The 72089-nt window shown below is 37.3% G+C and overlaps 1 protein-coding gene and 2 long non-coding RNA genes across 4 annotated transcripts; 2 read left to right on the forward strand and 1 right to left on the reverse strand.

Annotated features, from left to right (window-relative positions):
* Positions 1 to 11245: 11245 nt before the first annotated feature.
* Positions 11246 to 32927, reverse strand: LOC107197616 (uncharacterized). 2 transcript variants are annotated; one of them, XR_007441552.1, is made up of 6 exons: positions 32558 to 32927; positions 17137 to 17239; positions 15400 to 15531; positions 14129 to 14171; positions 13563 to 13739; positions 11246 to 13251 (listed from the first exon to the last, which is right to left on the reverse strand). It is a non-coding gene; the product is annotated as an uncharacterized LOC107197616 (long non-coding RNA). The 2 variants fall into 2 exon arrangements; XR_007441553.1 differs by having other exon boundaries at positions 13563 to 13704; positions 32558 to 32923.
* Positions 32928 to 34848: 1921 nt separating this feature from the next.
* On the forward strand, positions 34849 to 37871 carry LOC111195365 (uncharacterized). Its single transcript, XR_002651594.2, has 2 exons — positions 34849 to 35129; positions 37260 to 37871. It is a non-coding gene; the product is annotated as an uncharacterized LOC111195365 (long non-coding RNA).
* Positions 37872 to 51469: 13598 nt separating this feature from the next.
* On the forward strand, positions 51470 to 53718 carry bhlhe22 (basic helix-loop-helix family, member e22). The gene has a single exon (XM_007249054.4). It carries the CDS (start codon positions 51961 to 51963, stop codon positions 52816 to 52818), a length of 858 nt encoding a protein of 285 aa, XP_007249116.2. The 5' UTR covers positions 51470 to 51960; the 3' UTR covers positions 52819 to 53718.
* The last annotated feature ends 18371 nt before the right edge of the window (positions 53719 to 72089 follow it).

Below are 72089 nucleotides of genomic sequence, written 5' to 3' on the forward strand. Positions count from 1 at the left end.
ATAGTCCGAAGAGTCTGAACAGCACTTTAATATTGATGATCCCGAAGCAGCATTGATATTCTGTTTGTTGGAGAAGGAGCTCTCTCACAGCGCTCAGGCCTTCACCTTACTCCAGCGCGGCGCTCGGCAAGGTCCGCCTGGTGCAGCGGCATCCTCGGAGTGAACTAGCACACGCCGCTCTCGGTGGAGACTCATTCTCCAGCTCTTGGGCGAAACTTCTGAAAGTGCTTCATCTTCAAAAGAGCAATCATTAGAATTTTCCTAAGCATATGCGTATGCAAATGCACAGCAATCTTTAGACGAAATATAAATATTCAAAGGGCTCCATCTTTATTGTGGGAAATAATTAGAGAGACATTTGCATTTTATTATAAACTAGCCGAACATATTATTCGCCCCTTCAGATCAAAGGGAGGTCAGTTCTGCTCTTTGGAAAGCCTTTGTAGAAATTTGAAGCGTTGTCGGTCAGTTCCAAGGGCTGTGCTCTTTTATACAAGTGACAGAAAACAAGGCGTCGGTGACGCGGCTAACTATAAGCGATTACGGCGCGGATTAAGCAGTAAAAGGGAACGAAACATAAATCCTCCCTGTCATAATAAGACGCAGGGTTGACATTTCGTGACAAAACCCAAGAAAACTTGGCCTTATCAGCTGCTCCTAATTAAAGGTCAGTACCTTTCACAGTTTAATGCCACATTATTTGATTCTGAGGAGTTTCCTTCTTTGGTTTCTATTTAGATAGCACTAGAGGCCACTCACGAGATAAACGTCAGGTGATTAGTGGCTGGCAGAGGCTCTGAAAACGCTGTAATACAGTTTCCACCTAATTTAGCTTTTTTATAATAGAGCTATTCAGCAGGGAAAAAGCACTGATTTGGTGCATAACCCCTAATCTAAAAGTGCACAAGTACCTCAGATAATTGCGGGTCGAAACATCTGGACACAATAACATTAGTTATTGACGTTTATTGACTTTTAGCTACCAGGCTATGTGCGGGGGGCTCGGCGTGCTGTATAAATATAGAGGAATGAGACTTATTAGCATGGAGGCAGGGTCATATTACTGCTCTGCATGCATTTTACAGTAGGGCTGTGTGTAAATGTAGGTATTTTACTCATCTCCAAAGCACCTGTACCTCATGCCCCAGATCTCCATCCCACAAAAGAGTTGTCAGGTGCTGCTGTGCACGCTGACAGCTAGATTACAACTTGTTTAGGGCATGAAAACAGTTTGTAGATCTGGGTAAATAAATCCTGACACTGGAAACACTTTGCGGTACAATAATGTCTGCTGTGGCGAGGGTTGCCAGGTGCTGTAAAATGCTAGTAAATGTTTAGATTTAGATAAATAAGTATATAAATTTGAGTATATGGAGATGATTGAAGGAAAACTACATTGTTTTCATACGGATCTTTGTGTGCTGCATTATTGTGGTTTATTTCAACAGAGTGTAATTTTTTTGTACTTGCTAAAAGAGCAGAACAAACACACTTTAAATAGAAGTTTATAGAAATATACAGAAGAATCTCATCTTTTACTAAGTACAACTGAACTGATAGTTTTATGGTCATCGATTGTGTCTCATTGATAAGCCAGAGTTCCCTTTAACCCTCCTGAGGTGTCCATTTAATTTTAAATAGATTTGTGGCCCATTATAGCTGATCATAAATCCAATAATGACTATATAATCACCCCAATATTAATATTCTCTTTACCATTAATTGCATGTAGAACTGACTGACCTGAAATTGAACAACCTATTTTTGAGCAATTTTAAAATTTTTATTTACACTGAAATGTATTGTGGATGTATCATGGATTCATTTGTGACAAGTTTAATAAGAATATTTGTTTCTTTTCTTACCATTTTATTGATGCAGCATTGGCACATTAAGCTGCGCTCAGATCAGTGTGTACTTCACTCTGCTTAACAGTAACAAGACTATAATGCTTTGTGTTGTTGGTCAAAATGGACTGATATGATTTTATTAGCAAAGGAGAACACCACAAATTACATTTTAATCTTAAATATAATCAAAAACTTAATGAAATGAGAAAATTCATGTTTAAATTAATTAAAAAAGGTACCTCTAGCAAACTTGCATTTTCTGAAGGAAAAGTAGAATGATTCATATTAAGGGGTTCTTGCTTTTAGGCAGTGATGGATACTATAGAGATGCATAATGGTTTATATGGTGGGTCAGGTGGTTGCTTAGATATTGCTAGGGAGTGGTGTGGTACCCTCATGTGGTTGGCTAAGCGTTACTAGTGTGTTTGTGTCACCTGCACAGGGAGAGAAGAGTGCACAAATCTTTTTAACACATTTATTCCTATATAACGATAAAACCTGTAATAATATATAATTATTTAATAATTATACAACTAAATCATTTGGAAATGGAAGATCTCAAACACTGCACTGCAGAGTCATTCTACTAAAAAAAGTCTCCTCCCCTGTTTCAGCCTGAATTCACCTCCATCCACACCAGAAACCCTCTATACACACATTCACGTGAGGGAGTGACAGAGGAATAGTCATGTGCCTGATTTTACTTATTATATGTTTTATGTTTAATTATTAGATTTTATGAATGATGTTACATTACTGTAGCACATTTCAAACACAAGGATGCTTAACAATCATGATTTACACACAACCATTTACACACAGCACACATTCACACACACACACACACCAGTGAGAAGCAGCAGCCAATCGAGCACAGCATACTCTCAACCAGAAAAGACTGTTCAACTGGGGACTGAGCTGACCCAGCATAGAGTGCCAATCCATATCTGAGCATCCATACACACAGTCTTACACACATTTACACAAATACATACTTACACACACACACACACACACCAATTTAGAATATAATTTATAATTTATAGTTTAATTTAGTGTATCCAATTTACACGAAGAACATAGAAAGGTATGATCACTGTATTAAAATGAAATTCTTTTTTTTTCAGAGATTAAAATTTGACTGGAACACAATTTAAGGGTAAAGTATATAGATGAGTTCTGTGTCCTCATTCAAAAGAAAGAACGGTTTGACTAAACCAGAAGCTAAATGCATAGGAATGCATAATCAAACACTGCACACACTGTATATTAATCACTACACATATAGAACAATGAACACACATACATGCACCAAAACATCCATACCTTTTACTACACCCATGCCTGGTGGGCACCCGATTCGAATGTTATCATTCCATTGAATGGACGTTATCACGTGAAAATAGGTCCATATAAATGGTTTAGTATGTACCTACTGTGCCTACTATAAGGTGCGATATGTTGTTGTTAGCCATTTCTATCTTTGTTAGAGCCATTGCAATTGTCCATTAGGCACCTTATGTGCCTACTGAAAGGTTTAGTATGCTGTTGTTATCCATTCTAATCGTTTATCGCGGGTGTGCCTGATACGTTCAAACCAAACCCAAATCCAATCCAATAAGAACCCTGTGAACACAGCCCCAACACATGCCAAAAACTTTCATTGGTAGATGAATTTAAATGATAAATGCGACACATTAGCATCAGATGACAGAGAACAACAATATTTCAATGCAATTATTTTAGCCAGATTGTTGCACTGGTGTTGGCTTATGAAATAATTATATCCCTGTCAGACAAAAAGCTAATATTTGCAACATATCTTCAGCGGCTCTGCACACACTTCATCCATGCATGGGCAGCGCATTCATCACTTTTGAAAATATTTTCCAAATTAAAAGCGTGGAAATAAAGCAAACCACCACTCTATCACCACCGCTCACCTCCTGCATAATAGGGGCTATTTCTAATTGTCAGAAATGAGCGACTCTTAAATGAAAGCAATTGTCGAGTGCTTTGGCTAGTGTGTGTGTGTGTGTTTTTTTTTCTCCTTTTCCTCATTTCCATAAAGGCGGTAGAGAGCGGCTGGGTGGTATGTGCTACAGTGGGGAGGTGTGTGTGTGTGTGTGTGTGTGTGTGTGTGTGTAGGGGTTTGGAGCGAAGGCTGGGGAAGCGCTCCGTTTGGCCCATAAATCATTCATGCTGTTCTCTCCATGTCCACACAAAGAACTCTCTTACAGTGCTTTAGGTAGAGCTCGTCTAAAATAGAGCGAGAACACGAAAATAATGCTTAAAAAAATGAGAGGAGAGGGTTATACTGTACATACACCTTTATTTATAAATATCAACTGCTACTGGCATACGAAATAAAAGTGCAGCTTGCACTGCAAGAATATGACTGTTTTTTTTATATATAATACATGCAAAATAATTAATACACTAAGTGCATTATATATATAGAGTCAATGTATTTCATTATATATTGAAATGCACACTATATTTTTTTTAAAAAAACAAATTGTAAAATATATTTTGATACAACAATTCATAGTTCTCTATTAACACACAAGCTAAATAACACAAAGGAAGCAATGCTAATGTGAAGTGAAGAGGTTGTTAGTGTTGAGCAGAGCGCAGTGCAGTGCAGCACTGATCTGAGCGCAGCTTTAGAGTGCCAATGCTGCATTAATAAATAGGTCAGAGAGCTTTTTAGCCCATGCATGTTTTCAGGCCTGGCTTGGCAAATTGAACATAATTAAAGCCCAAGGCAAAGGTTGCACTTTCCTTGAAATAACAAACTGTCCCTTCCGCTGCCCCGTAGCTTGTCCACCTTGAGGATTTCACTCGCATGCACTACTATAAATATGGGAGAATTCATAGCTACAGAAAAGGCTTTTTTTGGCAGCACATGTGTGTGTGTATGTGTGTGTGTGTGTGTGTGCAGAACAAAGACTGTGCTGAGGGTGCCCTTGTGCGAGAGGGCAGTACCTGGACCAGGCCAGGTCAGTGCAGCTCCTCTGCTGCTTTTAGCCAGTAAAGATGCAATCCAGATTATACTTAGCAGGATAAAAGCTATCTCATTTGCACCAATGAACAGGTCCCGGGCTAATGAGCTGAGAGCGGCCAGCAAGAGGACTTTTTCCAGGCCCACCTGGCACTGACCCCAACTTAGGCAGGACCATGTGAGGCCACAGCGACAGACTGTGAAGGGTTTAAAGACAGAAATCTGCATGCATGGGATCCTCCCGCTAATCGGTGGTGATCCAGTGAAGAAGCCTGAGCTAAATGTTGGGTTTAATTTAAGGTTTAGTTTTGTGAACTGCACAGACAAGCGCAGACAGAACACCATATTGTCTGTATTAAATAGCTGTTGTATTATTAGTATTATTATTAGTATTATTATTGGGGTAGTGTGGGGTTGTGCACATCTCCCAAACTGTTCTTGCTATCATATATTTTCACTGTTATTATTATCATTGTATTACTATGTAACTACACTATACTAGATTAATAACAGCTATATTGATTTTATATTAATAGTAGGGTGGATTATATATATATATGTACCTACAAGACCATTAAATATTCTATTTTGTATAATTGTGTGGGTTAGCCTTTGGCATTCAGTTGCTTAATCAAAAGTTTGGACACAAAAGTTTGGACAATGTATTTTCTACATTGTAGATTAATATTACAAACAAAAAAAATGTCTTCTTCTTCATAATTTCCTGACCTAAACCTAAGCAACAGAGATGGTGATTTAAGGTGATCTGGGATGAGCTGGAGCTTCACAGCATGAAGGAAAAGCAGCAGCTATTGTTTTAGCACCAGGAACTCCTCCAAGATGCTGAGAAAACTATTCCAGGTGACTCTCCCTCAAGAAAACACTGAGATTAAAATACCAAGCGTGTGCAGATCTGTTCTCAAAGATAATTTGCTACTATAAGTATAAAATCAACAGTATAATCAACAGTATAAAACATATTCTGGTTTCTTTAACACTTTTTGTTTACAAAAAGTTCCTGTATATAGCTTTAATGTCTTCCATATTAAATGTACAATATAAAGCATCATAAAAAGAAAGAAAACAGATTGAAAAAGTGGTTTGTCCAAATATATATATATATATATATATATATATATATATATATATATATATATATATATATATATATATATAATATTTTAACATATTATAAATATATAAAGAGCGCTATTATGGAGAGTGTGTTTAGTTATTTTTTACCATATGTAAAATTGATTGTTTTATACTTATAATTAATAGTAAATATTTCACATCTATAACAATCTGAGATATTGCTCTCTAAAAGCCTATGGTAAAAGCGTATCCATGGAAAGTATTTTATACAGACACACACTCCCAATTTCTCATATTTGCCAATAAGCTGAGGAATAATATAATGGCTACAAGTCAAATAAAGCTGAGCACCACAATATTGCTCAGAAGAGAATAAAATTATACCACTCAAATGGCTTGTAACGCAGACTTACAAATTCAATTGCTCGTAAATGTTTTCTAATGATAAGAAAGGCTGTCATACGGGCTTGTCCATTCAGATCCTAATGAAGCAGAAAGAAAGCTAATTTTGTTTGAACTATTTGCATCTACTGCACAAGAGATGCTTTAATGCTTTAACGAGAGCCTGGCTTCTCTTCTATATACATAAATATCTCCTCTGGCCCTTCTGGAATAAGGGAAATGTCCTACAACACTGGTGCAATTATTACATCCTGAGAAATAGAAGCAAATAGATGGTCATTAGCAAATGAATTGCTTTTATTTGATGAACGAAGTGGACTAAATAAACACGTTTTTTGTGTTTTAAATGTGTTTTAGCAAACAAAAGCTCATTACATGCTGTTAGTCTGGAATGGAGGAAAAAAAAGACCCACCAGAATCTTACAGCGTTATCATGAGTATATAAAAAGTCAGGAGAAGAGCCGTGTGAGAGCAGTGTGAGGGCAGTGTGTTTTTGTGGATTGTGGGCGGGGGAAACACACAGAAGGAATATGAAGGAAGTTTGAAGGTATTTCAGACTGACCTTGTGCTGGACGCCCACTGCGCCTCTGAAGGAGCGGAATGGACACTGAGCGATTCCCTCAGTAGGACGGCCCCAGCTGGGCTAAATGCCTTTTCCTCAGCCTCATAAAATTAATGGCACAAAATCACGACCTGCAGGCTTTGATCCTCCATAGGGGGCCTGAGGACTGATTAATATGCAGCATTATCAACTGTCTCTGACTGCATGTATACACACACACACACACACACATGCGCATTCATACAACAATTATAATTCTACAGCTTCATAAAGTCATCTTGATGAGCTCACTTATCAGATCTACATTTAGCATGAGGTAAATTATTTTTTTCTTTTGTCTGAAGCTATAAAGCAGCAGTCCCTAAGATGTTTTTCTTTTAAACTGAAAGCAGAAGTATTCCTGAGTTCCTGGGAGGGAACAACATATTCTAATTAGCGTTATCAGTGTCCTGGCACAACCATCCCTTTAATGTCTAATATATTCATTCTAAAAACAGAGTGGTCTGGTAGGTTTGTTAGCTGCTTAAGTTAACTGCTCACTACCTTTTGAACGTATTTCTTAAATTAACTAAACAATATACTCAAAAATACAGAATTTCACCTGCATTAAAAGCACTCTTCCACATAATCTGTGCAAACACTATTCTAACCAGAGAGATCTCTAAATCCCCAAATCCTACAAAACTATGGACTGTCACTTTAAAATGTTCATTAGCTATCTTTTACTCTCACTTCCTTATTCAGTCTCTGTATTGTTTCTTCTACCAAACAACTGGCTCTTAACATAGTAGGTATGTCAATTTACACAGCACAATTTACAACACGAATGACATTAAATACAGTACGTTACCCACAATGAAGAGAAAGCTATCCATAAGATACAATTAGAGGCAACTTCATAAAAAAAGTAAAAAAAAAAAAAAAAAGATGTTTAATGATGCTATATTTGACCAAATCACAAATAAGGCATAAAAACACAATTCATTCAGCCACACCCTCTTTTGGTTTACACCACACCAACTTACACTTCCAATCTTAAGATTAAATCAAATACAGTACCAGTCAAATGTTTATACAGTGTTTTTTCATTATTTTTTATTTGAAGTCTGATCTGTAGATTTATAAAAAGTGTTAAACAAACCAGATTATAATTTTAAATATTTATATTATACATTGAATGGGCCTATTTGAGTAATATTCTAATCCATATTAAAGAAAGATCTACTCAACGAAATAGAGAAAAAACAATAAAATGTTTAAAAGGTAAACGTCATTCAAACAAAAAAAAAGAATTCAAGAACTTTAAAAGTTTAAAAGTGCAGTCGCTAAGACAATCAAAAACATTATGATGAAACTGGCTCTCATCAGGACCGGCCCAGGGAAGGAAGACCAAGAGTTACCTCTACTGCACAGTTTAATCAGTTACCATTCTTAGAAATCACAAGTAAACAGCACCCTGGATAAGTAAATAAATGAATATGAATGAAAATAATGTGTATTATTTTCTAAATTAATATTTTGGTTTGTTTAACAGTTTTAAGTTACATCATGATTCCCTATGTGTTTCTTCACAGTCTGGACGACTTCAGCCTAATTTACAAGGTAGGATAAAAAATAAAATAGAAATACTGAAGGAGAAGGTGTGTTCAAGCTTTGGACCGGTACTATAGCTACAGTATAAAACTAATTAAATAATAGCTACAGATTAGTAGCATTTAATTATACTCTATAAGATAAACACACACGCATAGATAGCACATTTTCCATTGTATTTGCATGTGTTAAGGTGTTGTGATGTACACCATGTTAAAATGATATTTAATGATATTTAATAAAGGATAAAAAAAAACACAGTTAATTCTGGTCACGCCCTCTTTGGTTTGCACCACACCTACTTTGGCTTTTAATCTTAAACCTCATTCAGATATTTCCGATATAAGACTAATGCAGTTACAGTTATAGTTACAGAGATAGTAGCATTCAATTATACCCTGTTAGATAAATACGCAAGCATAGAAACCAATTAGTGACAGGCTTTAGCACCAGGCTAATCGCTAAGCAGGTAAACTCCATCCTTAAGCATCAGCTATGGCCTGTTTCTGTCCCCCTCCATCATGTGCAGGAGCTAAGAGTGGAGGCTATGAATTAAAAAATGTATAAGGAGAAAATGGAGGGATTCTCTAAACCGGGAGCAAATGCAAAGGATGAAGAACGCAACACGAAAGAGAGAGAGAGAAAGGAATAAGGTGGAAAAAAGGAATGAGAGAGAACGAGAGAGAGAGGGGGGAAAGAGACAAAATGACAGAGGAGAAAGAAAGAGAAAAAGAGAGAGACAGATGCCATCCGTCAGCCCCTCCCCCACTCTACTGTTCACACAGGGCATGTGTGTAGAGGCCATGATTGCAGCATGAAATAAGGTCTGAGTGTGTGTGTGTGTGTGTGTGTGTGTGTGTGTGTGTGTGTGTGTGTGTTTGTGCACTGAAGGCATCTTCAGGATGAGCGTCAGGACATATTTCTGTCATCCGCCGCTTTGCAGCAACACAGGCAAATAAAAACAGATAATCAGCATCTGCTGAAGGAACGCAGCCTCATTACTCCTGCTTCATCTTCAACACAGTCAAACAGATCACACTTCTATACACACACACACACACACACACATACACACACAGCCCTACACATTCACAATAAGCTTACATGTTTAACCTTCATTTAAAAAACAGCAGCTGACATTTAAACTGTGAACACTTCATGACAAATAATCCAATAGAAATGATACAAATTGACCTGGAATATAAGTGTATTACCTTACAGCACTTCTACATTAAAGTCAGTATGTTTTAAGGACCTTGTCGTCCTTAATAGACCAATAGAATTCATTCAGAATTAGCTGGAATAAAATTTCAGGTTACAATTCAGAAGGTTTTAAGAACCACGTTCTCATAAACGGACATACAGGAATAATACAAATTAAACATAAATTCAGGGTTAGAATTAACTGAAAGACAAATCTTGTCGTGTTAACAGGATTTTTAGAATAATATTTAGTTAATTTAACATACATAACAGTTTAGAACGAGTTATAGACCATGTTGTGATACATGATATAGGCATAACTTAAATTACAATAATATACTGTACACTACAACTAAAAACACTTTGAGGACCATTTAAAAATTGGATTGAGCAAAAGCAACAAAGCATTGTAATTTTAGAATAAAATAACTTTAAAAGATGAATGTTTATTTAAAGTATATTAATGTATTTTAATGTGAATTTGTGTAAATTATTTTGTTAAGGTCTTATATAGAAATATATATATATATATATATATATATATATATATATATATATATATATATATATATATATATATATCATATATAGAATATACAGATTTTAACATTACTATTCACAGTCCGATATTGGATATGATGTGAACACGTGACCTGTAAGGTAACAGTTTCCAACATAATCTTTATTTTTAAACAGCAATTATGTGCATTTATGTTATAATGTAAGTAGTGAATATACATTCAAGCAAATATTCATACAAAAATAAAAAAATGTAAGACAAAAAATGAACTGTGTGTTAAGTGCTGTTACACTGTTACAACTGAATACCCACTAATTCCTCTTGCAGATACAAATTTTTGTACAAATTTGAATTAAATTAATGTTAGGAAATTGGCAAATTTGTGCAAATACAAGCGCAATAAAAGACAAAAAAATCATGCATTAATGTAACACATATGATTCTCCTATGATCGCACTGCTGCAAAGGAGGAGCATAAATTAGCCAGGAATATCGTGTGGGGGAGCAGCGTGTTTCGGCTTCAGTTATCTAGGTCATCCCACGATGGGTTAGTGAGTTCACACACACACACACGCACACACACACACACACAGACACACAGCGCAAGGCTCCCTTCACATGCCCCACTCCAGGCTCCCCCACCTCCTGCAGTGCTGCATGCACACACACTCATACACACATTTATCCGCACATATACACACTCGCTGTGCACTTGCATGATCATAAAGATCTGTCCAGTTCTCATTTCTATAAGCTCCTAATGCTAACGTAGTATGAAGAATTGAAATAAATTCTGTGCGTGACGTGAAACAAGCCTATAATACAGCATTTTACCATCAAATCGACGGTTTAGCTGTGCAGTGATGGGCTTTCGCAGGTTTGAATTCAACACACATGCGCACTCACGCACTGCGGGCCGGTATTACGAAAAAATTACGGTCTCATTCTCTGTTAGCTGTTAGCAGCTAATGCTAACCGTTCATAGAGAACAGAAATCAATGGTGTGTGCAAAAAGAGACGAGGAGCAATACAATATTTAATGGCATCAGATGGGATTTTTTCACACATGCTCAGTAAATGTGTACATTTTGTAAAAATCAGTCTTACTGTCACTTCCGTAACCTGCTAATATGCTAATGCATAAGACACAGAGAGCAGAGCAGAGAGATCCTGCAGAACAATACCATCATTGCATTAAAATCAATGCCTTGCTCACACAGGGATGCATTGTTGTACATTTGACCTCAGCATACACATACACACATTCATAGTACTCACTACACACATACACTGTTGTAAAGATCAGTCTCATTAACTGACCTTCCAGTTATCTGCTAAATTCATAAGACATAAAGAACAGAAATCAGCACTGCTCAAAAAAAAGACACAGAGATGGACTGTTGTACAACTGATCTCACCACACACACGCTCATAATACACTTGCATAAGCGTGTAAAAAATCTGTCCCGTTACTGTACTCATTACTGTAAGCCACTCATGTTTTAATAGATGAAGAATAGAGGTCAATGCTGTGCAATGCAACAGTGTCGTAATACAATAGACAGAAAGATTGCAATAAAATACTTGTTTAATCACAACTCATCATCCTTTCTCATGCATGTACAGATCTTTTCTCACGGTCATTCCCATAACTTGCTATTACTGGATAAGGCGAAGAGAATTTTCTCTTTCGCATCCACTCTTTATGCCTGTCTGCTGCTCCCCCTCCCCTTGTTGTTGTTTAAATATTATATGAAAAAATAAAAATTCTTGATCACAAAAAAAATAAGGCGAAGAGAATGGAAATCAGCACTGTGCATGAGCACAGAGAACATACTGTAAAATATCACTGCATCAAAATCAATGCTTTGCTCACACTGAGATGGACTGTTGTACAATTGATCTCAACATACATACACACACACACACACACACACACACACTCATAGTACACTGTACTGTGCAACTGTAAACTGTAGTGAATAAAGAATGCTGTGCAATGTAACTACTAATTATTGTAATGCTGTACTGTACTGTAATGCAACAGAAAATGAATTTAAGCAATTAAGCAGTTAATTCATACATTGACACATATTTTCTCACTTTCATTCCACCACATGTAACCTGCTAATGCATGAGGCACAGAGGACAAAAATCAACGCTGTGCATGAGTAGAGAGAACCTGCGGTACAATATCATTGTGTCGTCAAATCAATGATTTGCTCACACAGAAATGAACTGTTGTGCATTTGATCTCAACACACACACACACTTACACACACAGAGACACACATTATCATAGTACACTTACATAACTGTAAAAATCAGTCCTGGTACTGTACTCTTTGCTGTAAACTGCTTGTGTTTGTTGTATTCATTGTAGTATAGTAACATGTGCACTGCAACGGTATTAAGGCAAATGAAAAAAAAAATTACAATAAACTATTAGAACAATCAGTGGACAGGGGCATGTTTTAGTGAGTTTAATTTCAGCACACGCACTTACAGCCCTTGCACTTGCAAAGCGTCACATTCTCATTACTGCAAGCTACAAATTCTCACTGTACACCCAACAGAAATCAATGCAGTGCACAGGCTTCTGCACAGGCAGAAGCTGCAATACAATATTATTGCGTCAACTGAACGCTTTGCTCGTGCAGGGAGGGATTTTTTTTTGCAGGTTTGTGTTTCGGCCCAGCGGCAGCGACAGCGGCCTGCAGAAAGTCCAGTCGATAATATTGCTTGGTTTCCTGCCCAGCGAGTGTGACCTCTGCCTGTTGGCGCACAATGTCATCCACTGTCTGCCTACTGTTTTTTTCCCTCTGCTCTCTTCCCCTGTCTCTCTCTCGCTCTCTCGCTCTTTTTTCTCCTCTTTCTCCCTCTTTCCCTTGGCAGCAGACACATGGCACACATGCCAAGGCCAGGGGCAGTCGGGCGGGAGGGTGCGGTGATGGACAGATGGAGAGGGAGCGCTCAACAAGTGTGAAGTGCAGCGGAAGTTAGCCAGTGCAGATCCGCACCACTGCAGAGAGGGAAAGAGAGAGAGAGAGAGGGATGAGGCAAAGTGCAGAGAAATAGAGTGTGAGGTAAAAAAGAGAAAGAGAGAAAGAACATACAAATGCTAAAGACCAGAGATAAGAGACGAGAGAGAAGAAAAGAATAAAAACAGAAATGCAGACAGACTAAAATAGGTAGGGAAAGACAAAAATAGAAAAAACAGAAAAAAGGGAGATTGTGAAAGAAAAACAGAGAACAGAAATAAGAGAAAAAGACAGGAAGAAGGAAAGAGAGAAGCAGGAGAGCTATAAAGACAAGGAGTGGAGGAGTGTGTACCTGTACAGATGGCAGAGTGGCCCCCAGGGGTCTGCTGTCACTGCACTCTGGGGCCGCATAAGAAAAACAGTTTGGTGTTGGGCTCTGGGGTCCGGCAGGCCCCGCCGCGCCTCCGCAGCATTAATATCCCACCACTCTAACCCTAACCAAGAGAGATGGCCTCGTATTTTTAGCCTCCTGCAATGAATACTGATCATTTACTGCTGAAAACATATATACACACTGAAAACATGGGTAATTAATCTTCTTGATTCAGATGAATACAACATTTCTACAGGAATAAACATATTTTAATCATGTGGGAATTTGGGATCATATATCTGATTAACATGTTCCTTTTTTTTCCATTGTGTAACAATTTAATTTTAATGTCATTTTGGAGCATTTCCATTGTACACTCATCTATTTTTTCACACAATGTAAGGAAAAGTTGCCAGATACAGTTTACCAACAGTTAATAGGTAATTTGTTTAACACTACTTCATAATTAAATTTTCAGATGCAAGCAAATTAATTCAGTAGTAATTTGACCTGAAATAGCTTATAGTGTAGAAATAGAAACGTACCATTTTAGATTTCACTGTAGTTCTGGAGACAAAAATCAGGGGTCTGGAGGTTTGCAAAACAAATGAATCCAAAATGATTGTAATGTAAAATACCATTAGTTGTAAAACACTGATTTTCTTTATAACTCTTAATATCGTTGCTCTTCAATAAAAAACATGTTTCTCTAAAACAGAATTCTTTACTGGAGGGCGATAAAACCTTCTTTACTTTCAATGGAAGTCAATGTAAAAACAGTTTAATTCAGTTTATTTCCTTTTTGAGAACTTTCATTGGTCCATTCATCAAGAGATTTTGACACAATGTTAGAGACCATCTTTGTGTTCAAATTATGTAGAAAACTTAAAACTGGCAAAAATGGAGATACTTGTTTTTCATTAAACAACAATGATATGCATCCAGCTACCATAAATATATTTAAGAAAAATCTGTTTTAAGCCAAATTGATCTCATGTATCACAAACTAGAAATCAGAAATAAACGAGTCAGGCATCAGTGAGCATATTCCTAAACATTTAACTTTTAGGAACTTTTACATGTGTTAAACTTTTCAGATGTCAGGTTCCTGTCACCACTATTATTAATGCCTCTATTATTTTTCTTAAAACAGAGTATTTAGTGTCAAAAGTCTCTGAATATATATGTTTATTTCCTAAAAATATAACTATGCAGAAATATATGTGAATAATCTCTGTTATTTCCTTGTAATCTTTTTTTATTTTATTATATAGTGTGTTTTTCTGTATAAACAAGCTTGTAAATTGTTAATAAGATGTTATAACAGTGTTTTCTGTGGTAATTAAGAGTGAGAAATTGAAATATGGGACCTTGCCACCTTGTTGTTTAAGAGGTTAAACGTTTTTGGTATTTTTTTGTCTTTCCAGACCCCAAAAGCCACCCCTATGAACTACATATGCACAGGAAAAATCAGCCAAACATACATTCCCAGAGATAAAGGGCTTTTCTGAATGGAGTCTTATTGGTAGCAGGTTGTGATGTCAGGTTGATTTATGTCTTGTCTTTGTCAGATTGTGGTCTCTACGCTAAAGCGGGCAACCTTCAGACTCTGAATCATTCCAAATCTGGACACTGGACTCGATAACACAGAGTGGCTGCACCTAGTGGACTTCTAAAAGTCCTTCTTAAAAACTTTGGTTGAATCTGAAGCACGGTGAAGGTCTATTACAGGAAATTAGAAAGAACTAGTGTCTCTGAGGGGTCATCAGTCACTTTTATTGAGCCTAACCCATAGCCCGTGGTGCATTCTGTGTACCTGTCAATAAAAAGCAATTCATCGAATGCTGCTGTTTTGATAAATAGCAATGCATTTACTCCTGCAGCAGCTCTGCTCTTCAGCCCGTGGACTGCTGGGACATGAGGACAGGCTCTTCTCCACCATCTTGCCCTTGGGAACAATGCAAAGAGAATGTGAAGAATGTGAAGACCTGTATGAATTTGAATACTCTGCATAAATACAATGAAGATATCAACGTACACTGCGCACACAAGCACTGCATATCAGTGTCTGAGTGTATTTATGGACTGATTAGGTTAGCATGTGTCACAATTCATACAAAAATACAGCCTGGGCTGATATTGGTGGTGTGAAAGGAGGTAGCATCGCTGAAGACACCAATGCTCGAGGATCTAAAGTCCAGTACAATATGGAGGTAAAGGAAGTATGAATGGTGTGAAGCTGTGCTAGATAAAACATGACAAAAATATACTGTTGGAGTGCATCACAAAACAATGCAAAAAAATCTAAATACTGTGAAATATCAAACAAAATGAAAATGATTTGATATAAGTCAACTGAGCATTAAAGTGTATTAGCAAAAAAGGTCTGTTTGAAGTAGAAAAAGTTTAAACTTTTGCCACAACACAGTCACAGTTATTTTTTCTATATCATGTAAATTCTTGACTATAAATTCATTGTACATATTTCTAAAAATATGTTTAGTTATTGTGCCTATCCTTTATTTTTTTCACATACTTGCTTTAAATTTGTATTTTATATACTCTATTTTCTGTCTTATTTTTCATATAATCAGGCTATAATTTTATTGTTAGTTGTACCATGTATGACTATGTACAGTTTATGACAATTAAACTTTGATTTTGACTTTAAATCAGCACTGTCAGATAAAACCAGTCAAATGGCTCAGATTTTGGGCTATATTAATATCAATATTAGAGAGGAATTTGAAGCTAGAAAAGGTGATCTATCAAGGTTTGGTACAGAAAAGCCTTAAATAAATGAGCCCTAATAGTCATAGCATTTGTTCTCTTTCTACATATAAAAAGTACAATAGAATCAGAAAGAAAAGACTGATGTTAGTTTAGCTGATCATTTGTCAAAAAGCTTAAAAAAAACAATTTATCAACTGCAATCTAACTGACTAGACTGGATTAGCATGCACATTTGTGAATAGTATTCACATGCATTAGTACGGCAGAAGTACAACTCAGTATGAAGTATAGCCTCAAGCTTTATATTCAAGTAAAAGTGTAAAAGTCCTGATTTCAAAACTACGTAAAGTGTAAAATTAAAAGTAATGTAAAGGGGAAAATGCCATTAAGGACAAAAGCTTAGGCCAAATTCACTCTATTCTGATTAAAGAGATTTATCTGAATTTCTTTTTTTTTTTAATGATGAAAGGCCGGAATGAAAGCAGGAGTAATGAGGAAATATTTAGGAGTAAAAAGTACAGATAACTGTGTGAAAATGTAAGGAGTAAAAGTTAAAAGCTGTCTAAAAAGAATTACTCCAGTAAAGTATAGATAACCAACATTTCTTCTTGACACCTCTGTTAGCATGAGCTATCTAAATCTGGCTAGCTTAGCAGTCAGTTGGTGCTAGCATTAGGAAGCTAGTTAGGCCTAATCTAGCATTTCAAACCCAAAAAACAAACTAAAATGAACAAAAAAGAGGCTTTAGGTTTTTTTCACACAGTGATGTTTAGAATAACTAGCTTACGACCCTGAGTACACTGCATCTCTAGCTACGTACTCAAGTGATAAGTGGCTCCGTAATACATTACAGGACACGTCGTTTGCAGGCAGAGTGAACACATGCAGGGAGGAAGAGCTGATTTCTTCTGTCAGCATTTTCCCTGTAACAGAGGGAAAAAATGGAAGGAGAAATTAGAGGGAGATGAAAAACAAACTGTGTGCCACACAGTCAGCCATGTGTGCGGACGGCCCACCTTCGTAATTCACTGCTCAGCTCGGCAGCACGAGCAGCCGGTGATCTCTCACCCGCTCGCACGCGTAGCCGAGGCCTTCTTGTTATCTGCAGTTTAAATGCAAACAAAGGCAGCCCCCCTCTCACCCCACACCCCTCGCGCTCTGCCAATCCGCCGTTTCCTCGCAAGATAAACGGGGACGGCCTCGTCCTCAGGCCCAGATCATGTCAGACGTACACACTCGCGCTCACACTCATGCACACACACACACAGAAACACTGGCACTGACAAATCCTGCATGGGGGTAGCCCCAGCGCCGCCATAACTTCCATGTGCATCTCGCAAGATAATTCTCGCCGCCACGAATCAATAATGCAACAGTAAATTCCATTTAAGCTCACATTAGTGAACCCGCTTAATTAATGGAGCCTCATCCGCAATTTGTCAATGTCACATGTGCTCACCTCTTTTGATGTTCATATGAATATTCTATCCTTTCCCTCGTTTTTTTCCCTTCCCCCCACGGACACAGGAAGAACGATGGCACGTTCCTCAAGTTCGCTAATGCAAGCACTGCTACGAAGCCTGAAACATACAATAGCGTGTTTTTTTCCGTTATGGTAAAAAGCACCCTAATGCAATTTATAGTCCAAATCAAATTATAGGCCCTAAAAAAAACAGTGAGAGGAAACGGGAACAATGGCAAATGGTGAATATTTAATTAATGCAATCTGCATACCAGCCACCTGATCAAACGCTTCAGCAATTATGAACGCCATCAATCAAACACACGACGTTTAAACCACACACCAGCATGCGCTGCTGCACACTAGTTTAGTATCACCTTGATTAAAACCGTAATAATGCTTAGTCTACGGGAGAGCATAATACAAAGAGACGCGTTGTTCTGCACAGCCAGAGCAACAGACTTTCCTTCAGCGCTAATAAACAAGCTACAGTTTGACAACTTCTGTCACAAGAGAAGTGTGAGGCCATTAATTGCTTAAGCCAGTTCCTCTCCAAAAATACAAATTTGATCATGCCAGAAGTGTTTGTTGGCAGACTTAAGCACCGTGCTTTGCTCTAAAAGTAGAAGCGTGGGCATACTATGTGCCAAATGTAAGCCGTGCTTCATGAAGAGACAAAGAATCTATTACATTAAAGAGCAGAGCCATGTCTGAATACACAGTCTACACACACTTAGTAAAAGACACAGCGCAATAAACTGTAACCACGCTGTACTTTTGTAAATGTAAGCATCCTGTTATATTTGAGTGAACAAATAACCTACACACTGTAGATTTTACTGCTGCAACACCTGCTCACTTATGTGAAGTGCTCTGTTCTACAAGAATATACTCAGCCTATGGAGGGAGGTTCAATTCCCTCTGTCTTTTTTTACATGTCCATTCTCAAAGAGATATGGAAACACTTGTGTGAGCATGCTAGCCCTGGGTGGGGTGACACTACCTCATAAAGAGTACCCTTATATATGAGGCTCAGGCAGAAACATAGACATGATGGGACATGACTAGACCTGTCGCCATAAGATTTTTTTGTGGTCGATATATCATCCCAGAAATTATTTCAATAATAGTATTATTATCATTTTAGGACCATTAATGCCACTGAATGCCATAGAATAGTATACCAAAGCAATGCTACCCTTTATATAATGTATCATATTTTGAAAAATATGTACTTTTATGTGCACCTAATGCAGTCCTTACTGTGTGTATTTATGTTAATATTGTGACATTCTAAAATAATATCACGATATTTCATGGTATTTCCACAATAACGATACTCTTGACGATATCACACAAAAATATTTTTAAAATACACTATACATTGCAAGAAAAAAAAAATTATTATTACATACAATATAATACTGCACACCCCTAAGTGAGATATTAAAAAATACAAGAATTTTATCAGATTTGTAACAGAAGTAAATGATCCAGAATGATCCTTATAATACTAATAATGCACTCCAAATATCTCAATTTATCCAGAATTAAAGTAAAATAAATGACACTGGAAAGATATAATCTGTCTCTAGCAGATATATAATGGGAAATGGGAGGAGTGATATGGCACGATATTTTAGGGTTTAATATCGTTCACGATATTTAAAAATTCTGACGATATTATCGTGCATGATATGATATGGCACACCCTTAGTCACCAGTCTTGACTACTACCACCCACTGTGCTGTCCACAGAGGGAGATAATGGCCATCTATGATGTTCAGAAATGCAAATGCAACTGTCAGGCCTCAATCGAACTTGATGATTATTTGTGATAATACACATTGTCTTGCTATGAGCAATCTGGCTAGTGTTTTTTTAACCTCATTCACAAGATAAAACCTCACAACTTATACAGGTGTGTATATTCCTAAGCCCTTTCTTGAGGTAATACTTCATACTGAATTTATTCTCTGATATTCCATGAATTTTTGTCTTATATTGGATATCGAATTTTGGAAAATTTAGAAAATTCTAAAATGCAGAAATGCAGTGAAAAAATAAAGCAGGCTAGTGTTATTATTCTACAAAAAAAAAATGCATTTATTGGTAAGATATAAAGTTCAAGATTTGTAGTTGGCTGCACAAAGGAATAGGGATCAAGATTAAACAGAAGTCACCAATAAGAATCGTTGTATACATGCGAAGCCCCCCTCCCTAGTTTCTGCAGCGGTGAAAGCCTGCGAGAAGGGTTTCAACAGTCTTAAGTATGCTATCATGGTGTCTCTTGTGTGGGGCTCTTTTATTTGCCGTCGTCAGGTTAATGAGCCTACCAGCCCACTTGATGTCGAGAGGCCTGCCACAAAGCCTCGTCTCATTAGAGGCTGCCTGGCACCACGCGCGGAAACAAAAGCATATTCAAGCCCGCCGCTGCTGAATGCCTTCATGCTCCTCAATGCTGCCAGCCTGTGGAGCTGCGGCCATGCCATCCCTCGCACACACACACACTCACGCTCATGCACAAGTCCTGGCAGCTGGCCAGCACCACCCCGACCCCTCTTCTGCATGAGAGAGCCCCCGCCAGGGTTGCGCGGACGCATAGGGGGGCACACGGCGGAGATGGCACAGTGCCAGTCAGCCCAGGGCTTCAGCCAGGCATGCACGCGTCCTTCCTCACTGCCAGAGAACTGGAGGGGGGGGGGGGGGGGGGGGACTCACTATTGTCCTTCTTACATGCTCCGAACAGTTTAAGAAAAAAAGAGGGGGAGAATGTGCAGGACTATAATAAGCTAGTCGCTCTGGGCCGGTGGCCATTATCCACAGAGAGGAGATCAATAGAGAAGAGGGGTGGGGGGAGGGGGGAATTAGGCTCGTCCACTGTACGGCTGCTGTATGTGTTATCAGCCTGCAAGCAGGTGCGCTCTCTTAACAAGTCCCAGCATGGCATGATGGGTAAAACGGCCGACATCTACAAATACCACTGACCTGCAGGTCTCCTGCGTTAAATCACGGCTTAGGCCTAATTTGATCAGATTTGTTTGCTAGTATTTGTGAAAGCTATAAAGCTAAAAGAGGCTGTGCATTACAGTGATTTAGTTATAGTTTTTGAAGAATAAAATGAGCAGTTACACCCTAAAAACTCAGTTCTATAAAGCTCTATTATGAACTTAATGAAATTCAATTAAAAAACACTCACGAAACAATACACTTTAACCAAAACTGGTTTAATTTTCAACTGAAATCGATTATTTAGCTTGCAACAACAATGCTCGTCCACATACTGCTACCATCTCAAGAGCTTGCCTCAAAGAAACAGATGCTATACCATTGCACAGCTACATTCTCAGACTTATCTGTGAATGAAAATATGTGGAATGCTATTGGGCTATTGCTATCAACACTGCACTCCTACTGCAAAATCTGCGCAAACTACAAAAACTGTATGAGAATATTTAAGCTTCATGAGATGGATTTTTGAAGAGCACCATTAGGAACCTCTACAACTAAATGTTGAGACATCTGGCATGTTATGCATGCATTACACATTTCTTCTGTATGTGGAGCTCAATAAATATCACGTCCTTCTGAGAGCAATTATTGTCTTGATTGTCTTGAAAAAGACCTCTTTAATGATGAGTGTAAATTGATAATGAGGTGTTAACTCAGGGGATGGCTTGGGGACGGGATGGCTTGGGTTGTAAGGTGTTATCTTGTGAGTGAGATTGGACACTAGCCAGCATGGTAATAGCAAGACCATGTGAATTATTAGAGTTGAGGTAATTAACATTCCTCAATCCACATGTGTACCAGAAATACATAACAGAAGGCATTACCACCCATAGTGGACTGCAGAGTGGGAGATAATGATTGTGACTGTTAGTATCTGGCAAGAACTGTCATATTTGCATTCAATGCAGGAGGCCCCACATGCATACACCACAGGTCAAGACAATGTTCTTTAACTTCCATGGGACATGGCAAAAGTCATGGGACATGATTTGTTTGATTCTTGTCCCATGTCCCAAGACTTTTGCACGTCAGTGTATAAATTTATCTTCAAAAGATTGTCAACTAATTTTATGAACCAATTAACCAGACAAGTAGAACAATATGTAGAACAACAGGCTTTACTGAAAAAACACAATCTTAAAACGATCATAAACACGAAGTAAAAAAAAAACAAAAAAAACAGGCCAACATCTGTTGAACAATTTGGTAAAACGGATTAAAATATTTCACAGCTTGTGTTCAATATTTACAGACTGAATAAAACAGTTATTGAGTAAACGCAAATCAAATAAATAAAGACAGTGCAGCACAGCAACAAGCAGAACGGCACACGCGGGGAGAAATCATTGCACGTCAGAATTGCCCACACGCAGTAGGCCGTGTTTACCTTGACAAAAAGCCAATATCTTTCAAGGCATGGGGTCAGGAGAGTTAAAGTTTCTCTGCATTAGTGGGGCCGCTCGCACCCACCCACCCACTCCCCCTTCCTTTGCTCACTATTTATAGAATGCAGGCAGAACCAGCTGAGCTGACTGCAGTGATGTCACTGGTGCTGATGGAATGCTTTGTTCCACAGTGTGTGCACACGCCACCTGGGTCTGAGCGAGAGCCTGCGAGAGCTATGCAAGTGTGTATGTTGTGTGTGTATGTGTGTGTGTATGTGTGAGCGTGAGAGTGTGTGCAGCAAGATGGCCGACACTTGGCTACTTCAGTTCAGTTACACCAGGCGCTAGGGCTCTGAATGTGGCCTAAAATGAAAAGAGTTATTTTAACCATACGTAGAAGTGGTGTTCCATATGTTAATTCTGCTATTTGAGGTGAATTTTACATTTAATTATATATTTGCAGATATTGTCTGATCTCTGTTAATACTGATACAGTATCTCTGTTGAATTGTTTAGAAATAGGACTATGGTTTCTGTTTATGTAGAATTCAATTAAATTGAATTAAATAGTGTTTTCTCCTCCAATACTTACAAAATGCTTACATCTATGTGCTTTGTACTGGCTTATTTGTCTAGGGCTTTTGTTTTTACATTGTGTTCAAATTTCGTTAGAATTGGACCAATAGGCAAGCTACAAAATGACTGTAAATAAAATAAAATTTATTGTTATAACCTTTTTTTTACCTTCTCCTCTTCCAACATTATTTTAACACAGTGCTGTATTTAAGCGTCCTTCAGAGAAACAATAAGAGACCTTCATGTTTCACTGTATTCATTCTGAAAAATGTTTATGCACTATAAACATGTTAATGTTTATGAAAAAAGGTTTATGCACTAATGTACCTATGCCTGTAATCATACCTATAACAATATATGTAATGTACAATGTATTTGGTAAATAAATCCAGTGCTGTGCTATAATAATTTATCATTCTCTTAAAGTGACAGTTTTTATGTTTTGGGAATTTAGCGACCTCTCTGGTGAGAATGTGTAATTGCCCCCAACCATATGATAAAGTACTTTTAAATTGTGCATTGTGGTGCGGTCTCCTTTTAGAGTGGATTAATCTGATGATTTTAGTGACGCTCTATTTTATATTGGCAGCTTTCTTCTTTGGTTCTAATTCAGTGTTTGTTTGTTTTAATGGTGCATGAATGAGCAGACCTATCTGCTCCTCTGATATCTCCATGTTCATAGTAGCTCTTGTATCAGCACCATTAGCAGCACCGCTGTTGCTCAGATAACCAGCAACCAGCTGTTGTGGGTAGAAAACACCACTCTGTTTTTAGAATTAACATAGTTGGCTTTGTAGGGGTGGTTGCAGAAGCATATTGATACTTTAATACATTAATTAGAATATTTTATCCCTCCCTACTCACCAATACTACTGTATTTTAAAAAAGAAAAAATCTTAAAGATGGCTAATTTAAATTATTATACAAAATAAACATTTTTATATAGGATGTGTATATAAGTGTTTTAATACAATTTAAATATATTATACTATAATATAATTTGGAATGAAGCTGCTCACACACACTCTCATATATCTTAATTCAGTTCATTTCTACATTTCAGCTGGTTTGCTCAGTGTTTTGGGCTGGTATGCAGTATAAGTATAGTGTGAGGGCCAAGCTGAAGTATTAATGGAGCATTATACTCTTATATATTTTTAGTAAAAAGCCTTTGGGCACTTCCAGTGTCCCTAAAAGAACACGGTTGCTAAGCGACCATTATTGTTGCCATGGAGATTCACGTGTTGGAAGCTGCTGCAATCAGCATTAACTCAAGGCACATATTCTCATTCCAATAGTCGGGCAATGGCAGACAAGTAGGACAGCAAGTCACCGGGATAGTAATCAGTGCAGAGCATATGCTCATCCATTACTCGCCGCATTAATATCATCATATACGGCCAAAACCATAGCTCCTGCTCTGCTGCAACGGTGACTGAAAGAGTTAAACACATCCTCCTGAGGACTGTTGTGGGGGTATAAATAGTATTAAGATGGTTTAACGTTTATGGGCATTGGTTTTGTTTTGTGATAAATGACATTAGTGGCATACTGATGTGAATGTACTATAGCTTTGATGGATTGCGTGCAACTGTTTTTTCTTAGGATAAAAAAATCAGATTTCTTAACATTTTGGCTCACTGGCATTCATTTGGAGGTGCAGTAAACAATAAACATCCTACCAGCATCATTTATTTCAAATTCTTTACATTAAGGTATGCACAAGGCCTAAAAGACAAGGATTAATCCCAAAAATATAGCTGTTTGTGTTAGCCGTTAGCATCTTCTAAAATTACAATAGCAATGTTATCTCTGAATTTTGATGATGCAAGTGCACTTGTATCGTTATCCGCAATTTTTTTCTAATATTGTTCCAAATGTGATCAGCTTCTCCTTTTTTTGTTTTCTATAACATTCTGGGATAATAGTGCTCATTGTAACTACAATAAAAAACTAAGTGGTTGTAAATATTAGTAAATAGCAATCAACTGGAATGCACCCAAAATGTTGTTATTAAGTTTCCTCCAGAGAAAAAATTAAATGTTCATACTCCACTGTTTTGTAATTCAACATAAACATGACAATATATGTCATGTAAAAGTGCAATATATTTTGTATATATAAGCCAAGGAATTGTTTGCATGCGACTGTTTTTAAGATAAAAAAATATCACCGATTTCTAAATATTTTTGGCTCACTGGCATTAATTTGGAGCTGAAGTAAACAATAAACATCCTACCAGCATCATTCAATTCACACACTAGGACTAAAAACCAAAGATTAATCCTCGAAATATAGCTGTTTGTGTTAGCAGTTACCATCTTCTGAAATTCCATTAGAATTTATCTGTGAATTTTGACTGTATTCAGCAAGAAGATTTCTGTCCAATATTTACCAGAAGACTTTGTTGTATGTTAAAATACTACAAAGTTATACACTATATACTAATCTTAGTTGTGATGGTTTTTGCACATTAATACACAAACTATTAATGTACTAACCTGTTTTGTACTAACAGGAAGTGATTACGCATTGCTATGCCTATTGCTATGTGGTTCTAAGTATTTGTGATTAGTATGGAATCAACTGGAATGCACCCAAAATGTTGTAACTAAGCTTCCTCCAGAGAAACAATGAATAGTCATGCTCCACTGTTTTGTAATTCAACATAAATATGACAATATATGTCATGTAAAAGTACAAAATGTTTTTAATATATTGTTGCATATTTGCATATTCTATATAAATTGCTGGGAATAAGAAATAGAAACACAAGAAATTGATGGCACGCAACAGTTTTTAGGATTAAAGAAAATATCACAGATTTCATAACATTTTGACTCACTGGCAATGATTTGGAGCTGCAGTAAACAATAACCATCCTACTAGCATAGCCTTCATATCAAATTCTTTACATTTAGGCACACACCAGGCCTCAAAACCACAGATTAATCCCAAATATAGCTGTTTACATTCGCCAACGTGGAGGATCCTCTGAAATCCTCTGCTAAATCTCTGAGCCAAAGTGGATGGAGGCGGATGCACAACCTCCAAAAATGTCCCACTTCCTTCACAATCACACTCTCTCTTTCTCTTTCTCTCTCTCTCTCTCTCTCTCTCTCTCTCTCTCTCTGTTTGCTGATGCTGCCAAAGCAGCATGGCCAAATCGAGTATTTTCTGAGCTACAGAGGTAGCCGGTTGTGCGGTGTTTCGAAGGCTGTGGGGGATAAGTGATATTTTCTTGTGATTAAATTGTTTCTTGTAAGGCCATGCGAACAAGCCCATTGGAGGAATTGCAGCGTGAAAGCCATGCAGCAGAGCTCTGCAGAGCAGACATGGACAGCCAGTGTAATAACAGTTATTTGGTGCGCCACTTTATCTGTCACTTCACAGGTGACATCACAGAGATATGCCGGAATAAAGCATGGTGCAGAAACAATAAGAGCGCTGTTGACCTTTGTTTACAACCCCGGGGCAGCATGCAGAGACGCTCCTGCTGTCTGCTCGCCCTGATCGGGTTCCAACTATTGTAAGTCGCTTTGGACAAAAGCGTCTGCCAAATGTAATGTAATGTAATGTAACTACTGACTAAAAGTAATAAAAGTCTGGATGTTTGCAGGCTGTGTAGTTCAGCACTGAGGGCAAGATGAGACAGAAGATGATGGAGAATGGAAGGCCTGAGAATGTACATAAAATTATCTCAAATACAAATATACAGCATAAACACAGCAAAAGTTAGACTGGAGATCAATCTACAGTAACTAAGTAAATGAGTGAAACACTCATAATATTAATCTTAATGTTAATAAATACAAATAACTGGGGGTGACACATAATAATCCAAATCTACAGAAATCTTTGACATCAAACATACCATAAAGTGAACTGAAGCTGATTATCTAAGACCAATAATGATTTATGTATAAGTAGCATATATATACTCTGATTTTACTATGTATAGGTATATGTCTGAGTAAAATGAATATTGTTGTTTTATTCTATGAACTACGGTCAACATTTCTCCCAAATTCGAAACAAAAACATTGCACTTTAGATCATTTATTCGCAAAAAATGAGAAATGGCTGAAATAACAAAGAGCTTTCAGATCTCAAATAATGCAAAGAAAACAAGTTCAGAAATCAATGTTTGATGGAATAACTTTATTATCACAGTTTTCATGCATCTTGGCATGTTCTCCTCCACCAGTCTTACACACTGCTTTTGGATATCTTTATGCCTTTACTCCTGGTGCAACAATTCAATCAGTTCAGTTTGGTTTGATGGCTTGTGATCATCCATCTTCCTCTTGATTATATTCTATAGGTTTTCAATTTGGTAAAATAATAAAAAAAAAAAACTCATCATTTTTAAGTGGTCTTTTATTTTTTTCCATAGTTCTCTGACCATATTCTAAGAAATGTCACTATTTTATTGTATAGTTCAAGTTATATGTAAACCTAAAACTGGTATAAATTACTGTGTAGCACAGTCATTTAATTTGTGGTTATTATATTTTGGTGAAGGCCATGAAGTTAACATGACACCTACATGAGCTTTTTTAGATGACTAACAGAAACCTCTATAAACATTAATAAAGGCTTTATTACAACAAACATCATATTGTTTGCTGAATTGAAATGACATTGAAATAGACAATTTGTGAAACTGAGGCTGGTTGGAGTACACTAAGCCTTTATTAATGTTCATGTTAGTCTATGTCATTTTGAAAAGCTTATGTACTTGTCATACAGAATTATAAAATGCTGCCCTTTGCAAAAGAGCTACCTTCTTCAAACAATGTTGATGTCACCTCAGCAAGGGAATGAGCTAGAATGAGCCTTTATATTGATCACGTTATATACGTTTGTGCTAACTGTCATGAAGGGCTTATGCAGCTTTATGCAACCTTATGAAATATGTTTCAGCACAGTGTTACCTTATATAAATGATGACAAGATATTTTTACTTCAGAGGTTCAACAAGCATCACTTGTTTCTTTTGTATCCTCAATTCCAATTTCACAAATGGTGGAATAAGCTTTTATGATATGAATGTCATTGTGTAGCTTCATGTTAGTTACTGTGTAAGGTTTGTTGTAGCCTTATAAACAGAATGTTTGATATATTGGCAAAAAGGTTCTGCTACTGTTAATAAATCTTGATTATTTTGCATGCAGAACCTTTGTTGAGTGTGGTTTTATCTGCATTGCTAAAGCAGAGGTGTTAAATCTAGTTTTTCTCACACTCAGAAGACAAAACAAGCCAAAAGTTAAAACTTTAGAGGTTGGCTTTCTGGTTACAGATTAAGCCTAGCCTTGGATTAAATTGCACTGCCAGGGTGTCCTCCATTGAAAGTCCCTTTCAGAGCAGGGACAAGGCTTAATCTGTGACCGGAAAAGCAGCCCATAAACCTCCTTAAACTGGTGAATAAAAACAATAGGTGAATTAGCTAAGTCAGTTAAGTGTGGAATTGTGAAAAGAGGTGAAAGTGGAGATTGGCGGGGGGTGTTCATACAGTCATCGCCGGTCACTGCTGTGTGCGCCTGTGCTGGTAATAGCCTCATAAATTACATTTTCTTTCTGCTGTCTTTAATTATCAGACAAAAGACGGAGCAGGGCAGGGGAGCTGGGGAGCGAGAAAGGCCATAATGATCTTCTCTTTCTGTGTGTTCTGCTGACATTTACTGGCACAGTGTGAGCGAGGTTGCTAGACCAGGTGCCTCGACATGCATGTTTGACCCCGGAGGTGTAGGAAGGGAAAGGGCCTGAATGCAGGCCTAAGCCCTTTTTACCTGAGGAAGAGTAAGATAACAATAGGAAAAGGTTACGCACACGCATGCTGTCCCTACAACAATGCATTATGCATATGAATGGCACATGCTGCACACATTGTGTGGAACCAGGATGAATTAAGCCACTTTAGAATGCAGCATCCAATATGGAAATCAGCAGTGTAGTGTAATTTGTTGGAGAACAATGGTAGCTTGTCTGACTTCTAACTACAGTTGTTTGATTCACTGATACATGTACAACTGATATGTGCTGTATAATGTACAGAATTCTTTACCATGAAGTGGTACATATATAGTTGCTGCATTTAATTCTGCTTTTGATTGGTTAGTAGACTATTTGTCTGACTTAAACCACGTTTTTATTTTCGATTATAAACTAAGTTAAATTTTGTGAAATTATTTGTAGAAAAAGATTCACTCAGAATGATTTACAGTAGCAGTGATAGGAAACCGATGTTATTTTTTTTTACACCAAATGGTTAAAATACTGCCTTGATGACTGAGATATTCCTGGTCTATTTTGGGATGCTCAATTGTAGTGAAACTTCGGTTTAAACTATGGTTGAATTAGAGTTGTTTTGTTTGTGTGGACTTTATTGTACTGCGTACAAAAACTGTCTAGATTGAAACCCTACTAAATTCACTGTGAAAATTTGGAGTTAATTCATTGTAGGTAGAGTATATGATAAATACACAGGAAATTTGGCAGTGTTAAATCAACACTGTTAGTGTTAAATCAACACTTATTAGTGTTAAATCAACACTTATTAGTGTTGATTTAACACTAACAGTGTTGATTTAACACTGTTCAAATTTCCTGTGTACATGAGTTTTTGTGACATTAAAGTTTGTTGATTTCATTACAGTGCATTATTAAAAACATACGCAATGTGCACATACTACAAAGAAAGGTCTTTTCTACAGTTTGACCCATTTAAGAGCGTAGGCTAATTTTACTTAATTAGTGTAACTGTTTTAGTGAATTATAAATAACCACTTTTAATTGAGAATGGGTTTAGAATACTCTGCAAGATACCTCAACACAAACAACAACAAAAAAATGCCACTAGCCTCAAATGACCTGACCACCTTCTCCTGGAGGTTTCCGCTCAGGGAGAGCCCCCAGCATCCAGCAGGCCTGCTCCTATTCATGAGCTCCAGCCATGAGGAGGTGCTGCATCTCCTGCGCTCATTACCAACCAAATTAGGTCACAGTGGGTGGGAGGGGGAAGACTTGGCGCCATTCTTTTACATGGGTGTGGATAATCTCCATTAGACAGAGCTGCGGCAAGCAAAGCAAAAGCCTAAGCACACCTCGACGAAGAGCGAAATGGAGAGGAGGAAGAGGATACAGGCTCAGCAGTCTATATTTGTATAATTTTAACTAAATATCACACTAGCTCCCTGACTTAACTATCTCACAATGTGACACAAGAGTTCAAACAAGTCATGACACAGCGAGAGCAATATGGTGGAACGAATGCACATCATAGACACTCCAGTGGTGCAGAGAGTTTGTAGCATTGCAGATGGCAGCACTTCATCTTCATTTACTACATTTGCTTCATATATTGAAGAGTATATATATTTTGTACAGTTATATATTGTGTCTCTACAGCTCTAAAAAAAAATAATAAGAGACCACTTAAAAATTATACGTTTTACCAGATTGAAAACCTCTGGAATATAATCAAAAGGAAGATGGCTGATCCCAAGCCATCAAACCAAGCTGAACTGCTTGAATTTGTTCACCAGTGCACCAGGAGTGGCAACATTTTATACAAAAGCAGTGTGTAAGACTGGTGGAGGAGAACATGCCAAGATGCATTAAAACTGTGATTAAAAACCAGGGTAATTCCACCAAATATTGATTTATGAACTTTATCAATATGAACTTGTTTTCTTTGCATTATTTGAGGTCTGAAATCTCTGCATCTTTTTTTTTGTTATTTCAGCCATTTCTCATAAATGCTCTAAATGACAATATTTTTATTTGGAATTTGAGTGAAATGTCCATTTCAATTTTCATGTTAATTTTACTCAAACATATACTATAAATAGAAAAAAAAACTTCCAGAGATATTTTTTGTGCAGGCCTATATTGTGTGCAGAACAGGTGAAATTACCAATTATAATGTGACCAGGTGCTCAAACATATAAGCAACATATAAGTACACCTTTTATATATTTTCAGGATTTAATTATGGTTTATGAACTTAGAATGTAGCCTGCATAAAAGTAGAACCATATTGAATATGTTTTTTATATATTTAAAAGTATATATATATATATATATATATATATATATATATATATATATATATGTATATGTATGTGTGTGTGTGTGTGTGTGTGTGTGTGTGTGTGTGTGTGTGTGTGTGTGTGTGTAGCAATGCACAAGAGGTTGCCAAGAATAGTAGAACTAGAGTAGAACTGGAGTCTAACCCTAAGCTGGGTTGAGGGAGCTTCACACTCAGCACTCTGTCTCTCCATATTAAGCTGTTCTTAATGCTAAGATATATTTGGGAAACTGTGTCTTAAACAGTACAGAAAGGGTTCTTATTAAGTAGTGATATTGTGATATATAGAAGGTTTTAAAGTAATACACAAATATTTAACAATGATATTAAATAACTATTTAAATGGCAAGAGACATTTCAACTGTTCTGCTGCTTTAATATACTAGATCCATTTAAGACCTCCTTTAAAATCAAGGGTTAGAATCTGTGACATTGTGACCCCATAAATCTTCAGGTCAGTTAGCTATATTAACTACATACACTTAATGTACCATTTTCCACCATGTGAACATTTTTTTTACAACTAGCAATGTCACAGAGTTAAAATGTTAATACTTTTAAAGCAATTCTCACTCATTAAAAATAGCAGCTTATATATAAAATTAAAAACACGACCTTATATAATATTTCTGAAATATTATGCTAGCTGCTAACAGTTTACACTTCTTGCTCTCTGCAGACATGCAGTGATGTTAGGCTGGGTACAGTTAAAGCCTGGGTCTTTATCTCCATGCACAAATCATTTTGCAAACGTGACTATTTCTCGTTTTGCTCCAACTGCTGTCGACACGCAGCTCGATCCAGGAGGCTTTGCAAACCAGCAGAAATTATAAAGTGGGTCAGAAAACATCTAGTATTTTTGGGAGCTAAACGAGCTGAAGCTGTACCTTTTTCCGGTTGCCTCCAGTGCATGCTTGACGCTTTTCTGTGTGACCTACTTAAAGGATTCCACAATAAATCACCAGCTTTTACGAATTTAATTTAAATATTTTTAGAAATGCCACTAGAAAATTATGAACACGCTGCTGACACGCTTCAATCCAGTTTGAATTTAAATTCGTTTAAAATGCATATTTTTATGTTTATGTTATCTTAAATAACGCCATATAGTTGTTCGTGAAGAGGAAACTGTAGAATGAATTAAAACGCATATAAGCAGTGTTTATTCAACTTCATTTATATTACATATTAGTCAGTGTTATTTCGTTTAGTATTAGCAGCATTTTGCTGAGATAACAGCCCTTTACTGACAAGCAAAATGTAGGATATCTTTATATTACATTTTAAAAATATATATTTCACGTCAGAAACACAGACAATAATTTAAGAAGTAGTCATAATATCACTTTAAACAATAATATGCACCGCAGCTTGCCAGGATAAAACGGATCTTCGGACATTGCATTTTGTTTCGGTTGTTTACTTCAGTAAACGCTTCTTGTAGTGCTATCCTTTTGACAGAAGAGATTATAATTTCCTTAATTAGTAAGTTATGTAGACAATGAACAGAATAAAATGCATTAATAGCGTATTTTTGTATGTGATAATGAGACTATAACTAATTTAAAAATATATAGTCGATTATGTCGTGTCTACGTTGTCATAGCATATATGTGACATTGACAAATCTAAAACGAATGTATGCCATGCATATAGCCCACATAAGAAACGGTCAAGTCATATAGAAAGGCACATAAAAAATATATCTCTTACTTGAAAGTGCATATCTGCAGTCCTTTCATTCCCCCCAAGATACCAAGGATTCCAGAAATGACAGATGCTTTAATATCTAAACCCTATTAATTATAATTTTAGCATTTCTAACAGATTCTCCTGCTTGTACTCCTGACTGATCTAACAGTGGAAGTTGCAACTGGAGGCAATGGTCACTTTTACCTCCTTCCCCCTATTTTTTATCACCTCCTGCTTTTGCTTTTTTTTTCCCAACCCTGTGAAACATGGGCCTCCGGTCAGTCCTGATTAATAAATGTTTATCTGTTGTGAAGTGTAGGACAATGGACCGGTGCCCTGTGACCCTGTGGAGCACCGACCATTCGCAAAGGGTCATTGTGGACTCGCTGGAAAAAAAGGGCTTTGGGGCCTGGGACCCTCTGTGTTGGGAAAAGAAGGGGGCTTTGGGGCCTGGTACCCTCCGCACTGACCCGAGCACATCCCACAGCCTCCCCCATTCACCGGCCGCGCTCGCCCACCAACTCCCATTGTCTCAGCGCAAACAATAGAGCTTTCCCAGGGAAAAAAATAAGCTCTTTAAAAAATCTCTTTAAAGTTGAAGCCGTGCACTATCCCGCCACCAGTGAACCCTTTATCAGAGTTATACTAAGAGAACACTAAGTTCCATCAAAAAATACCGTATTTTGAGGAATATTTCACTATTACATTCACATTGTTTGGTAATGAGCTTCTCTTCGTGCCATGCTGGGATACAGGGCTTTTGTTGCATGCTCAGAAAGGCCTATGAAAAAAATCACTGCGCTTTTTTTCTCCACCAACCTCACCTTCGACTTTAGGCTTGGACCAGGAAAAGCTTGCTATCTGCTTGCTATCCCCGCCAGCTCAGCATTGACCGCAACACCCTCATCTGAACAAAAGCCCCCACCACATGCATGAAGAACTCATCCCATATATAGAAGGTTCAGTCAGTACAATTGCATAAGCCAGACTATCAGCTTTCTGCTTCTGTCTGTGCTGCTGCTATGTGTCTCCGAAGCAAAAGAAAGAAACATGCTACATCAGCCCAGCGAACACTGAACATGGCCTGGACTCCTCTGGCATTTCTGCAACACAAGCGCGGGTTAGCAGGTGCAGCCATTAGCACATCCTAACATTAGTCATTAGAGCTTTATAACAGGCTCTTATGTGCTCTTTAACAAGTGTATCTAACATCTAAACAGCATCTAACACTGACAACTACGCAAAACATTCTCTTAAATCCACCGCAAAGGTTTATGATATCATTTATAATTTACAGCACCAGCAGAAGAAACAAACAACGCGCGTGCATCTCAATGTATACGGTTTTACAATAGACCACTAAAAGTGCATCAGTAAAAGTGCATCAATTTAAGACCACTGGGCACGTGAGCGTGGCCGTCCTCTTACATGGCACGTGTATAAAATGCATAAATACGCAAAGCTCTTGTGTCACTGCTGCGAAATAAACGGTCATTTGCATTGCTGAGAAGTGAGGAGCGAGGCTGCTGCGCTGGACTTTAACGGACGCGCTCAGGATGAAGCCCCAAAAACGGCGCTTAACGGGACAACTCGCGAGTCAAGCGCGTGATTCAGAGAGGGCTTTTTTCCATTAACACCCACACGTAATCTGAGATACTCGCTGATGCAACAAATCCGGGATGTGATGAAGATAAATACAGCATCAGTCTGTGATTGCACTGCTATCTGCTTTAGTGGACTTGAAACTGTCTGTATATATACACCCAGTATATGTGTATATAGATATATTCAGTATATACAGAATGCGTACAAATAGCAGGAGACATTCACTATTTGTCCAAATGTTTGTAGACACCCTTTAACAGAACTAATTCAACTACTTTAATTTTTAACCACAAACCATGACTAAGAGCAGAATTGCCACTTTATGGAGAAGATAAACATAAACTTATTGCCATAATGGTTAACGCCAGGCGTGGGCTAGAGGAGTATGATATCCCCCAGTATTGAGCTGAATTGTTTTCTCTGGAATGATATAGGCTCCATTCAATAGTTTTAAGACGAGTTAGGGTGATGATCATCTAACATATTGCAATCAAATCCTCAAATCCTCACACCAGTGTTCCAAATTATATATGAATAGATTTATATAAATAAATGTATATACACTGTGTATGGTGTGTGCATACATTTAGGTGTATGTTGTCCGATGGATACAGAGAGAGAAAGAGAGAGACGGAGCGCGAGAGGGAGGGGAGGGAGATTTAACTCATTATAATGCACAGAACGACCTGCCCTCTTTTGGGGTGGGTGGGTGTGTGGTGGAGGGGGAGGAAAAAAAGGGAAAAAAGGAAAAAGCGCAGCCATTGCTTCGCAGAGGCTCCAATCCGCTGCTTCACTCAAGCACGGGACAAGTGGCTCCGCGGATGCTCCGTCCTGAACGTTCAAACGGCGCAAGGAGCGGGAATACAAACCGGGCTGTGGGCTTTTTTCATTTCTGCAGTACAAAATCAGGGAGAAAATGCGCACAGAGAGGAAGAAAGAGAGATGCTGTAACGGATACGCGCACCACCTCGCGAGCCCAGCCACGAGCGTGAGTAACCCGTGTGAATCCTATTTTTTTTATCTCACACAAATTGTGTGTTTTCTGTAAAATGTCTTTCCTGCTGTGTTTGTTGTTGTTTATTCTCGACTCGCTTGTCTCGGTGCGTATCGGAGCCGCTTCGCCACACGTTGCGCGCGCTCTATTGTTGTTTTGCAGCCATCCACAGCGATCAGAAAAATGACTGAAATTGACAATAAAGCTGAGGGCGGTTCATGCACGAGATTAAACCTTGCTAACTGCACGCGGTGGTGTTAAGATACTAAAAACAACATTACATGGCTCAAGGGTCACCTATTGCCTTCGATTGTTACCGCTGGCTCTCGCAGACAATAGATTCGCGGTGGCCGGTGGCAAGTGGGTCACAATGTGGAGCCCGTACGATCCATAACACTGATGCTCGGCGCGCCCAGGCGATTGCATTAAACACGAAGGTGTGATGAGGAGGCTCGCGCGATTTAGTGGAGATGTGCGATGTTTTGGGTTCGAACATGGCGTTTCATCCTTTGTTTAACGTGCATGTTCACCGTGTACACCATGGACACCGATATGACGCGTTATTGAGCTCAACGTAAGTTCCTATGAATAATGAAAGGATAATTTCTGAATTGATCACTTAACATGTGTACAAACATTTAGAACGTGCAGGCAGCAGCGAGATGTGAGAAGTGCAAGACCATGAATGTCACCGACATAATGTGATGTAGCTTGGTGAGAGAGAGAGGCTAGTCGGTAATGGAGTTAAAGTGCTAGTGCAAGGTTACTGGATTGCACACAGCACGAGGTTCATAACGATTTTGTCATTTTACAGGCGCACTAATACAGTATACAACTAAACAAATTGGCGTTAGAAGTATAAAAGAGCAACAGATCGTGTTATAAAGGGTTAATAGGTTGTGTAATAAGGGAGCAGGGAGCAGGCTAGGCCTTTTATTGAGCTCCAAACGGCCGTTACAGTCTAAAGAACCAAACGCTACTGGCTTGCTATAGGTTGTGGCTCTCAAACATGCCCTTATGTAGGACACAAATGTGATAGCATGCAGATTTGGGACCTTTGGGGCAGGTGTGTGTGCTGCAATTGCTTTTTTACACATTTGTGTAGAGATACCATTTATTTTAAATTGGTTCTTAAAGTGGATTAGATTTTTGAGCATATTGATTAGGTTAGCTTGAATTTCGAGGCTTTATATAAGATTTGAGGCATGTAAGGAAGGTAAGACGTAGTGTACTAGCCTACTATGCCTCCGTGCGTGTGTTCATGTGTGAAAGCTTAAATGCAGTCTGCATAAAAAGATAAGACAGCAATGTGTAGGCCTCCGCAATAACAAAAAAAAAAATCGAATTAAAAACATAACACTGCGCGCCTCTCCATTCCCATCATTTCTTTAAAGCCCAGCAGGCGTGTATGAGCACACTACTGCAGCCTCAAAGACCCATTTGCATAATGCCTATTGCATAAAGAGACCTAATGAGGTCAAAGCTGCACAATTTTGCAAACCCTAAGTATTTAAAACGTGTCAAACGCTGCAGAAACAGCTGGCTGATGGAGGATGGTGACTGTAAGCAGCACAATCATGTAGTATAAAAATACAAGCTAAATAAACACATAAAGAAGTCCACTGCCCTTTCAGTTGTTCAAGGGCGCGATGAAGACGGTGTGGGACGGCCAACATCTGCCCCGTGACGTCACCGCCCTCCTCTTCTCTCGGCGGCAGATGCCCCTCTGTTTGTGTTTGGCTGGAGAGGGGATTTAATCCCGGAGTAAGTCAGTGAGGATGAGCAGGAGGGTGAAAGGGGGGAGGGGGGCAAAAAAGAGACTGGACCGAGGGGGGGTCAGTAGCATTTAACAGCACAGACAGTAGTACCAGTAGGGTTTTTTGGTTAGACTCTGCTGCACGCGGGACATGAAGGACGACTTTACTGCAGTATTTTTTCCCTTTATTGCTCGAGTCCTCAAACTACTGCAGCACCGGCGTTTGATGGAGTTTTTTTCTCGCAAGACGAAACGCATTGTCATTTTCGTAAACATTGCAACGTCACAATGCAACAGAACATCCGGGCTGCGGTTGTAAAACTAACGTCGCATTTTTGCGTGTGTTTGTGTGTGTTTTCCTCTCGCAGGTGTATGCGGCGGCCTACATGCAACACGAAGCCACTTCGACGCCCTTCGTGTTCATATTGCAGGACTTTTCAAATAGCAGAAGACGATTCTTTTGGTTGAAGCGGTTTGACGGTCATCGTGCAATGTCTTTAAAAAAAACGTAATCAGCCTTTTTCCTGTCTTTTTGCATCACTTTTTTAATAACGCAAATTGGGAATGCACAGGATATTAATTCGAGAAGGCCTTTCAAGAGTCTCGCACTGGAACGTAAAGTCAAATTTGCCCCAAAAGTGGGAGAAAATGAAGATTTTGGAAGGACTGAAGAGTGTTGCAGGGGGTTTGTGAAAAAAAAAAAACGTAAGTGAGTATAAGTATATGTATATGTGCGTGTATGTATGTATGTATGTATGTGTGTGTTGAAGTGTTTGAGCTCTGAGTTAGCTCTTGAGTTAAGACTTCGGCTCTCCGTGTTCACAGCGGACCTTGATTTAATGTCTTACAATTAAGGCACGCGGTGAATGCCAAGAGCTCCTGTTCGAAATCCTACGCCTTTTTGCTCACATGCCATTGCATTTTATTTCATTATTTACTTTTTTTATTTTGCCCCTCAATAAAATAAAGCATGACAAGTGCATTACGTCTGGTCTGTATCTTTTTGGGTATAGTGTGCGTTTCTAGTTGCTGAGATTAAACCCACTTCATCCCTTGTTTGGTGCGAATGTTCGGTTCCCGTGCAGACATTGAGGAGCTGTCCGCTTCACATGGTGCTGAATTCTTCTCGCGGGCTCAAAAGGCCTCCAATCGTCGATAATTATGCAACCTTTAGACTTTAAAGCCGTTTAAAACTTACTAATGCATTATTTACATGGATAATTGTAATTTTAAGTAAAGATTAGGTGAAAAAATAGACGGTTCATGAGCGCACGTAAGCTATTGTAGACCTTACGTTTTATCTTCGTCAATGTTCAAAATGAAGATCATGCTTATAATCTGTATCAAAAACCCTTTAGATTTGTAGAGCGTATAAAGCCTTAATTTTCTATATTGTGTATGTATTTCTTTGCTTTTCGTCTACTAATACGTTCGCCAACACAGTCGGTAGTAATATTAACATCTACCATCTTCTGGTCAACAACATTGCGGTTATGTATATTTTTACATCAATTACAAAATAACTAGTCTATTAAACAAGCTAAATGATTAAAATGATTAAATATATATATATATATATATATATATATATATATATATATATATATATATTTTTTTTTTTTAATAACTATTAAATAACCGAATTCTGTGTCGTCCTAAAATGTTTTCCACGTCATCATCGCTGATGCAGTTTGCACCCAGAAACAGAAATCCTAGTATTAGTATTTGTTATTACTAGTGTTAGCGCAATTAATAGACTGCACTATTGAACCAAAAATTGCAAATCTCGACGAACACACGATTAAAAGAGGCTACTACAATTACTATATCAGCAAAACAATACATACATTAAAAAGAATAAATAAAGAAGAAAATAACACTACAAAACATTTGGCAAGTTTTCCATAATAATGTTATAGTACGCTTAACGCTATAATGTACGCTGCTACGCAAATATTATAGATCACTTTTAAGACAGGACTACAGAAATACTATACGAGGCAGCAGATTAACATGGGATCATAAAAAAAGCACTGAGTTTTTTTCACACACAATTTTTCATAAGTAGGACATTAATTGAGGCAGCGAAAGAGATTTAACATGCAAATTCCTAAATACACTACGCGCGTGCGTGCAGGGGTGTAGCAGCAAATTCTGGGCCCTGTACATTCTTAATGTCAGTGGGCCCCTATCCGTGCCAACACACAAGGAACATGGATTTTCATGGGCCCCTCTTCCTACTCGGGCCCTGGGTAGTCAGGTCCACTTTTCCCCCCACTACCACGCCTATGCGTGCGTGTGTGCGTTATATTAAATCACAAACTAGGCAGTGTTAAATCAGCCGAGTTAAATTAGCACCTTTAGTGTTAAACTGTTCTTTAGCGTTCATTGCGCGCTTATAGTGCTCTCCAGTGTACAATGCTGGTGTTAATTTAACCCTGGTGAGTTTACACTCTCATTTTTTATATTTGTGTGTGTGTGTGTGTGTGTGTGCGTGCGTGCGTGTTGAATACCGTTAGGTTTCCCCATATAACCGCTTGGTTTACAAATACACGTAACACACGTATCCAGGTATCCAATGTCTGGATTTAAACTTTTGTTTAAAATCCACATACTATCACACTTCAGCTGTAAGTGTGTTTTTTCACCTTTCCCTAATAGTGAACTTCAGTATAATATCATGCATCGGTGTAAAATCACTGGTCTTTAAACGAACGGATATGAGGGCGGCAATGTCAGCACGGCCTCGTCTAAAGTGAAAAACTGAAAATAGACGTTGCGCTTAATACCTTACAAATATTGTAAAATCTGAAACCGACAAACAGCGCCCCCTTTCGGCGGTCCTTAAAACGCCACCGCGAAGATAACCACAAAACCTGCTCATAAACCACGGTATTGATTTTCTTCTCATTCAGGCTGATCTGCAAAAAAAAATTAATACATAAATAAAGAATGTAGACGAGCAAATAATTAGATATTAGTTATAGAAAAAAAGTTTCAATATAATGCCAAAATTTATTTTTAATTTTATTTTTAAATCCCCTATACACACTTCATACACAGCACAGTTTGGTTAAATTGACCTGTTTTTAAAGTTTACAAATACATAAAGAAATATTTTAAATTATTTTCAGTGAATGAAACCGTGACCTTAATATTTGTTGGGCTTAATTAGTGTAAATGAAAAGAAATAAAATTAAAATTCAAAAAATAACAATTTAATGTTTTCATGTTCTGTGTGATAACTTTTGTTTATTTTATGCACAATATTTGGGTCAGTTTAACCCAGTAGTAACAATAAACATGGTAAACATTTACACCACATCTGAGGCCAATTCAAAAGTTTTAATGTATTAAAACTACAAAAACAATTTTCACAGTTTTAATCGCTTGTACAGAAAATTATACTTTTTATCTGCCTTTGGATTGTTACACATGGTTCAACACAGAACAGCTTGAACTGGGAAAATTGCAACTGTTCCTTACTAACAAAATAACAAAAATATAGGAAATTGATATTATGCTTTAAAATGTGCAAAAATTAAAAATGACCTATTTGTGCTAAGCTTAGTATCCATGGGGGATTTGTTCACTTAATTTCATCAATATAAAAATACATATGAACTGAATAGTAGTGTAGAACACACACCAGTGTTAGTGCTAATGTCTGAGCATTCACAAAATGAAGATATTGAAATTAAAAATTAACTGGATCTCTATATAAGATATTTTTTTATTTTCAGATATTATAGGTATTAAAAAAGAGGTTACCATGCTTGGTAAATGTCTCAGCTGTATATATGTTTGTACTGGATGGAACACCATCCTTACAGAACACAGTTCCACTGCTACACAGTTCAATACTGGGGAGCTCTATACCGCTCTAGGTTCATGCTAGACAAGTTGTATTAGAGCTTCTGAATATATTAGCAATAGGGTACAACTTAAGGAAGCAGAATGCAGTCATTAAAAGGGTGATTTACAAACATTTGCACATATAGTGTATTTGTTGTTGTATGTGTATTACTTTTTGTGTTTGTGGTGTAGGATTCTGCTTCTGATTTTGAAAATCAATAATAAATAATTCTTTCTGGTGTACTCATGTGGACGTGAGATTCTGACAGGTACGCCATAACTTCAAAACATTTCAGGATGCTGCTATGATGCATAAGTGAGGTCTCCAGCATAAAGAACATGCAGTGTTCACAACAGCACTGTGGGCAAGACTGCAATTTCTCTATAATAAACCAAACAAAGAAATCAGTGAGAAAGCAGTACATAGTATGTTTATCATCAGTGTGAGCACCAGTAGTAGACTGCTCTAGTGAAACAAGACCTGCAATTTGCGACAAACACATACAAAATAAAAGCAGGTGTTATTACAATTACCATATCAGAAAAAAATAACTACACACTTTATAACCTTTCAAAACTCTACACAAGAACATGCAGTGTTCATAACAGCACTGCACACAACTCTGCAATTTCTCTATATTAAACCAGCCACAGGCCACACAACCTTATCCACTCTGAAGTGAATCGAGAAAAGTTTCCCAATCAACTCCATTACTTCAGTCCAGAACTGTTTCACACACACATGAACATACACACACACCTCGACTTCGGCAGAGCTCTCTGGGTACAGAGTCATTATATGGCACATGCTTGCAAACTATAAGAGCAATAAGCACAGCTCACAGTGTGCATGCCTCAGCGAGGAGGTTGCATCATTATTCCAATCATGCCATGGGGCAGGACAGAGCAGTGCACACACACACACATACACACACATATACACACACACACACTGGCTACTCTCATATGAAGAGCACAGACTAATTGGTATGAAGTGACCACTTTGAAATGATGAAATTGCTACTCGCCTGTAAAAAAAAAAATCATCTCTTGATTCGATTGTGTTGCTAAGCAACTGATGTTTGTTAAAGGCACAAAGAGAGCAGGAGAAGTAATTGAATTAGCATGCATTATGCATGGCAAACTTCAGCACTCTCACACGGCGGAGCTGTGAAGACGAGCGGAGCAGCAGGAGTGCAGCAATCCTGCTCCCAACCAGGAGCTGCAGAAACACTGCTGCTTACACTGCATCCTCACAGACACACACACACACACACACACACACTCACTGACCTTGACTTACAACTAACCCCACTAACCCCATAGGCATGTCAGTCAGGTTTATATTAATATTAATAATTCTGTTCATAAATTATAGTGAAACTGAAATGTAATAGTAACGTAAACAGGATACGGATGGACATACAGTATGTATGGATACATGAATGCATTAACAGAAAGATGACTGAAAGATGGATATAGACATAGATTAATGAAAGGGTGGATGAATGATTGATAGATAGACAAATGGGGAGTGGATGTCAGATGGACAGAAGATGGACAGATTGACAAATGGATGAACAAATATGTGATGGAAATACGGAAAGATGAATGAAGTTCATCTAGAAACAAGGGATAGGTGGTTTGACAGACAGAAGGACATGTGTATTAATGTTTGCTTGCATATATGAACAAACGGATGGGCATGTGATTATATCAATGCATAAATGGTGGGATGAATATGGGTAAAAGTAAAGGGGGAAAAGATTAATGAATGGAAAATGGACAGATCTAATAAATGAAAAATTGATGGTTGGATGGATGCATGGATAGAATGATGGATTAAAACAGCAAAATTGATGAACTGAAATGGATAAATACACATTTGGATGGATGGATGGTTAGATAATAGATGGATGAGTGGATGAATTAAAATGTGGATGTATAAATGAATCAATAAATGAATGTGTTTGGTGCATAAAAGAACAAGAAGTGTATACAAGATGTATAAAAATATTGTGTGGATGGATCAGTGTATGAAAATTGAATGGATGCATAAAAATATGGATGAATGATTGAATAAGTGGGTGTATTAATAGTGGATGTATAAAATTTTTAATGTATAGGCTATTTATTAAATAGATTAATATGTGAAAAAAAACTTAAATCTTAAAAATATAGGTGTATAAATGGTTCTTCGAGCGATGTTTTTCATTGTAAAGATTGTTTGTCAAATTTGATTACTCTTCACACTTTTCTTTTACAAATGTGGTTCCAAAACTAAAAGTGGTTCTTTTATGGCATCACTTAAAGAAGCATTTATGGTTGCATTAATATATGGATGGATGATGAATGCAAAATGGATGCATATATTGATCGATATACAAACAGATGGATATACTGTATAGATATCCTCTAATGGATGGATGGATGGATGGATGGATAAATAAATATGACGAATGATAAAATTAAAAGGGAAATAAATGTATACATTGTATGGGCAAAACTATTTGTACAGGGATTTCTTTCTACTAGAGTTTGCATTATTGCTCTGAGGATTTGATAGCAGTCAGTAAGTATTAGTGAGGGAAGGATGTTGGATGATCACCAGCCCCAACTCACTACTCTCAAAATGATTTGGTGGAGCTACATCATTCCAAAGTACACAGTTCCAATGCTCCACAGTTCACAACACTGGATGGAAATACTTTTGGAAATACTTCTCTACAGGAATTAGCTATGTTTGTGCAATTAAAATAGATGAATGCATGCATTATCAGGAGTGTCCACGAACATTTAGACATTGTGTAGCCTAAAACTGATGGACAGTCATTATTACTGATTAATCAAATTACCACTTTGTAAAACAACTGTTCAGCACCAAACAATTTTACGTATTTCATTATGTTTTTTTTTTTTTTTTTTTTACAAAAGCTTTAGAACACCCACATTCTTTCCCTTTATTTTTGCATTTAAGCTCATCAGGTCCAGTCAGTAACTAGAAATGTTACAAAATCTAGTGTACAACATTTTGCAGTAAATTTTCAGTGCCAAAAAAGGTAATTTTACTATAAAAGATATTTGGATAACAGCTTACAGCTGGTAAGTAACAATGTAAATAGACTGAGCATGGAAATTGATTTTTAAAAAAAATGTACGCACTTACATACACCACATTCATACTTTCATCATAATAACTAGAAAAAGACACAGAAACAAAGATAATTCTGTAAATATTAAAGAAAAATTACAGATGAAGTAGCGAGTACTCGTTTCCTACACATTCAAAAGACTCTTGTAACCTGTAGAAAACTGGTACAGGAAGAGATAAGTCTGGCTGACCCACAACGACTTCAGCTCAGCTTAACACTGGACTAAGTCTCAGTTTCAGCAGTAAAGAGAAATAGAGGTCTGACAGGAGAAGTGCAGTTATAATGTAGTAATAAGTCATTGATAAGACAAAAAAAAACAGGCCAAACAGCGCTGCTACTGAACAACCGAAAACTAGGAGTGTTCTAAAACATTTAACCGGAAGTGTGCATGTTATCAAGAAAGCAGCAGCACTATTTTTGTGGTTCTTATGTGAACTGATACAGTACAGTGCTGTAGAGGACTGTGTTGTCAACGTCTAGCAGTTTTGAATGTTTTCGATTGTAAAGGAAAACATTATAATATATCAATATATATAACAGGCTGTAAAGTGAGGACATGAAAGTTTAGCACCTACCTGCTCTCAAACTAACAACTCAAAAGACTCTCAGAAAAAAGGGAGTTCTGTTGTGTCCAATATATAAACAACCCAGAACGCCACTTCCAGATACGAACATTAGAGCACACTTTCCGGACTTCCTTAACTTTGCCTAGACTACCATCTCGTGACTGACCTGGGTTACTGCAGCATATCGCCTGCTGAAATAAAAAGAGTCAGTGAATTAATGCAGGTTTGGTGTAAGAATAAATACACGCACGCGCACACAATCACAGTCACTGGTTTATTAGATGCTATTTTCTAGGGAAAAAATGTGGTAATAAATTTTAATGCTGTAACTTTATTGTATACAGTAAGGGAAATAAGTATTTGAACACCCTGTGATTTTGCCAATTCTCCCACTTAGAAATCATGGAGAGTCTGAAATTTTCAACTTAGGTGCGTGTCCAGTGTGAGAGATAAACTCCGGAAATCACAATATATGATTTTTTTTTATTATTAATTATTTGTGTGTTACTGATGCAAATCAGCAAAAATTCTGGCCCTCAAAGACCTGCTTTTTAATGTTTTTTTTTTTTAATATTGACAACCTAAATAATAACCATTAATAAACTCTTTTATAACTATTTACAATCCTTTAGAAAACAGCCTTATTTTAAAGTGGTTCCAAATTTGAATGTATAGGCTATTTATTAAATAGATTAATATGTGAAAAAACCTTAAATCTTAAAAATATAGGTGTTACAAATGGTTCTTCGAGCGATGTTTTTCATTGTAAAGATTGTTTGTCAAATTTGATTATTCTTCACACTTTTCTTTTTCACAATCACAGTCACTGGTTTATTAGATGCTATTTTCTAGGGAAAAAATGTGGTAATAAATTTTAATGCTGTAACTTTATTGTATACAGTAAGGGAAATAAGTATTTGAACACCCTGTGATTTTGCCAATTCTCCCACTTAGAAATCATGGAGAGTCTGAAATTTTCAACTTAGGTGCGTGTCCAGTGTGAGAGATAAACTCCGGAAATCACAATATATGATTTTTTTTATTTTTTATTAATTATTTGTGTGTTACTGATGCAAATCAGCAAAAATTCTGGCCCTCAAAGACCTGTTAGTATGCCTCTAAAAACCCACCTCCACTGCACTTATTATTCTAAATAAGAAGCACCTGTGCATAAAACCACCATGGCACCACCTCTTACCCTCGGACAGTACACAGCAGGATCTGCCAGCAGACGTTTGAGGGAGCGATCTGTACCAACTATCTGTAGAAAGTCAGCAGATGAAAAAGATATAAGTACTTATAGTAATAATGCTGAGTTTTGTGTTTCTAGTTAAGCAGTTAAGCTTGAACTAGCTTGTTAGTGTTTTGCTATTTATCACAATCTAACACTAAGGTGTGGTAATGGGAAGCAGCCAGCAACAGTTGTTTACATAAAAGTGTCAGAGCCCTTAAACGGCTCATTTTAAAAGGAAACTGGCAAGAATAGAACTGGTGAGATCTCTTTATATGAGAGTGATTTTGTGCAAAGAACTTCATGCACATGGTTTGTATAGCCTGTGGATTTATTCTATCTTGTGTAAAAAGAAGTATAATATGTCTCCTTTAAAGTATACAGGATTTCTCTGTTATTTGGCAGATACAAAAACTGTTATTTTGTGGAAGGGCAGGATCACCAGGAAAAAAGTTTTAAAAAAAGAATTCACCATGATTTATCATTTCTTTTACAGTTTATTCCCTGCTGATCATCTTTCCACATTCTATATTCACGTATACGTGTAAACATTCATGTCAATGGAAGCTTATCTTATGTTGTCTTTTCTATCAGTCAGCATTAACATGACAGACCACTGTTGCCCTTATGTGCTGTAACTGCTTTTTAATGTTTTTTTTTTTTAATATTGACAACCTAAATAATAACCATTAATAAACTCTTTTATAACTATTTACAATCCTTTAGAAAACAGCCTTATTTTAAAGTGGTTCCAATTTTCTTCAAGTCAGTTCTTCCAATTGTGAGGAAACATTTCAGTGCACATTTTAGTTTAATTCCATTTTGAATTAAAGACAGATGACAGAGGTTCTACATCTGTGTCCTTTATTTTGAAAATAATCATAAATATATGCCAGTTTCTTCTAGATGGTCTCTCTCTCCCTTTCTCTTTCTGTTCATTAACTAGATCTCTCTAATTCTCTTATTGAACATTTACACTATACAAGGCAGCCAATCAGGAAATTGGTCTTTGCATATATCAGTCTTAAAGGCACAGTAACTAAATTAAGAAAATAAAACAACAGAATTAACAAAATGCAGAAAAATGATCCTCATAACATGCTTCCATATCCAGCCCTGTCTCAGTAGCTACTGTGTCCAGGCGGAGGAGAGGCACTGGTGCTGCTGTTTGACCGTCCTGGCTCATCTTGTCTCATTAGTGCTGTTTGATTGGGCATGAAGGTGCTCCTGCGCTGTCACAAGATAAAGAGCATCTCCTCAGGAGCTGAGCTGCAGGACAATCTACTGCACTGCCCACTGCCTGCGCAAAACACCAGCACTAAAAATACCACACAACACCAGAAAATACTGCTCACAGCAGTACAGCATGATTATAGTACTATAATATCATTATTATGAGCTATTTATAGAACAGGTATGTCATGTGCATTAAAATATATACCATTTATAGTATTAACAATGAGTATACTATGATTATAGGCCAGGCAGATAAACATGAATCTATTTGACACCATGTCTAATATCAGGCATGAGCTAGAGGGGTATAAAGCTCACAGTATTCTGAAATGATGGCATTCTTGCTACCTATGGGATGGGGTGAAGATGAGGTGGGGTGGTGATCATCCAACATCCTAACCTCACTAATGCTGTCGTCACTAAATTCAATCAAATCCTCACAGCAATGCTTCAAGATCCAGTAAAAAGTCTTCCCTGGGCAGGAAAGACAGTTAGTTCTACAAAAGTGATATTTAATAACCTTGATTTCAGAGTTAACAATAAATGTACAAGTGTAACAATATTTTGATGTAAAATATAAAAAATGTATGAAAAAGTTTGTGCATCCCTGATCATTTTCATCATTTTATTTTATAAATAATTGGTTGTTCAAATCAGGAATTTCAGTTAAATGTATCATATAGCAGACAAAACCAGTGATATTCGAGAAGTGAAATAAGGTTCATAGGATTTACACAAAGTGTGCAATAATTCTTTAAACAAAATTAGGCAAATGCATAAATTTGAACAACCCAACAGAAAAATTACATTAATATTCAGTAGATCCTCCTTTTGCAGAAATAACAGCCTCCAAACTCTTCCTATAGCTTCCAATGAGTCTGGCTTTTGGTTAAAGGTATTTTGGAACATTCTTCTTTAGCCCGCTTTAAATCACAGCATAGATTTTTTAATAATATTCAGGTCTGGGCACTGAGATGATCATTCCAGAACATTGTACTTGTTCCTCTGCATGAATGACTTAGTAGATTTTGAGCAGTGTTTAGGGTTGTTGTCTTCCCAGTCTTGCACTACACTTTGAATGGAGATTTTAAATTGAAAGGACAATTACAGAAGTATAGGAATAGGTTTAATCACTGTCCAGAAAACCAATAGATTTAGTATTAAATACATAAAGTGAGAGCTCATAAAGTCTTTAAAAAGTTTTACATACTGACAGATATCTAGTCCAAATATGATTCTTTCTGGAATCAACATTGGTCAATATGAGTTCCATGTATTTTCCGGAAGTAAGATAATTATTTGAGGGGTACTAACATTTTTAACTTGCCAAGGCCTCCTAATGTCATGATAAAGATCATAACAGGCTGGTAGAGTCTCTGTGCCCGCATATAAAATGAGTTTGTTTGACAGCACTACTTAGATTGGCACAGTTGAATGAAAAACTGCAAGTAGCTGAATGCATTTTAGTGGGATGAAAGCAGATTTATATGCAGATTTATATTTATAAGACATGCACTGGGATTGTTTCAGTTTCAGTGAGACTTGTACATTACAATATTTAAATAATAATAATAATAATAATAATAATAATAATAATAATAATAATAATAATAATAATAATAATAATAATAATAATAATAATAATGAAGGGTCAGTATCTAATAATTCTTCAGCATAAGCTTAGACAAAACTTGTGGATGTGTCATGGATTAGGCAGACTAACATAATGATTTTAAAATGGCCCTTCTAAAGTCCTGACCACAAATCATGTATGTTGACTGTGATTAAAAGTCAGATATCTGCCAAATAATCTGACATGTTTAATGTAAACCTACCAAGATTGACTGGAAGAGTGCTTAAATATTCTACCAGAATCCACACAGAAGCTTGAGAGAATCCAAAAGCATCTTGTCTAGTTTCAATTTAGTAAGGGATATACACTGTTCAGCCACCAACCTTTAAAAATGATCACCAAGCAATGAGCACAAAAAAACATTTATTATCGTAACCAGGTTTTAACCCAGGGAAGGGTATATTATGCAGCAATTAAACTGTCAGTTCCTAAAATTGATATGGATTTGAGCCAGTTTGACAAGAATGAAATTCTGATGGCTATAGATCCGAACATCTCCAAACATCAAGAAGGTTTTGTGGGGTGTCCTTGATATGCAGTGGTTACAACCTACCAAAAATAACCCAAGAAAAGAACAACCAATGAAATGGTGAAAGGGTCCTGGGCGCGTAGAAATCCTTTACGCTATCCATTAAATTGCACTTACAGGAATTAAAGGAATCGTTAGTAGATGGTGCCAGTGTTTTGGAAGATTAGTGCAGTAAGAAAACACACCAACATAAAATAAATCAGGTTAGAAAATCCATCCAAGCCATCCAAGTTTAAACACAAACCATGGCTAAAGGGGGAAACCTGGTAGGCCATCCTGAATGCCACCATTGTTAAGACAGTCTTCATTTCAATGCAACACCTGTCTGAGGATGCCCAAGACCATCAGATCAAATATGGAGAATGGGTGACACTGCAACTAAAATTAAACCCTAGTTTTACTTGTGTTCAGGAGCTTTTTAGTAATAAAGCTTTACTTTTTATTGAAATGTTAACAAACAGAATGTCTATACAGGTTAGACACAAATTCTCACTGGACTGACCCATCTAGCACAGTTGTTTCACCTAAATCATAGTGTGGTGTGGTATGTGGGGCACTAGAATGGTGGGATTTTCCAGAGACTATCTTTATCTGCAGTTTAGAGTTCCAATGGAGTGATCACAACATTCTCCTGATTTAACCCCTTTAAATTTCTATGGGTGTCAAGGTACCTGTTTACTCTAAAGATTTTTATTAATTTTTATTAATTTCAAAGACCTGAGAACTGGAGGGAAGTATAAATAAATAAATAAATAAATAATTAAGGATGTGTGAGTGTGTATGTGGGTGTACATTGCACAGTTTTGTTAGTTATTGCACTGCCTTGTAACATTATTGCTGTTGGCTTTATACTGTATATACAGCACCGCTTTGTATTTAAATTTAATAGAATTTTAGCCATATTTGAAAAATGCATTTATTGACGTGCTTTAATAATTTCCCAAGTGTTTTATTGCTACTTTCAATGATCTGTCAAGAGTAAGTCCTTTTAGCATGATCACTCATACAGTTCTGTAACATTCTGTATTTTTTACACCCTTTAAGGTGGACTGAAAATATCCTTGTGCTTTCAGGATGCACTATATGTTGTGAGATAATTAATCAGGATGGATGGATGGATCTGACAAATCAGTAGAAATTAATCTTATTGTTGTGTCACATACAAAGCTACATATGTGAACCCCATGGGTGGAACTGATTTTGCAAAAGGGTTAACTAACATGCTAAAAAGTCTAGGCCTGAGAAAAATATATAAACAGCATATATAACATATATAATAAAGTATTCATTATGATTCTCAATGAGGTTATAAGGTACTAAAATATATCTTAAACTGTTCAATTTAGCCACATTAATATCTGAGCTAGAGTGTTAGAGTGGGTTCTGCGAAAGGGAAGCTGCACCACGTGCTAATCGAGTCTGGATGTACAGATGAAATGTGGCCGCTGGGGGTCGCCTCAGGTCTATTATTACCGAAACTGAACAAATTCTGCATCAGATTCCCTCTTTTCTTATTTAGAAGAATGTCAGGAACGTTTTACTTTCAGAAAAGCTTGACCAAAATTTATTATAGCAGAAGTAGCTACATTCACAAAATTTTTGCTTAAAATAGCCTAATATGTCATGCATAATAAAAAAGGTAAGAAAATTAAAGAAAAAAAACTGCTAGAATGTGGTAGATTTTAGACATTAACGATTGTTTTTTCAAGTACAACCTAAAAACACATGATTAAAAAAGATATATATTTAAGGTCTGTATCATCATCATATAACATATATAATATAACAGCTTTAACGAGGAAAATTCAATCAATTTTCTTACAAAACATTCAAATATTTAAAAACTCTGTGAAGAACTCTCTTCATATACATTTTTTTTGCTGAGTAGCATATTATGATAAAGAGAACTTTTCGCAAAAATCCTAAATTTTGAGACACTAAAAGCAAACAAAGAACCTCCATAAAATAACTTACAAATATATATATATATATATATATATATATATATATATATATATATATATATATATATATATATATATAATATGTATTAATAAATAAATACCGAAATTAAAGAAAATGAGGATAACAGACAAAAGAAGAACATTAAACAACAACAAAGTGCCTCATTTCTTTTCTGATCATACACAATGTAATATATTTGGCCAAAAACAACCTAAATAGTTTAAAAAAGCTTTCCGAAATATGTTACCAAACTCCTTTATCTGCGCTTCTTCTTGATCCAAGGTTACTAGAAGTGCCGGTAAGATCTTTGCATAATTAGAGATTACATTGTCTTAACTGGTGGAGAAGGTGCTCAAACTGATGCTTGTCTCGTCCATCTTAGACTCATCTTTAAACTAAACTGCTTTGGGAAACCCAGCTCAGAGCAGGCGGCGCAGATGGGGGTTAGAAGGTGGATCTCCAAGAAGAGCAGTGAGCAAAGTAAGACACGTTAAGTTGGAGAATTAAGTGTTATAACGCGATTGGATTGGGTGGAGAGCTCGATCCCAATAGGGCGATTTGAGGACGAGCATGAGGATCATGATGTAAAAGACCCCCTCCTTCCTCCTCCTCCTCCTCCTTCTTGTCCTTTCTCCTCCTCGTCGTCTCATGTGCCGCTGCTGATGGAGGAGGTGATGGGAGCGCTTTAGGAGGAGCTGCGCCTCCAGCTCTTCACTCTTCCAGCGACGACAGACGCGCACTTTGCATGAGCGAGACTTGAAGTAGCAGCGCGAGGCTCGAGTCTCGGTTCCTCGGTTCCTTTCCCCCTTTCCTTCCTTTTTTTCCTCTTTTTTCTTTCTTATCCCCTGAAAACAAAAAAACAAACAAAAAGAAAAAAACACACAGAGTTGTCTGGAGCCCCCATGGAGAGGAGGATGAGCTCCGCAGAGCTGTTCCCAAAGACCCTAAGCGCAGTGTCCAGCAGGAAGATGGACCCCTACCGCGTGGCACCGGGAGTCGAGCCCCTGTCGTCCGGCTGCTACGAAACGGGAGAGCCCGACCCGGCTGGAGGAGGCGGCGGTGGCGGCGGGAGAGGAGCGGGAGGCATCGGAGCGTTGGGCTTACCCACTGGCTCGCTGTGCGCGCGGTACGGAGACGCGAGCGCGAGCCGGACGCCGGCGGCCGAGAGCAGCGGGGGCGAGCAGAGCCCGGACGACGACAGCGACGGCCGCTGCGACCTTATGCCCCGCGCCCCCTCGTGCGCCTCTTCGGGGTTGGCCGCGTCCTCCGGTGTCCAGGGCAAAGCGCCCGAAACGGGCAAGAAGAACCGCGAGCAGAAGATGCTGCGGCTGAACATAAACGCGCGCGAGCGGCGGCGCATGCACGACCTGAACGATGCGCTGGACGAGCTGCGCGCGGTCATCCCGTACGCGCACAGCCCGTCCGTGCGCAAGCTCTCCAAAATCGCCACGCTGCTGCTCGCCAAGAACTACATCCTCATGCAAGCGCAGGCGCTCGAGGAGATGCGGAGACTCGTGGCGTACCTCAACCAGGGCCACCCCATGCCGGCCGGGCCGCTGCCGTCAGCCGCAGCCGCGGCTGCAGCCGCTGCGGCCGCACTCGGGCCGAGCCTGGGTTACGACCAGGCTCCACCATACACCTTCCCCTCTGGAGCCGCCGCCGCCGCAGCAGCCGCTGCCGCTGCCGCCTCGTCCTGCCCCGACAAGTGTGCCCTCTTCAACACGTCCAGCCTGTGCAAACAGTGCACGGACAAGCCTTAAAAGTAGTAGTTCACACTCACACAGACAGAGATGGAGTTGCCGGCACCGGACTCGAGTTTGCAGACTGTGTGGCTGCACATCCTCACTCTCAGACCTGAGACCTGAGACCTGAGCAGTAGGCTGCAATTTCCTAAACTTGGAATGGAAGTCAATGGAAGCGTGCTAAAAACAGAAAACAATCTTTCTATTTCAGATGACTTCAATTCCTAGCAGGTTTTTTTTCTCCTATTTCTCTCTCGGTTCAGATACTTGATTGTGTATATAAAGTAGCCTGTAAGTGCTGAGTGAGTGAGAGTGAGTGAGCGAGCGAGTGAGTGAGTTTGAGACCAAATTCAAATTAAGTCTATGAGTGCTAAGGAATGGACGATGGCGATTATTTATGGACCCTACAGAGACTGAAGGCCATTGACCTGGCAACACACAACCCTCGTTTACCTTTGCCACACTTTCATTGGGGGGAGATTTTTCCATGACCATCTGAATTCATGTTCTGCAAACTTAAAAGTGGACGTGGCAAAAAAAAAAGAAACTATTTATTTTCAAATGACATTTTCCATTGAATGGTAACACCACGCACTGAGAGTAAAAAGTGGAAAACATTCACTTTGCTTTGGAGTCTTTTGAGGTCTGTGAATGGAGTTCATTTGGTATGCATGTGACGTTTCATTCTGCACAGCTGTAAATTTGGCCTTATTTAATTTTGTTCTGATTTGATATGATGTTTTCTTGTCCTGCAGCAGGCTGTGGATGAAGTGTCTGCTTTCTTTCAGGCTCGTTGTCAGGTCAATACAGTGAGCACTGTAGATACATTTGTGTCGGTATGAGTGCAGAGGGACGTTTGTATATTGTTGATGTACTGGAAAAAGCTTTATTAAAATATTTTGATCAAGCTTAAAAATACCTCCGCCTGGTCTTCTGCTGTGAATATGCTTTGAATATGCTGATGCTGATATCAAAGGCATTTATGTGGGTGTTATGTGATGTTGACCATGCCGAGCTTTCTCAACAAAATCTTTAAAAAGAGAGAGAAAATTAGTCTACTGCAATTCAGTTAATCTAACGGATTATTATTAATGCAGTTTAAAGTTATAAAACGTACTCTGTTCTAAGATTAAAACAGTTCGTGTTTGTGTCCTAAAACTGACTGACGCAAACATCCTGTTAATTTATAATATATGGATTACATTTTAATAAAACAGTTATACTCTACTGACGAGAACTACGAGATTGTAAAGTAATTATACTATAATTATATTGTAATTATACTGTAATTGCTGAAGCATGTCTAGTCACCTACACGACGCTGCTTTCAGAGATGGAGGGAGGCCGGTCGTTGTGGGCAGTGATGTGACAGTGAGTTTAGAGGCGACCCTGATTGCGATGCTGAAGACAATGTCCGTGACAGTGTGTAACGTGTTCATTTGAAAACAACAGTGTTTGAAACCTGTGGACTGCAGTGCTGCCTTAATGAAACACGTCGTTAAGGCAATTAAACCTTGCGGATGTGATTAAGGAAGATAATTACGAGGCTGTTCATGGCTGTAATCGGGGCTCTTTAATCACCTTTGCATTGTTCTGTCTTTGCTGTCCATCACCAGAATATCTGCATTTAGATCAAATGCCTTAAAGGCAAAGCAAAACTTAAAGTAAAACAAATAATAATAAAGCGAAAAGAAAGGCCCCTCCTAAAAAAGAAACACATGTATGCATATTCATTTTGTAGATCGGGTTTATTAGAGTTATAAAATGTCAGTATAAATTAATGTAAACGTGTATGAATAAGTGTTTATGTAAGGAAATTCTCAAACATTTATTTTTTTTTTTATTTTTGGTGTATGTTTTCTATGAGGTGTAAATTTTTTCTGCAAAAATAAATGTAGAAGATCTAATCAGAAGACGTTTCTAAATAAATACATTTAATGGTACGGTATTTATTTATACAGATTATTATTATTATTATTATTATTATTATTATTATTATTATTATTATTATTATTATTATTATTATTATTGTCTCAGTGTAACAAACTTTACAAATGTAACGCAACTAAATGTGAAAGACTCTTCGAACCCCCCTCGAAACCTCATTATTTATTTAATGTGTCGTTTTACAAACTAAACACCTTAAATCGAGCTGCAGTTTGAAACAGGATATCTTTTTTTCAGCTCCAGTTTAAAGCTATTCTTCGCTAAATTAAAAAAAAGCTTATGATTTTATTGAGGTCTTTTTTTTCTCTTGATCTGATTTACACAGCTGATAACGGTGTTCAGAAGTCGCATATTCTGAAAACGACTTATCTGAACAGAAGGTGGAGAGAAGCATCATGCTTTAGGGAGTTGGGGAATTAGATGATTGCAAGCCCATGACTTGATTTCACACATTAAGGGCAGCTTCTGACCGCACGCACCTTTTTACATTGGTGGGCCACCACAAATAAACAGATGATGACCCACTGGCAGCGCTGCGCATTTGCTTGTGTTCTGACGTTTTTCGGTACAGAATTGAGCAGAGGATCAGATTTCAGCTACAGTGTTGTTAATATTTCTCATTTTATTTTGAGAAGGGAAGGGTTCATTTCAGTACCAGGGACAGCTACATGTTTAACTAGTGGTAAATATATATACTTGTTAAAAGTACATTCATTATTTACAAAAAGTAATTCTATTGTTTTATGCTCAGAATCTGAAATAAATTAGGCATCAATGACGGTGTACCTTATTTTTTTAACCAATTTATTTTTTCATGCACCATTAGAATTTTTTTAAAAATTGAGCTTGAACATTTTCTTTTTTTAAATACATTTTCCTAATTACTGTCCCATCAATACTTGCTTAAAATTATGAGGGAAAAAAGTGCATTATAATATATGTAACTGCAATTATGTATTGAGAGAGATCCACCTAAACCAAAAAACAAAACAGTCAAAAATCATCCCCCTGCTCTCAAAAAGACATCATCCTTTAATTATAGATGCTTCTGTCACAACACAGCCATAAGCCAGGATGGGATTCTGTAGCCGCTTAACAGGGCAGTGCTCCACTTTCTCTAATGTGTCCACTGTGTTATTAGCCATTTAGACAACAGTGATATTAGTCTGTCCTCTGTAATCCTGAGCACAGTGCAGATGCGAAGCCCAGCACTCGAGTCGTTAATCAGGGCCAACAGTAATCAGCCATCACTGGGCTCTGCTGGATAAATACTGTCAGCAATTACTGTTTGGAGTCAACTACTTTCAGGGTTTCCTATTTTTTCCTTTTTTTTCTCCCACGGTCACCTCCTCACTGCCACTCAGTTCATTCCAACAATCTGGCATACCTTAACAAGGACTATCAGTGTGGGACGATACAAGATCTTGAGAGTATTAATTATACATGGTGAAGAAATGCATTATTTAACATGGCGATTAGCCCATAGCAAAGGGCTTCATTCTCCTGGGAATCGATAAAGGCTGAGCTGAGAGCAGAGCATACTTTAATAAGAGAAATCAAGGAGGCAATCAAAAGAAATTTTCGAAATTGAAACTTGTGTGGCAAAATGGGTTCTTTGGAAAAAAAACATAAAAACATGTTTGTCTTCTTGTGAACAACCATTGACTTCTTTAAAGAACTCTTTATAAATGTAATTGATAGTTCCTCACAGAACAGTTGAATAATTAACCTTTTTAAAATCAAATAAAGATGCCAAAATGATTTTTTAGAAGAAATAAATCTTCATAAGATACCTGTCAGTGGTCTGAAAGGTACCTAATGTTTTTTATAAACCATAAATATAAAACTGCAAGAAGTTCTATGTTAAGAAAAGCTTTACCATTTACTTTATTGCTGCAAAAAAAGATTCACTCTCTTGATGGCACAGAAAAAAACACCTATTTTATTATTTCCCAAAGAACTTGTAAATTGTTGTTTCTTCTAGGGATTATTGCTGTAAATGAGATGTGAACAAAGTGAACAAAACCTTTAAAAGTTTAAACAGCCTTCTGCTTCACTTGCATAATATAAAACGTCTCTGTGCAATTTATCAAAAATCATAAACAATTTAGGAACCTTTTATGTACTATTCTCATCAGAACATGAAAAACAAAGAATGCCAAAATGAACGGACAGCCTCAGCACCGTCGCTGCCTGATCTTTATTATTCTCAGCCTCTGCATTTCTCTACAGGGTCTACTGATATGGAGAGGGAGTTTCTCAAATAAAGCTACAACCTCAGGGCGCACCACCCCAACCATGAGACAGAACCTACAGCAGCTTTTTTTTTATTCATGAACCCAATAAAGCTTAACCTATCTTAAACACATCTACATGTAGCTTCAGAGGTCATGAATATAAGTGAAAGATAAAAAAGGTGCCTTTCCATAAACCATAAAATATCCAATTTACCATATCAAGAGCCAGCAGGATGCCTATTCATAATACAGATGTGCTGTAGGCTAAGAATGATAAACAAGTATATTGGGAAATATACATACTGCTCTGTCCACCCCCATATCAGGACCAGACCGAAAACCGTGGGAACTGAATCATTCTTTGGCTCTCCAATCTAACAGCAAGGCACAGAAGAAATATTCGGTGTCTGAGCTGTGCCTCGCACTGTCACATGTTGTAATTCACCAGCCTTCGCCATGGCAGAACCATGTTTCTTGGAAACAGCTACATTATGCACAGATAGAAACCAGGAATAAAATGAATGTTAAGAGTTCGACCACAAAGCGGCAGCAGAAACAGCTTAAGAACATAAAAAACAGAGAAAATACAGTATAAAAACACAGAATTTATATTAAAAAACAAAAAATAAAACATGAAGAATAAACCACTTGCTGTTTACACATGCTTTATCTGGGACAAAGAAAAAGCTAATAAAGCTTTTTTGAAATTATTCTATAGTTTTCTAAAAGCATGAAGCTTTAAAGAATTAAATTAAATAAGATGATGAGTGTTAAAAAAGTGTGAAGAACCTTTAAAAATGCTAAAAGTTTCTTAACTTCTGGCTTCTTAAAGAACTTTGTCTGAGAACCAATTTTGTAAACTAAAAGAGACAGAGTAATTTATTTTTTGCCAAGAACACAAGCTTCATTATCAGGAGTGTACACTAGTTTGACACTTTATACATCTCTATGAACTTACACAAATGATTCCATTAGCTAAAATCTAACCCCCATACTGTATTTTAATGGCAAATCTGGAAACTGTGAAAATCTTTGACTTTCTGATTCAGTTTGTTAATACATGTTTGTTGCTCTAATTTGTTTACATTTGAAATCGTAATTGTTTGACCTGGAAATCCATAAGGGTCATGTTTTTTATTCTGTTGCTTGTCATGTTATGATTATCACAATACGTTATTATGGAATTACATACTTGATCATTCTCTTGGTGGGATGAATGAGATGAGCGAGCAGTGTTAAGCTCCTAATCCGTCTTAAACACTGCCCTTTCTTTAGTGTGATAATTAGATGTTCTTGGACACTGCAGGGACTTTAGCTCTTCTCAGACATTTGCTAGATTGCTAGATTACAGTTCTTTTAGCAGAGCTGACTTAAAACAAAATATCTGAAACAACCCAAGAAATATATATATATTTTTTTCCTTAACTTCATTTTATAAGATTTTTATGCCCACTCTCAATGCTTGGAATGAAACTTCTTTTGTATATTCCAGATATACATACACTGCCTGGCCTAAAAAAAGTCGCCACCAAAAAAAAGGTCACACACTCTAATATTTGTTGGACTGCCTTTAGCTTTGATTGCAGCACACAGTCGCTGTGACATTGTTTAATAAGCTTCTGCAACGTCACAAGATTTATTTCAATCCAGTTTCAAACCGAGATCTTGCAGCATTGATGATAGTTGAATCTGACCGCTGCACAAAGTCTTCTCCAGCACATCCCAAAGATTCTCAATGAGGTTAAGATCTGGACTCTGTGGTGAACAATCCATGTGTGAAAATAATAATCTCATGCTTCCTGATCCACTCTTTCACAATTCCAGCCCCATTAACCCTGACATTGTCATCTTGGAATATGCCCGTGCCATTAGGGAAGAAAAAAATCCATTGATGGAATAACCTGGTCTATATTCAGTATATTCAGGTAGTCAGCTGACCTCATTCTTTCAGCACATACTGTTGCTAAACCTAGACCTGCAGACCAACTGCAGCAATGCCAGGTCAAATTAATGAATTAAACAATGATCACTAACCAGTACAGTGCAGACGCGTGCTTCACTAAAATGAAGTCTTGCAATCTTTACAGTGTCTCACTTCCTTATTGTAATGTCTACAGCACATAAAAGATAAATCCATTACATCAGCTAATGTAGCACATATATACCACACTATAGCGTTTATAGTCATGAATAATATATTTTTAAAAATCCACAGTTAATCCTGCAAAAACACAAAGAATGCTGTTGAATGCTATCTTTCATCAGCTTTCTCACCGTTAAATTTTTATTCATATTCTACAGGATCTCTCCCACTGTAATCATTTGTTATTGAATTCTAAATAAATAGAAAATTACAATGTAACTGAAAATCCCTGTAGATAAGGATTTTGTCCCATCTCATACACATATTTTGACACTGGGACTACAATATTAAACGTTAAGGGGAGATTTATGAATGCATATATTTTTTAAAACTTGGCTATTGTTTATTTTCAAAGTAGCCTAATAAGAAAAGATAAATAAGAAAATAAGTCTTACCTTAAAAAAATGTAATACACCAGTTTACTGTTAAACTACTGATATGAGTAACTAATTTCTCACTAGGTCTACTGCAGCATTTGAATCTTTCAGTTTGTTTTTCACATTTCCCTTCCTCCTTAAAACACATTTCCAATCCACCTTAACAGTTTCTACAGTGTTTTATGTTGTATAACGAAGCTACATAGTCTACAGTGTCTTTTGTTGTATAACTAAGCCACTTATTATAGTCAATATAAAATGAGCTATATTTGTAGTCTTATTCTTCAACACTAAAAAAAGTACATACAGTAACCGACAGTATCTTTAATATCATGTGTAAAACAGCCAGATGCTCTAGGTATTAAGGCACCGGGCAGACTGATGGCCAGGCTGCGGTCTCATTGACATGCAGGTGCCGACCCTCGGAGGACACTTTATAGCTTATCCACTGTGGAATACATTTCCACTCTGATATTCATTAAGCGTGGTTGTGGAGGGGGGCGGGGACCGCCACAGAGACCACACAATTACTGTGCGGGTCAGTCACAGCTCAGAGCACCCACATCAGTGACCAAACACGCCCCCTGCCCTGTAGCATCACACTGTAAAAGCAGACCAGGTCCAGGCCTCTGGTGACTGGTGACAGGACACACACACACACACACACACATGCAGAAAGCCAGTGAGCCCCCTACTGACCGCTGCTTTACCACTGCACAGATAGTGCTACACTCATTCATGTTCATTATTGATTATGTTGATTATGTAAGGGGCTTTACTTAGCAAAGCAAAAGCAGTGTTCCATTAACACGCAAGCTAATTATTCCATGATTCATTTTATGTCTGACTAAGAATTCATGGCTGTCATTATTAATTAGCTAAAATGAATTTAAATAACTTCATAAGTCATAGTGCATATATTTCAAATATACATTCATGTCGACTCTATATAAACATGACTGCATATTATTCATCAACTATTGTAACTGTACTTATTTTATGTACATATTTTATACCACTCAACCACATCTGGTGCAATTGTTTTGGATTATAGTTTTTACTTAATACTTACAATAAATGGTAGGCTGCTACAACAAACACCTTAACAGTAAAGGCCAATTAGTATTTCATTATAATGACAAGAACTTGATCAATTACAACACACAATCGACATTCCTAAGAATTACATTCAATTTGCTGCCGAAAAAACAATGAGCAGTTGCTTCAGATAAACATAATTGCAATAGCAGTCAATGGATAGTTGCCTCAGGAAAACATACTTGCAATAGATGTCAATAAGCAATATACTAAATATCATTAAAAAAAATACTTTATTTTAATAATTTCTATATTATAGATGTATTACACACAGAGTGATCTATTTTAAGCATTTATTTATTTTATTATGGCTTACAAGAAAATAAAAACCCAAAAGTCAGTGTCTCAGAAAATTAGAGTGTTATGTAAGTGTGCCCAGTGTGGGCAGTGTGTCAAGTCCTGCTGGAAGATGAAATCCACATCGCATCTCCAAACCATCATCAAGCCATGTCATCTGCTAGTGTTGGTTCACTGTGTTAAGTCCAAAGTCAGAGCAGTTTTCCTGGAAAATCTTACAGCACTTCATGCTTCCCTCTGCTGACAACTTTTTACGGAGATGTGGATTTTATTTTCCAGCAAGACTTGGCACACTGCTCACACTGTCAAAAGTACTAATTAGTCTTTTATAATATTCAAATTTTCTGAGACACAAACTTTTGAGTTTTCATTGGCTGTAAGCCATAATCATCAACAATAAAAAAAATAAACGCTTAAAATAGATCCCTCTGTGTGTAATACTTCTATATAATATTTGAGTTTCACATTTTGAAGTGAATTACTGAAATAAGGTAACTTGTCAATGATATTCAAATTTTTTGAAGTGCACTAGAACTTGTAGCAGAGAAAAGAAATACTTGGTAAATAAGTCAAAGGGCAGTTACTTCAGAATAACATTATTGTAGTAGATGCCATTGAACAGTTGTTTTAGGATAACATACTTATAACGAAGGTCAATGGGCTGCTGGCTCAGGAAAATATACTTGTCTTAGAAGTCAATGAATGGTCCATTACCTCAGGAAAACATACTTGTAGTACAAGTTTAAGAGCAGTTGTCTCAGGAAATCATTCTTGTAATAGGTGTCAAAGTGTAGTTACTTCAGGATAACATACTTATATTAGACGTCAATGAGAGTTTGTCAGGAAAACACACTTTAGAAATCAATGGACCAATTTCTCAGTAAAACAAACATCTAATGAAGGTAAATTGCCTCAGGAAAACATACTTGTTAAAGATGTCAAAGGACAGTTACCTCAGAGTAACATTATTGTAGTAGATGTCAGCGAACAGTTGTTTGAAGATATTATACCTTTAATGAAGATCAATGTGCTGCTGGCTCAGCAAAACACCACTTGTAGTATAAGTTAAAGAGTAGTTCAGGAAAACATTCTTGTACTAGGTGCCAAAGAGTAGTTACTTCAGGATAACTCATATTATACATCAATGACAGTTTGTAAGGAAAACACACTTGTAATTTAGAAATCATTGGACATTTGCCTCAGCACTACGTACTTTTATGTAGGTCAACTGCCTCAGATAAACATACTTGTTAAACAAGTCAAAGGGCAGTTTCCTTAGAATAACATTATTGTATTACATAGATGCCAATGAGCAGTTTTTTTAGGATAACATACTTCTAATGAAGGTCAATGGGCTGCTGGCTCAGGAAAACATCACTTGTAGTAGAAGTTAATAAGCAATTGCTTCAGGATAACATACTAGTATAAGACTGGCTCAGGAAAACATACTTGTCATAGAAGTCAATAAATGGGACATTATCTCAAAAAAACATACTTGTAGTGGAAGTTACAGAGCATTTGTCTCAGGAAAACATTCTCGTAATAAGTGTCAAAGAGTAGTTACTACAGGATAACATACTTATATTAGATGTCAACGACAGTTTGTCAGGAAACACACTTGTCATTTAGAAATCAGTGGGCAGTTGCCTCAGTACAACAAACAATATTCTTGTTAAAGATGTCAAATGGCAGTTACCTCAGAATAACATAATTGTAGTAGATGTCAATGAGCAGTTGTTTTGGGATAAAATACTTATAATGAAGGTCATTGGGCTGCTGGCTCAGAAAAACATACTTGTTTTAAAAGATCAAGAGCAGTCACTTCAGGAAAACATACTTGTTTTAGACATCAATGGGCCATTACATCAGAAAAACATACTTGTATTAAAAGTTAAAGAGTAGTTGTCTCAGGGAAACATTCTTGTAGTAGATGTCAATGAGCAGTTGCTTCAGCAAAACACACACTTCCATCTTGTTGTAGACCAAGTTATTCTTATGGGTCAATGGGTCTTTGCAATAGCAAATATATTAGTGGGCAGTGCATACTTGTAGTAGATAAGCTGTTGTTTATGCAAAACACAGTCATGAACTCACTCAGATGATGTTATAGAAAATATTTGGTATTTTATTTAGATGTAATCCTTTGTTAAAGAGATACTGTGCTTTTATCAACACATGCTCCACTGCAGAACGCTGTGTAAATATGGAAAGCGAATCAGTGTTTGCCTCCTTCTGAAGTCTTAGATGAGAATAAGAGCAGAACTCATGTCTTGAGGGAGAGAGAACACACTGAGTAAGCCAGAACAGCTGGAGGTCCACGTTAGCGTAACAGCAGTGGACACAGTGGACTCTCATGGCCTCATTACAAGGCGTGTGACTGCAAACCTCTCCAGTGTGTTATTAAAGAAAATCCCCTTAATGAAATGTATTATGTGTACTCACATCAGAGCTGTGAGGAACTTAACAGCCATGAATGTCACAGTTGTAGACACTGTCAGGCAAAACACACACACACACACACACACACACACGGGCACCCAACACAGCCTGCAGGGCTTAACATACTAAAACCACACTTGCTCCCTTTCTTGCATGAGCACACAAACACTCACACACATGCAGTAACCACAGCCTTACGTCCTTGGCTTTTTTGTGGCCTTCACCTTGCACTCGCGGCACAGTGAATTTTATGGCTAATTTCCGGCAATTTATCCTGGCAGTTTCAGTGGAAATTCCCCGAGGAATAATGTGCATAATTTGCATAAATCATTCTGATAGAATGCATATCAGCGTGCAGCCCCCCCACCCTTGTCTGGCACCACGACATTTACTTTGTAATCAAAACTGACTTTCTTCCTCAAAACAGTGACGCAAATGGAAGGCCCGCTCGTAAAGAGCTTCAGCCTCGTCCACTTAACATGCAGGAGCATCCAGGCACAGCTGCAGCAGCAGCAGCAGCAGGAAAAGCGGAAGAACCTGAGAGTGTGGTAGAGCACAATGAACCAGCGGAGGTCTGAGAGTCACACAGACTCACTGAAGTTACACTCTTTAAAATAATGATCCAAAATGCAGTCATTTGAGGAGATGCCACTGATAAACCAGTTTAATTCTCTATAGAACATGAGAACAGAAGTTGTTTCAGATTATACTTGGCTTTAATTAAATTTCAACTCATTCATTTTCAAACCTTACCTTATTTTTTACAATTAAACAGGCTGCTTGTTACTGTTCATGTAAAAGAGAAATACAGTGTGAAATGGATGGGGGCATAGCATTACCCAGCGCAAAGAAAACTCTCTTTCTACACTATTAACAAGCTTAAAGTAGCTCCACACTTCATTCTTAGAATTATGTGGACCCTGATATTTAAGACTTCTTAAGTTTATTAAGCATGAATATTATAGAGATATTTCTACTACTATTTCTATCTAATTAGGCAGTCTGTTCTCTTATACTACCTATCTGTTATTGATAGTTAATTTCAAATTAGCAGCACCTGGAGAACTAGCTCAAGATACTGTGTGTATAAACAGTGTTTTTAATAAACTATCTGTTCACTTTTAAAGTTCTCAGTGCTTTGCTTTATATATCAGACCCTTTGAACTCTACTAATGAAGTGTGGAGCTGCTTTAAGCTTGTTAATGGTGTAAAAATAGAGATTGTATGTTGGCATGTGAAATGTGTGAATGTAAAGATTTTGACCAATTTAAAAGCTCATCACACTCACTATTCTCTTTTATAAACAGGGTCCTTAATGGGACTATAAGTGTTGCAACCTTATTACTATTGCATATTTACGTATTATGACTATTTTAATATCATAATAAAATATATGTGTGTAAACTTCCACCAATAAAGCACTTTCTAATTAGCCTCAAGCTTTAACAGTGTTAACAATGAATGTGTGTAGCTTCCTTGATTAAAGACCTACAGTTTACTACTCATGATGATATGATGGTATTATATTGTGGCAATGCTGAGTTTGGGAAGGGACGATTTTAGAGATTTGTGTTTATTTAGTGTAGTTGTGGTGGTGCCAGTGGTGTTAGTGTGTATGCTGAATAAGGGTCTCTACCAGTGGGCCACTATTTCAAGAGAGAACCATTGCTTGTTGTGGTTCTTTCTGTCTCTTCACTAGTTAAATTAAAGTTGCTGAATGAGACTATAGCCTGGACTCAGGCTATAGTCTTAATATTACACTACAATATTCTCCATGTGCAAATGATGTAATATGATAACGATATAATAACATAATTCCCACCAAACTTATTATTAATCAGCATTTCTAATCACCTCTGTGACTCCAGGCTATCCAAATAAGAAGCTACATCACAGGAGTTTCTGTGATGATATTACATTACTATCACAATTTATTATCACATTATTACCCACACCTAACAAGATTCAGTAAGTTTAATCAGCTCTGGGCAGAATTGAGGGGTTTGAGATGATATGCTACCACTTGTACAGCTACACTGACAAAAATTATGCATACAATTTTCTTTAAAGAGTTTTGCAACTTTCTGCATTTGCTTTTTTTTAAGTAAATTTAATTTCAGATAAATTAAACTTCAACTCAGTTTTAAGACTTAAATGTTACATAAGTCAATAAGTGAATTATTTTTGCTAAATCAATCCTTTCTTTTAATAATAATAATAATAATTTTATTTATATAGCACCTTTCATACATAAGATGTAGCTCAAAGTGCTTTTCAATATAAGATCAATATACAAGATAATTACCTGAGGTACATTACAACAAGGTAAACAAAATAATAGGAAAAGTGAATACCAAAAAAGAAAAAGTAGAAAAATAAAAAATAATTTATCAGCAAAACATAGAAACAATAAATATAAAATATAATTTATAAAGCTAGTAGAAAGCGAGGGTGTATAGATGTGTTTTAAGCTGTTTTTTAAATTGTGTAATATCTGGTGACTGTCGAATGTGTATCGGTAAAGAGTTCCAGATTTTTGGTGCATAAAAACAGAAGGCAGCTTCACCCGTCTTTTTATATTGCATTTTAGGAATATCTAATAAAGCAGCTCCTGATGATCTTAGAGCTCGATCTGGAACATATTCTGTCAATAGTTCAGAAATGTACTGAGGAGCTGATCCAGTCAGACATTTAAAAACCAGTAAGAGAATCTTAAAATCTATTCTAAGTGGCACTGGCAGCCAGTGCAGTGAAGCTAGAACAGGTGTGATGTGTTCTCTCTTTTTAGCGCGAGTTAGAACTCTAGCTGCAGCGTTCTGAACCAGATGTAATCTGTCAGTAGTAGATTTTGGGAGCCCAGTAAATAACGCATTACAGTAATCTAGTCTAGAGAAAACAAAAGCATGGATTAATTTCTCAGCATCCATCTGTTTGAGGAAAGGTCTAACTCGTGTAATATTTCTTAAGTGATAGAAAGCTGTTCTTGTAACATTTCCAATATGAGGTTTAAAAGTTAAACTTGAGTCTAGAATTACACCCAGATTTCTAATTTCATCTTTAACTTGTTTTTAGTAAACTTTACTTAATTTCTGCATACAATAATACCTAATTACAACTACTTAATTTATACAATATTACTGAAATTTTAATATTTTTAGTTAAAACACACATTCAAATATTTACATAATCTCAAAGATTTATGTTGGAAACAGACCAGCTCTCACTGTCTCAACACATGTTTGGCATGTAATACATGCTTTTTAGTATACTACTAAAAAGAATGTATTATACAGTGTAATATGTGTGTTTTAACTAAAAAGATTTAAATTTCAGGAATTATAATATATTATGTATCATAAATAATTTGAGTAATACTGTAGAAATGAAGTAATTATAATTAGGTAATATTGTATGCAGAAATTAAGCAAAGTTTATTAAAAGAAAGGATTGACTGAAATTCAGTTCACTTATTTACTCTATGTAACATAGAAACATAGAGTTGAAGTTATTTAAACTGATCTCAAACTAAATTTACTTAAAAAAAGCAAATGCAGAAAGTTGCGAAAGTTTTTTTAAGTCAATTTTACTCCTCATTTTTTTCAGTGTACAGTGTTTCTAGGCTTTCTGAATGAGGAGCCACAGCCTCAGGCCTAGGACGATATGATATCGTTATCATGCAATTTCTCATGGAAAGGATATCATCACTATCTTATCTCCCTCCTCTACCACTAATCCGTGTTTGTAATGGGCTCAGCTCTCTCTGGGCACTCTGAGAGCCTGCTCCAGCCACAGCCTTTCCTCCAGCCCATGTTTGTCTGAAGAGATGAAGCTGTGGTCAGCCTGCCTCCCCCCCGCCACCCTGATCCAATGTGACGTCCAGTAAGCTGCCGCATATTCTTCTGCACTGCCTTCGTTACTCTAATCAGCCTGAGTCAGATCCGCCTCGCGGGCCGAAGCAGAGGAAGAAGACAGAGGCAGCCTCTGGACGCTGGTTAGCCACGAGGCACCTGGTCCGACGCGCAGCCTTCGGGAGAAACAGAGCATCACGAGTGAGAGGAAGAACTGAGAGAGAGGGCACTTTGTCAGAGTGGGCAGGGAGACCAAATATGGCACGGGAAAGGAAAACAAAGCAATGAGCCAGTCGTTATCCGCATTAAACCCAGGAGGTAGCGCCTTACTAACGGCCATGACTAACCGCTGCTACCAAGACGGGTTAAAAACATCACAGCGCTTAGCATTGATTCAGCAGCACAAGCAAGCCTTCGTCTTATTGGCCGACGTCCTCTCGTCTAGATCTGGTGCTGTATGAGGGGTGACAATTGGACAGTTGTCTGCTGGGTGGATGTTAATCATAGTAATCCAGGGCATGAGAGCAAAGACCCATAACGCAGCGCTAAATGACATGTCTGCCTCATCCTGTTCAGACTAGCTCGTAAAGAGAGAGGGCTTCGAGGGGGGCTGTGCAGGTTTGGAGCAGCCCAGACAGTAATTATCCAATCATAGTAGTCATTTAGGCAAAACACATTGAATTTATTAATTCACCACCATTTTTTCAACACTCATAAAAGTGTCCATATATGACAACACTAGTAATAGTAATGATTATTACTATAAATCTGTAACAATTTCATAACAAGTCTTTAATTCATAAGGAAATATCATAGAAACCCCTTTTGGATCTTCAAGAATAAAATATAAATGATATTCATTTATGTGTGTGAATGACTTTATGTGGAGCTTATTACACACAAAAATTGTTCTAAAGAATCCTCCGCTAAAGTAGGTGTTGCTCCTCAGCCTTCATCTGTCTCGTTTGTTGTTTTCCCCAAGTGCTCTTTAAGCACATGGTTCTGCTGTGTTGCTGTCTTGTCTCTCTCTGCCCTTGACCTGCCCCAGCCACGCCCTGTCATCAATGTTCTCATCTGTGTAGTGTGTTACCCATCCCCTCGTTATCTTCCCCAAGTGTTCCCTTTCTGTGTCTGTGTATATATGCCACATGTTTTACTTTGTTCTCTGTTGTGCTTTTATCACATACACATTTGCTTTGTCTGTGCCCACTGTGTTTTTATTGTTTGTTATCTTTAGTTTGTTTGTATTGTTTTTGTTTGCTTTTCCACCTAGTCTTTTGTTGTTTCTCTATTTATCGCTTTGTTTTTTTTTACATGGCTTCAATTAAAACCAACTTGCTTCTGGAGATCTACCACCCTAACAAGTTTCATAATCTAACATTTGATCATTTGATCTAGTTAATGAAGACCTTTAGGGGTTGTCTGAAGACTAAACCCAGGTGTGATGAATCTTGACTCCCCACAGTGTGAACAACTCTGGATTCAAAGTAGTATTAATCCTAGTATGCAAGAACCTATTTTGGTGGCTTTGATACATTTTAGGAGTGTATAAAAGTGACTGTAGGAAGGTTGTATTTGTGTTTGTATTTGTATGCTTTTATGTGTATTTAAACCTTTATTTTAACAGATAAGCTGCTCTTTTTAGATGTATAGATCAATGTTTTGCACATGGTCAATTCTACTTTATTTTTTTAATATATTATTCAGTTTTGAGGCAATTTACTGTGTATTGTATATTACTAAAGCTAGGTAAAGGTAATGGTAAAAACAATTGTGCATGAACATGTTGACCCTAGAAATATATATCATAATTGTCAGACTTGTAACTTTACAGGAGAAGAGAAAACATTCTTAACTTTAAATTTAGATAAATATAAAAATGTTTAATTTTAAGTAATTATGGAGATTTTCTATTGTTCCATTCATTATGAAATTCAGAGTAAAATGTGAAGAACAACACACACTGCTTTTGTAAGTTTAAAAAATAGCTGCCTTTTTGATACACTAAATTATGTGTATTATTTGTGAAAATGTGCATTATTTGATTCAAATGTGTAAATGTTTTACAAATACATTTGTAACCAATACGCAAAAAAATAAAATAAATGTGAAGCAGAACTTTTTTCAGTGTTTTTACTTTTATTTGACCTTGATTTCCATCAGCTCCAAATGAATTATTGTGCTTATGTTATGGTGTAGGTGTGAGTGTGTGTTTGTGTAAGAGTGCTGAGCAGTGTAGCAGGGGAGGTCTTCCACTAAGCACCAGGAGATGGAGTGAATGACCCAGTGTGCTGGAACAGCATCTGTTTCCGTGTGTGTGCTGAGCAAACAAGGCAATTTAGAGCACATCAAGGAAGCAGCACATAAACACCGCCCCTACCCTCCCTCCTTTCACACACACACACACACACACACACACTTATGACAGACACTTCAAACAGACTGTCCAGAAAATGCCCAGAGTCTGAAAGTTCCACTATACGTATAGCAATCTATGCATATATAGAAATACAGATAGCATAAAACATAACGTTCATCAACTGTGCAGTAAATAAAGACATCTCTGAACAGATGTGTACAGATACTTATTACATGTCCCAGCAAAGTGTAACATTGTAAGAACTGAATCTATAAAACCTTTTAAGTCCCTACAAGAAGCAAAAAACGAAGAAAATGGGAAAAATGAAGAGATCACTTCAGTTTCTGAATCAGTTTCTCTGATTTTGTTATTTATAGGTATATGTTTGAGTAAAATTAACATTGTTGTTTTATTCTATAAACTACAAAAATATTTCTCCCAAATTCCAAATAAAAATAGTGTCATTTAGGAAATGGCTGAAATAACAAAAAGGATGCAGAGCTCTTCAAAGAGCACTTACTCTCTTAACACCTCTAACACACTAACTACTTCTAACCTCACTTCCTTCTTCCCCTCCTTCACTCCTCTATCCTATTATTTCCCTTTGACCTCCTTTAGGCTCTGTCAAAAAAATCCCTTGAAAACTTCTATGTCCTCTATTTCTAATATACATAATTTTGGATAACTTTATGATGGCTTTAGTTTGATGGCTTGTGATCATCCATCTTACTCTTGATTATATTCCAGAGGTTTTCAATTTTGTAAAACCAGGGAAAAACATTATTAAGTGTTTTTTTCCAGAGCTGTATGTAAAATCCTGTATCTCTAAATTTCTGTTTCTCACATTTTAGCATAATCGAACAAGAGCCTTCAACCCCTCTGCTCCCTGGGGCCCCACTATGGACACATGTACTCACTATTTCTCTGTATGTATATTTTATTTATCTTTGAATCACATTTGTGTTAAGTTGATTTTTGTGAAAACTGCAGATTAGAAAAGGTTAGAATCTGCTGTTTCCACAAAATTACTCATCTTGTTTTATTGAGTCGTGAGCGAGAAATAATTAACAGAATTATAAAGCCACTGAAAAAAAAGCACAATAAGAGGACCAACGCTGATTTGAAGTGTTTTGGATTGATGATTAAAGATCTGGATTGATTGCCGTATTTCATCGCAAGTATTATTAAGCTTTGTTTTTGTTTATTTAGAATGCACTCATCCTCAGAATCCTCAAGTTTTACCCAGAAGAAATCAACTTACAGGAATGAAACCTGGTGGGTAATCATGCCAGCTTGTCATTGAGTAACTTACATTAGTAAGTGAGTTGAAGAGACCACAGTGAGTCATTTTTAGTGATGAGTAGCACATTTGTCATGGTTGAGATGACCAACAAAACTGTGTGTGGAGGCACTGTGTTCAATGCTAAAATCAATGGATTGTGTTTATGCATCATATATCCAGAAGGTCTGGTGTTATGCTATGGGGTGCAATGTCTTAAGATGCCGGATAACCTTTGGTCTTCATTACAGAAGGTCCTTTAGTTAATGACTCTACCCTTCCAGTGCTTGGGATGCTGTTGGATAAGCAATCAACTCTCCACCCTGGCTCAACATCTGCAGGAACTGTGTGAGAAGATATTTTTGCATGGGAGGAATTATTGCAGGACACCGTTAGGAACCTCTACAACTTCATGCTGAGATACTTGTCATGTTGCAGCATTCCATGACGCTTTTATCCAAAGTGACTTACAAGTAATTATGTATATTAGAAATAGAGGACATAGAAGTTTTCAAGGGATTTTTTGACAGAGCCTAAAGGAGTACAAAGGGAAATAATGGGATAGAAGAGTAAAGGAGGGGAAGAAGGAAGTGAGGTTAGAAGTAGTTAGTGTGTTAGAGGTGTTAAGAGAGTAAGTGCTCTTTGAAGAGCTCTGTCTTCAGGAGTTTATTAAAGATTAAAGCGAGAGATTCTCCTGATCTGGTAGTGGAAGGTAGTTTGTTCCACCATTGGGGAACTCTGTATGAGAACAGTCTGGATTGCTTTGTGTGAGTGTTTGGGAAAAAGTAGACAATGTTCACTAGAGGAGCTCAGAGGCTGGTAGAGAACATAAGCCTTTAGGAGTGAGTGCAGGTAGTGGTAATTGTCTAAATTTAGACATATCAGTCTAAAATTTTAATCGTTTATTGTTTTTGTAAACTTTATATACCACCTGAATAGAACTGCAATTGGACACTTTTTTCAAGGTGCAAGAATTTTGCAACCATTTCTTTGATGACAAGTGTATTTAATTTGAATAAAAAAGAGATAGAAGGACAGACAGAAAGAAACAGCAGAGAGATTTGTCTTCTTGCTCATAGAGGACTTGCTGTCTGTCTGTTCTGCCAGCTCTCCTGCTGTACAGCAGGTCTGCGCTCCAGAACGCCTGCTGCATTCGTCTGCACCGACCGGCCAGCAGCACTCGCTCCGTCTGCACCTGCCTGCACGTCTGCTGATGAAGCACATCACTCCATGCTACAGTAAAGCACCAAAGTCAGTCGTGACTC

The sequence above is a fragment of the Astyanax mexicanus genome, chromosome 1, assembly GCF_023375975.1.
Source record: "Astyanax mexicanus isolate ESR-SI-001 chromosome 1, AstMex3_surface, whole genome shotgun sequence".
In the NCBI taxonomy this organism is placed as follows: Eukaryota; Metazoa; Chordata; class Actinopteri; order Characiformes; family Acestrorhamphidae; genus Astyanax; species Astyanax mexicanus.

Coding starts and splice junctions, on each gene's coding strand:
- bhlhe22 (XM_007249054.4), top strand. CDS start 51,961: ATGGAGAGGAGGATGAGCTCCGCAGAGCTGTTCCCAAAGACCCTAAGC.